This window comes from Lagenorhynchus albirostris, chromosome 4 (assembly GCF_949774975.1).
Source record: "Lagenorhynchus albirostris chromosome 4, mLagAlb1.1, whole genome shotgun sequence".
Lineage (NCBI taxonomy): Eukaryota > Metazoa > Chordata > Mammalia > Artiodactyla > Delphinidae > Lagenorhynchus > Lagenorhynchus albirostris.
Window position 1 is genome coordinate 20,944,945 of NC_083098.1, and position 57,359 is coordinate 21,002,303.

The following is a 57,359-nucleotide window of genomic DNA, read 5'->3' on the forward strand; positions in this document are numbered from 1 at the left end:
TGCTCTGTATATTGAAAAGAAAAAATATTTAAATACAGCGTTAGAGTCAGAGAACATGGGAGGTATATGTGGACTGAAATTTGCTTAAAACTGACATTTTTTTCATGATAGATTCAGATTATGATTTTCTTATGTATTTTGCCCAGAATACCAAGGCAGTGATAATGTTTTGTGTGCTTCAGTCACCTGATAATCGTTTGTCCCATTACACCTGATGTTCACTGGTGCTTTCTGCAAGCTTCCTCCTCTATGAAGTTTATATGTTTTATCTTTAGCAAGGGTTTGGTGTGATTCGCTGAGAAATGTGCATAAACCATCATGGTAAACCTGGAAACTCCCATTTCTGTTTCGTTTTCCTTTGCTTGTAGTTTGGTTTAGAAAGTGAACATTGCCATCTTTGTTTATTAACGATATTGGTTTTTCAAGTGAAGTCTGTAATCAGTCAAGGCTTGTTCTTGTAAGTTTCCATGATATTCCACACTCATGCAACAGACATATGGTTCTTTATCACTTCTTTGCATTTTCCAAAAGGTTTACAAGGACCATATTATTAATGTATGCTCAGTTGTGTTAAATTTCTGAAATATAGCTCACCTCAAATGATAAATATTTTCAAAGACATCAAAGATTCAGAACCAATAGCTCTAACTGCTTTTATATCAGTGTCTCCCCAGTGTATTTATAAAATGCAAATTGTATCATCCACAAATAGATTCATAAGATTTATCCTGTTAAAACTAATTCATATTAATTCTTCCTTAAAAGTTTGGTAGAATTCACCAGTGAAGCCATCAAGTCTTGATATTTTTTGTTGGGAGGTTTTTGAGAACTCCTTAACAGTAGTCAATCTCCTTAACAGTAGTCAATCTCCTTAACAGTAATTTGGTCTGTTGAGATTGTTTTCTTTCTTCATTATTCGGTCTTTTTATTTTGTATTTTAAAATTTTTCCTTGGCTCACTGATTCTTAATGTTGTTTAATTTCCATATATTTGTAATTTTCCAGACTCTGTCCTGTTGTTCATTTCTGGTTTCTCACCCTTGTGGTTGAAAAATACTATGTAAAGTGAAGTAAGTCAGAAAGAGAAAGGCAAATACTATATGATATTACTTCTATGTGGAATTTAAAATATGACACAAATGAACCTACCTATGAAACAGAATCACGGGCATAGAGAACTGAGTGGTGGTTGCCAAGGGGGAGGGGTTTGTGGGACAGATGGAGTGGGAGATAGGATTTAGCAGATGTAAGATTTTATATATAGAATAGATAAACAACAAGGTCCTACTGTATAGCACAGAGAACTATATTCAGTATCGTATGATAAACCATAATGGAAAAGAATATTAAAAAATATAAAAATATTAAAAAAAGAATGTGTATATATATATGTATATATAACTGAATCACTAAAAAAAAATGCTTAGTATGATATCAGTCTTCTTAAATTTGCTAAGACTTGTTTAGTGACCCATCACATGATCTGTCCTAGAGAATGTTCAATGTGCAGTAGAGAAGAACATGTATTCTGCTGCTGTTGGATGGACTGTTCCGTTTTTGTCTGTTAAGTCCATCTGGTCTAATGTATTATTCAAGTTCAATACTTCCGTATTGATTTTCTTTCTGGATGATCTATTCATTGTTGAATGGTGGGTATTAAGGACCCCTACACTATTTTGTATTGTCTAGTTCTCTCTTCAATCTGTTAGTATTTGTTTAATACATTAAGGTCCTCCACTGTTGGGTGCATATTTATTTGAGTGTTGTCTTCTTGATGAATTGACAACATAATCATTATATAATGACCTTAAATTTTTTCTTCTTGCAGCTTTTGCCTTAAAGTCTATTTTGTCTGGTATTTTGTCTGGTGTAACTCTGGCTACCATTGCTTTCTTTTGGTTTCCACTTGTATGGAATATCTTGTTCTAAAGCTTCACTCTGAGCCTAATTTGTGTTTTTTCCACTGAAGTGAATCTCTGATAGGCAGCATATAGTTTGATCTTGTATTTTTTTTTCCTAATTTTTATGGAGTATAGTTGATTTACAATGTTGTGTTAGTTTCAGGTGTACAGCAAAGGGAATCAGTTATTCATATACATATATCCACTTTTTTTAAGATTCTTTTCCCATATAGGCTGATCTTGTATTTTTACCTATCTAGCCGCTCTATGACTTTTGACTAGAGAATTTAATATAGTTATGATTACAGTAATTATTGATAGGTAAGAACTTACCAATGCCATCTTATTGTTCCCTGGATGTTTTGTTGTTTCTTGTTCCTTTTTACCTCTTTTGTTGCCTTTCTTTGTGAATTAGTGATACTCTGCAGTGGTATGTTATGATTTCCTTCTCTTTATATTTTCTGAATCTACTATAGGTTTTTGCTTTGTGGTTCCATGAGGCTCACAGAAAATGTCTTATAGATACAACAGTCTATTTTATGTTGATAACAATTTAACTTCCATCACATCCAAAAATACCTACTCTTTTACTCCCCTCTGTGAATTTTTGTATATGGTATTACAATTTACCTCTTTGAATATTGTTTATACATTAAAATTTTTATACCTGCAGTTATTTTAATAATCTCATCCTTTAACCTTTATACTAAAGTTAACTGGTTAACACACCACCATATCACACTATTAAAGTATTCTTACCTTAAATGTGTACTTACATTTACAACTCTATGGTGTATTTTCATGTTTTCATGGTATTATTTAGTGTTCTTCTATTTTAGCTTGAGGAACTCTTTTAGAATTTCTTCTAAGACAGATCTAGTGATGATGAACTCCCTCAGCTTTTGTTTTTTGAAACGAGTTTTTTATCTCTTCATTTAAGGACAAGTATGGTGGATAGGATATGCTTGGTTGGCAGTTTTTCTTGTCTTTTCTTTTTTATTGAGCAATTTGAATATATCATCCCACTCTCTTCTGGCCTGTGAGGATTCTGCTGCGAAATCAACTTTTAATCTTATGAGGGTTCTCTTGTAAGTTATAAGCTTCTCTCCTCTAGTTGCGTTTAAGATTCCTTGTTTTTGAGAGTTGACAGTTTTACTATAACGTGTTTTGGAGAAGAATTTTTTTTTTGAGTTAAGTTCGTCTGGCGCCCTATGAGCTTCATGAACTTGGATATCCAAATCTCTCCCGAGATTTGGAAATTTCTCAGCCACTATTTATTTAAAAAAGCCTTCCATCTCTATCTTTTCCTTCTAAGACTCCATAATTCACAGAATGTTTCTTTTGTTGGTATCTATAGATCACATAGTCATTCTTCAACTCTTTTTATCTTTGCTCTCCTCTGAGTGTATATTTTCAACTTACTGTCTTCTAACTCACAGAAAATTTCTTCTGATCTGTTTATTTATTTTCAAATTTATCCATTTATCTTTGGCTGCATTGGGTCTTCGCTGTTGCGTGCGGGCTTTTCTCTAGTTGCGGCAAGCAAGTGCTACTCCTCGTTGCGGTGCGTGGGCTTCTCATTGCGGTGGCTTATCTTGTTGCGGAGCACGGGCTCTAGGTGCGTGGGCTTCAGCAGTTGTGGCTCGTGGACTCTAGAGGACAGGCTCAGCAGTTGTGGCACACGGGCTTAGTTGTTCCGCGGCATGTGGGATCGTCCCAGACTAGGGCTCGAACCCGTGTCCCCTGCATTGGCAGGTGGATTCTTAACCACTGCACCACCAGGGAAGCCCTCTTGATCTGTTTAGATATTGATGATGCTTATTGTGTTTCTTTTATTTTTCTTGTAATATACTGAACATATAATATTATTTGAATTTAAGGTGTACAGCATGGTGATTTAATACATTTACATATTATACTATGATTGCCAATGTAGCAGTAGTTATCACAGCTATCATGTCACATAATCATTATTTCTTTACTGTGTTTGGAAAAATTAAGATCTGGTCTATTAGCAAGTTTGATCATAATACGATACCATTGTTTATGTTCACTATACATCAGATCTTTAAGAATTATTTACTATTAGTTAATGTTTGTACCCTTAAACAACATCTCTCCTATTCCCCACACCTCAGGCCCTGGTAACCAACATTCTACTCTTTGTTTTTATGAGTTTGGCTTTTTTTTAAATTTTATTTTACATATAAATGATATCACATAGTGTTTGTCTTTCTCTTTTTGACTTATCTCAGCATAATTTACCCAAGGTACATCAATATAAAAAATGGTCGAATTTCCTTCTTTCTTATGGCTGAATAATATTCATTGTGTGTATGTATATATACGTATAGCTATCACATCTTTCTTATCCATTCATCTGCTGATGGATAAATACCAGAACAGGATAAACACCTGCCCCTAGGTTCTTCAGAACCATTGTTTTTTTTTTATATTCCATATATATGTGTTAGCATATGGTGTTTGTTTTTCTCTTTCTGACTGTAGCTCTATTTACAATAGCCAGGACATGGAAGCAACCTAAGTGTCCATCGACAGATGACTGGATGAAGAAGATGTGGCACATACATACAATGGAATATTACTCAGCCATAAAAAGAAGCGAAATTGAGTTATTTGTAGTGAGGTGGATGGGCCGTTGGATTTTTAAGAGAGATTTCTTTGAATCTACCAATGGCGGGCGTTGAGATAAGTACTTTTTTTTTTTTTTTTTTTTTGCGGTACGCGGGCCTCTCACTGTTGTGGCCTCTCCTGTTGCGGAGCACAGGCTCCGGACGCGCAGGCTCAGCGGCCATGGCTCACAGGCCCAGCCACTCCGCGGCATGTGGGATCTTCCCGGACAAGGGCACGAACCCGTGTCCCCTGCATCGGCAGGCGGACTCTCAACCACTGCACCACCAGGGAAGCCCTAAGTATCTTATTTTTGGTGCTATTGTAAATTAGTTTATTTTTTCAGATGTTTTACTACTTGTGTGTAGAAATACAACTGATGATGTATGTTGATTTTATATACTGTAATTTTACCCACTTTGTTGATTAGTTACAACATTTTGGGATTCCTTGGGATTTCTTACATACAAAATCATACCATCTTCAAATAATGAGAATTTTTGTTCTTCCTTTCTGATTTGGGTGCCTTTCTTTGTCTTTCCTGATTGCCCCAGCTAATACTTCCGGTACTATACTGAATAAGAGTGATTCAGTGGGCATCACTGTCTTGTTCTTGATCTTGGCAGAATAGCTTTTACCTTTTTACCATCGAGTATGATGTTAGCTGTGGGCTTGTTTTGTATGGTCTTAATTACGTGGAGGTGTGTTCCCCCTATACCCAATCTATTCAGAATTTTTCATCATAAAAGAATTGTATTTTGTCCAATGCTTTTTTCGGATCTATTGAAATGATTATGATTTTTATTTTTACTCTATTAATGTGGTGTACCCCACATATTTATTTGTGTATGTTGAACCATTCTTACCTCTCAGTGATAAATCCCACTTGGCCCCAGTGTATAATCCTTTTAATGTATTGTCGATGTCGATTGTCGTAATGTATTGCTAATATTTTGTTCAGAATTTTTGCATCTATATTAATCAGTTTTATTGGCCTCTAGTTTTCTTGTAGACTCATTGTCTGGCTTTGGTGTCATGGAAATGCTGGCCTCATAGAACAAGTTTAAAAGTATTCCTTTCTCTTCAATTTTTTGGAAGAGTTTGAGAATCATTGGCATTAATTCTTCTTAATAGGTTTGATAGAATTCACCAATAAAGTCATCTGGTCCTTGAGTTTTCTGTGTTGGGAATTTTTTGATTGCTGATTCAATCCCTTGTTATTGGTCTGTTCAGATTTTCTATTTCTTCCTGATTCAGTCTTTGTAGGTAGTGAATTTCTAGGAAGTATCAGTTTCTTCCTGAGTATCTAATTTGCTGGCATACAATTGTTCATAATAGTCTCTTGTGATCCTATGTATTTCTGTAGTATCAGTTGTAGTGTCTGCTCTTTCATTTCTAATTTTGTGTCTTCTCTCTATTTTCCTAGTCTAGCTAAAAGTTTGTGAATTTTATATTTTTGAAAATCCAGCTTTTAGTTTGTTGATCATTTCTATTGATTTTCTTGTATATGTTTTATTTATTTCCACTCTAGTCTTTATGATATCCTTCCCTCTGCCAACTTGGGAATAAATTTCTTCTTTTTCTGCTTCCTTGAGGTGTAGAGTGAGATGTTTGAGAGCTTTCTAATTTCTTGTTGTATGCACTCATCACTATAAACTTTCCTCGATGAACTGCTTTTGCAGCATCCAATAGGTTTTGGTATGTTGTTTCCATTTTCGTTGGTTCTGAGATTTTTAAAAAATTTCCTTTGGCTTTCCTTTTTGACCTACTTTATTTTTTGGAAATGTGCTGTTTAGTTTTCACATATTTGTAGATTTTCCAGATGTCGTCTTGTTGATTTCTAGTTTTCTATCACTGTGTTCAGATAGTTGGTATAATTTTGATCTTCTTAAATTTGCTAAGACATGTTTGTGTCCTATCATATGATCTATCCTGGAGTATGTTCCATGTGCACTTGAGCATAAGTTGTTGGATGTAATGTTCTATATATGCCTGTGAAGTCCATTTGGTGTAGTATATAGACCAGTGTTTTCTTGTTGATTTACTATATGCATGATCTATCCATCGCTGAGAGTGGAGTATTGAAGTCCCCTACTATTAATATATTGTCTATTTTTCCCTTCAGATCTGCATTTGCTTAATATATTTAGTTACTCTGATGTTGGCTGTGTATATTTACTTCTTGATTTATTGACCCTTGTATCATTATATAATGACCTTCTTTGTGTCTTGTCGTTGCTTTTGGCTTAAAGTCTGTTCTGTCTGATATGAGTATGGCTACCTCCACATTATTTGGCTTCTACTTGCATGGAATATAATCATCCATCTCTTTAACTTGAGCCTATGTGTGTCTTTAAAGCTGAAATTAATGTCTTATATAAAGAACATAATTGGGTCTTACACATTTTTTTCCAGCCAGCCACTCTATAGCTTTGATTTGTGAATTCAACCATTTACATTTAGAGTGATTTTTGATATGTAAGGACTTATTACTGCCATCTTATTAATTGCTTTCTGATTGTTTTATAACTCCATTGTTTCCTTTTCCCCTCTGTGTCTACGTTTGTAAATTGGTGCTTTACCATGTTGCTGTGTTTCCTTTCTTTTTTATTTTCTTTTTTTTTTTTGCGGTACGCAGGCCTCTCACTGTTGTGGCCTCTCCCGTTGCGGAGCACAGGCTCCAGACGCGCAGGCTCAGCGGCCATGGCTCACGCGCCCAGCCACTCCGCGGCATGTGCGATCTTCCCAGACCGGGGCACGAACCCGTGTCCCCTGCATCGGCAGGCGGACTCTCAACCACTGCACCACCAGGGAAGCCCTCCAATGATTTTTAATAACCAAAATTTGCAAGATAAAGACCATATTCTCCATTATGGTTTTAAGTAGGACTCTCCCTCATAGACAAAACTTCTAGTTTCAGGAAAGCCTCAGCTTCAAAAATGCAGACCTTTTCATCCCTACATAGGTGTCTATTTTATCCGGTTTCCCAAATTCCAGTCACTTGCACACTGAAGACAAATCAATGTTAATTAATAGCTTCCTACTGACATTATAACTTAATATTTTCCAATGTGTTGACTCAGTTTCTTATTAATTTACTAATATTTTCCTTTATTTTTCTTTCAGTTCTACTGAGATATTATTGACATACAGTACTGTAGAAATGGTGGGTGTACAGCATAATGACATATATTGTAAAAGGATTAGTAAACAATTTAAATTTTAAAAAATTTACTAAATACTTCATATGACAGTTTGGTAACCTCCATTTAAAACATAAGTTAGGGCTACCCTGGTGGCGCAGTGGTTGAGAGTCCGCCTGCCGATGCAGGGGACACAGGTTCGTGCCCCGGTCTGGGAAGATCCCACATGCCGCGGAGCGGCTGGGCCCGTGAGCCATGGCCGCTGAGCCTGTGCGTCCGGAGCCTGTGCTCCTCAACGGGAGAGGCCACAGCAGTGAGAGGCCGGCGTAATGCAAAAAAAAAATAAAATAAAATAAGTTAAATTTACACAATTCATAACATTACATGAAATGGGCTGTGCAATTCTCTCTGAAATTTGTACGTAAACCACAGCTGGGGAAGTGCTAATTCATGAGACAAATTCTGCTCCTTTCTTCTTTCTTTTACTCCAGTAGTCGCCTCTGAGCCCTGTTAGCCTGGAGGCTGAATCTTCCGTGCCTTGGGGCAGGGCGGGTCACTCCCTTCAGAGGAGACCAGAAGGTCCTCCTGGAGAATGTGGACTGGGACATGGGTCAGTATCACCCAGGCTCCCCTAAGAGGTGAAACATCTGACTTGTAGGAGAAGGCTTCTTAGGAGGATGAAATGAAAGGTGTTCCGAACCTGGAGCCCTCCCCGCATCCCTTGTCCCATCATGAAGACAATTCTGAGGGCTTGGTCTGGAACATGCGTAGATGGTGGAGGTTGGGGGACAGTGCAGGCCTGGATTGGGCTCAGGTGAGGTGAGTTGGGTAGAGGCTGGGAGTCAATGCTTAGCATTGGGGCAGGTGTCCTTATGGTCATTTGGTGTGCCTGTGTGAATCCAAGTCCAGTTGTACTGGGAAGAGGATAAAGGCTGTGGATAATTCCACAGATCGATAATTCCACAGATCAGGTCTCTGAGTATCCTCAGAGGATAAAAGGGACCTGAGTCTTACATTTTTGTGAGGAGGGGGTAGGTAGGAGGGGAAGATCTAGCAAAATAGGATGGAGACCCAGGCAGATCTCTTGCCTGCTGCCTGAGTTTGGAGTCCTGATGACATTTATGTATGACATTCTCTGGTCTGCACATTGAGTCTACACTTCAGTGCTCTGTGGTTGGTGACATGGTACAGACCAGATGTCTTGGTGGCAAGCTGGGGAACGTCATAGGAGAAGCTCCCAGGCCTGTTGGCAATGATGTACATAAGGACTGACCAATGTGCTTCGCTGTAGGTTGTGAGGTTTAACGATATCCTCATCCTTTAACTGGTCCACAAGTTGAGAGCAAAGAGCTCAGTACAGAGCTCTTGATGTAAGGCTGTGCATGGCAGATGGCCCTCATATCAAGTGTCTTGAGTGATGGATGACCTGTGACAACAAGTTCCTTGACAAATTTTTTTAGTGAATGTGTGCACAGTAATTGGCTTGGAAGGATGTGGGAGAAGACACCACAAATATAAAGTATATTTGAATTGCCTCTCAATCAAGAGAAAAAATAGAAGCAAACAAATAAAAATATTTGGAACCTATGAAATTAAATTTCACAGTAAAAGAAAAATGATCATTTTACACATGAAGAGGCACCCAACCTCAATGATGGTCGGGGGAAATAAATTACAAAGCCAATGTAATCATTTTTCTTCTCTTATATAGAAAACGTAAAGTGCCTTTGTAGCGTCTCTTGTCAACATCAGTGGAAACAAGCCCTTTGATGTACTCTTGCAGGGAGTATACATGACTAATATCCCTTTTGAGGCAGTTTGTCCCCTCGTTTGCTTCTACACGTTCTGGACTTTTGGGGTCCTGTGGTGCTGATGTCTGTGTGATGATCTGGAAATTTGCTATGTCCTTCCACCTCTGGTCAATCTCCTTCAGGCATTGATAACTTGATTTCCTGAAGTAGAAGAAAAAAGGCAAAAAAAATCATATACACATTGAGACAAGACAGTGGAATAGAAGGACGTGGAGTTCAAAAAGAAAAAGAAGGGCTTCCCTGGTGGCGCAGTGGTTGAGAGTCCGCCTGCCGCTGCAGGGGACATGGGTTCGTGCCCCGGTCCGGGAAGATCCCACATGCCGCGGAGCGGCTGGGCCCGTGAGCCATGGCCGCTGAGCCTGCGCGTTCAGAGCCTGTGCTCCACAACGGGAGAGGCCACAACAGTGAGAGGCCCGCGTACCACAAAAAAAAAAAAAAGAAAAAAAAAAAAGAAAAAGAAAACCAAACCACCAAATAGTTCTGTCTCATTACTTCAACCTCACGCTTCGCCCCCAGATAAATCCTAACTCCTGGAAAACCACTCTGCTGAGGGAGCTGTCCTCTGGAGGTGGGGAGACTGTAAGGGAGGAGGCTAGAGGTGGGAAACTCACCAGCAGGAGACCTGGCGACCAGGTAACTTTTCAGAGCTCTTCCAGCCCAGAGAGTCCACCGTCCTTTGGGGGAATGGGGCTTCGTTAGGGGTAGGAGTGCCCACCTGGATCTGGAGACTGTGGTCCCACGCAGATGGGACCAGGACTACAGGTCCGAGGAGGGCTCAGTTGCTGCACCATCCTTCCCAGGTCCCTCTGTCCCAGGTCAGTCCAGCCTTGGGACCCAAGCCGGCTCATATTCTAGGGATGGCACGGCAGCCCGGGTCACTGAGGCCTGAGGGGAACACACGAGGCATTGTTTTAAATTTAATTTTTATTTTATATTGCAGTTTACTTGATTTATCATATTGTGTTGTTTTAGGTGTTCAGCAGGTTGATTCAGTTGCACATAGACATATATATGTTCTTTATTCCTATTCTTCTCAATATAGGTTATTAAAGAGTGTTGGGTAGAGTTCCCTGTGCTAAACAGTAGGTCCTGGTTGATGATCAATTTCATACATATTCCGGCATATATGCTAATCCCACCTTCTCATTTGTCCCTTCCTGCTACCTTTCCCCTTTGGTGAACACATGTTTGTTTTCTAAGTCTATGAGCCGGATATTGTTTTATAAATTGATTCCTTTGTATCAGTGTTTGAATTAGACCTATAAGTGATATCATGTGAGATTTCTCTTTCCTTTCTGACTTACTTCGCTTAGTATGATCACTTCTAAGTCCATCCGGGTTGCTGCAAGTGGCATTATTTCAATTTTTATGGCTGAGCAGTATTCCATTGTCTATATGTACTCCATCTTCTTTGTCCATTCATTGGTCTGTGAACATTTTCTTTGCTTCCAGGTCTTGGCCATTGAACATACGGATGCTATGGCCGTTGGGGTACGCAGGTGTTTTCGAATGCTGATTTTCTCTGGATATCTCCAAAGGAGTGGGACTGCTGGATCGTCTGGTCTCTTTATTATTAATTTTTTAAGGAACCTCCATACTGTTGTTTATCGTGGCAGTTACCAGGTTCCGTTTCCACCAGCAGCGTAGGCACGTTCCCTTTTCTCCACGCTCTCACCGGCTCTTATTGTTTGTAGACATTTTGATGATGGCCATTGTGACTGGTCCGAGGTGATACCTCCTTGTAGTTTTTTTTTTTTGTTTTTTTTGCGGTACGCGGGCCTCTCACTGCTGCGGCCTCTCCCGTTGCCGAGCACAGGCTCCAGACGCGCAGGCTCAGCGGCCATGGCTCACGGGCCCAGCCGCTCCGCGGCATGTGGGATCTTCCCGGACCGGGGCACGAACCCATGTCCCCTGCAGCGGCAGGCGGACTCTCAACCACTGCGCCACCAGGGAAGCCCCCTCCCTTGTAGTTTTGATATCCGTTTCTCTGATAGGTAGGGCTGCTGAGCACCTTGACTTTTTTTTTTTTCTTTTATTCGTGTGTGTAGAAGTTACCTCTTTAAATTGGCTTCTTCACGGTCGTCAGAGTTTTAAATTCTTTTTTCCATTTCCTACCCAAGGACATTTCTTGAGGGCAGGTGTCATTTACAGCCCCCCAGGCTTTGTGAATATGAAGTGCTCATAAGCACTGGTTTTAAAGCTGTCGTTGCGGTATCGGCCACAAGGTGGCAGGATTTCTTCATCCCCAAAGCTGGTTATTCTTGCCACAAGAACCTGAGAGAAAGTTGTATTTCTGGGTGTAAATTCGAGTGGTATGGGGCTGAAAAATCAACCAAGGAGACTTCCCTGGCGGTCCAGTGGTTAACACTCTGATCTTCCAGTCTAGGGGCTCGGGTTCAATTTCTGGTCTGGGAAATTGGATTGCCCATGCCACGTGGCCAAAAAAAAAAAAAAAGAGAGAAAGAAAAACAACCTAAGGGGTTGCGTCTCATTAATTCTTTGCCCTTACACTTCACCCCCGGGCAAATTCCAACCCCTGGGACACCATACTGCAGAGAGAGCTGTTCTCCGGAGGTGGGGAGACTGTAAGGGAGGAGGCTAGAGGCGGGAAACTCACCAGCAGGAGACCTGGAGACCAGCTGACTTTTCAGAGCTCTTCCAGCCCAGAGAGTCCACCGTCCTCTGGGTGCACTGGGCTTGGTTCAGGGGTAGGAGTACCCACCTGGATCTTGAGACTGTGGTCCCATGCAGTCGGGACCAGGCACTACAGGTCCAAGGAGGGCTAATTCGCTGCACCATCCTTCCCAGGTCCCTCTGTCCCAGGTCAGTCCATCCTTGGGACCCATGCCGGAGATGTAACACAAGCACAGGTCACCGAGGGCTGAGAGGGAGGTAGGAGGCATTTCGTTTTTGAATTTGTTTTATTTTATATTGGAGTAGATTGTTTAACAATGTTGTATTGTTTTAGGTATTCAGCAAGTTGATTCAGTTTTACATAGAAATACATCTGGTTTTTTTCTGATTCTTTCCCCATATAGTTTATTAAAGAGTGTTGGGTAGAGTTTCCCAACATACAGTGGCATACAGTAGGTCTTTGTTGATTATCGATTTCACATATATTATGGGGAACATGCTATACCTCATTTGTCCCTTTCCACCACCTTTCCACTTTGGTATCCATACTTTTGTTTTCTAGGTCTGTGAGGCTGTTTATGTTTTGTAAATTGGTTCCTTTGTAGTAATGTCTGGTTTCCACCTTTAAGTCACATCATGTAATATTTCTCTTTCCTTTCTGACTTACTTCACTTAGTGTGATCACCCCTAAGTCCTCCCGTGTTGCTTCAACGGGCATTATTTCATTTTTTTTTAACGGCTGAGTAACATTCCATTGTCCCGCACCTGGGCGTATAAACAGCAAAAACCAGAATTTGAAAAACTTTCACCCCAACATTCACTGTAGCACTATTTACAATAGCCAAGACATGGAATCAACCGAAATGTCCATCAACAGATGAATGGATAGAGAAGAACTGGTACATAAACACAACAGAATATTATTCAGCCATAAAAAGGAAGGAAATCATGCCACCTGCAGCAATACGGAGGGATCTCAGACGATCATACTAAGTGAAGTAAGTCAGACAGAGCAAGACAAATATCATATGATAACCCTTATAGGTGGACTCTAGAAAGTGATACAAGTGAACTAATTTCAAGAGAGAAACAGACTCAAAGTTAGTTATTAGAGACGTGCAAATCAAAACTACAAAGAGGTATCACCTTGCACCAGTTAGAATGGCCATCACCAAAAAGTCTACAAACTGTAAATGCTAGCAAGGGAGTGGAGAAAAGGGAACCCTCCTACACTGTTGGTGAGAATGTAAACACGTCACAGCCACTAGGGAGAACAGTAGGGCGGTTCCTTAACAAGCTAAAAATAGAGCTACCATATGATCCGGCAGTCCCACTCCTGGGCGTGTATCAGGAGAAAACGAGAATTTGAAAAACATGCACCCCAACGTTCACTGCCACACTAGTTACAACAGCCAAGGCATGGAAGCAACCAAAATGTCCATCAACAGATGAATCAATAAAGAAGTGGTACATCGAGACAAATGAATATTATTCGCCATAAAAAAAGACTGAAATAATGCCATTAGCAGCAACGTGGATAGACCTAGAGATGATCACACTAAGTGAAGTAAGTCACATAGAGACAAAAAAATGTCATATGATATCACTTAGTGGTGGAATCAAATAAGTGATACCAAGGAACTAATTTGTAAAAGAGACACAGATTTAGAAAAACAACTTATGGTTACCAAAGGAGAATGTTGGGGGGAAGGGATAAATTAGGAGGTTGAGATGTACGTAAACACACTAATACAAACGAAACAGCTAATCAACAGGGACCAACTGTATAGTTCAGGGAACTCTACTCGACACTCTTTAATAACCTATTGGGAACAGAGTCCGAAAAAGAATAGATAAATGTATATGTATAACTGAATCAACTTGCTGTACACCTACAAATCACAACATTGTAATTAAACTTTACTCCAGAAAAACAACAAAAATTAAATTAAAAAAAAACAAGAAGCGATTATCACAGGCATTTGGGTTTATGTTCTGGTTAATTCCCCTGTAATTTACAACGCACAGAGGAGTGCAACTAAGGCTCTGGTTGCCCCAGTAACCAGTGTTGGGCATGAAGAAATTCTTCCACCACCCTGTGGTCATTTTCTTTAACAGCAAGTTAAAAACCAGGTCATTTGGGCACTTCATATTCACAAGCACTCCTGGGCTATGAATGACACGTACCCTCAAGAAATGTCCTGGGGTAGGTAATTGAAAAAGAAGTCAAAGACGGCAGCCTTTCAAGATGCCAATTTCAATAGGTAAATTTTACTCTCACCATTTAAAAAAAAAAAAAAGCACATGAAAATTTGTTCAACATAGCTAACTATTAGAGACACGCAAATCGAAATCTCAATGAGGTATCACCTCGCGCCAGCCAGAATGGCCATCATCAAAAAGTCTATGAACTGTAAATGCTGGCAAGGGAGTAGAGAAAAGGCAAGCCTCCTACACTGTTGGTGGGACTGTAAACTGGTCACAGCCACTGTGGAGGACAGTATGAATGTTCCTTAACAAGCTAAAAATAGAGCTAGCATATGATCCGGCAGTCCCACTGCTGGGTGTATACCTGGAGAAAACCAGAATTCGAAAAACATGCACCCCAACGTTCACTGCCACACTAGTTACAACAGCCAAGGCATGGAAGCAACCAAAACGTCCATCGACAGATGAATCAATAAAGAAGTGGTACATAGAGACTACTGAATATTACTCAGCCATAAAATAGACTGAAATAATGCCATTTGCAGCAACATAGTATAATCATCCCTAGGTCCATCTGTGTGAAGTAAGTGAGATAGAGAAAGACAAATATCATATGATATCACTTGTAGGTGGAATCTAAAAATTAATACCAATGAGCTGATTTACAAAAGACAGATCACAGACTTTGAAAACATAGTTATGTTTACCAAAGAGGAAAGGTGGGGTAAAGGGATAAATTAGGTGGTTGGGATTAAATATACATACTAAGACATATAAAATAGGTGATCAAAAAGAACTACTGTAGCACAGGGAACTCTGCTCAACATTCTGTAATAATCTATGTGGGATAAGAATTCAAAAATGAATAGACATATGTATATGTAGAACTGAAGAAGTTGATGTTGACCTACAAAGGAACACAACATTGTAAATCAACATTACTCCAACAAAAAATAAAAATTAAATTAAAAAATAAGTAACGAGACGCAAGCTTTTGGGTGTTAGTTCTGGTACTGTTGACTCTAATTTACAGCCCAGGAACGTGAATCCCACTAAAGCTCTGGTTGCCCGAGTAACCAGAGTTGGTCATGAAGAAATGCTGCCGCCTTGTGGCCGTTTTCCATAACAGCAAGTTAAAAACCAGCGCTTCTGGGCATGCGACACTCACAAGTACTGTGGGGCTGTAAATGAACTTGCCCGGAAGAAATGTCTTGGGGTAGGCAATCGAAAGTCAATTCAAAAGAGGACAGACTTTGAAGAAGCCAATTTCAACAGGTAAATATTACTCACACTGTTAAAAAAAAAACACGTGCAAAGACGCTAAACATCACTAATTATGAGAGACATGTAAGTCAAAACTACAAGGAGGTATCACATTGCACCTGTCAGAATAGCCATCATCAAAAAGTTTGCAAACAATAAATGCTAGATAGGGAACCTCCTATGCTGTTGGTGGGAATGTAAAGTGGTCACAGCCACTGTGGAGGTTCCTTACCAAGCTAAAAATTGAGCTACCTATGATCCGGCAGTCCCACTCCTGGGCATATAGCCAGAGAAAACCAGAATTTGAAAAGACACTTGCTCCCCGACTTGCACTGCAACACTATTTACAATAGCCAAGACATGGAAGCAACCAAAATGTTCATCAACAGATGAATGGCTAAAGAAGAAGTGGCGCATGGGCACAATAGAATATTATTCAGCCATAAAAAAATAATGAAATACTGCCATTTGCACCAACACGGGTCAACCTAGAGATGATCATACTAAGTGAAGTAAGTCAGAGAAAGACAAATATCATAGGATATCACTTATAGGTGGAATCTAGTAAGTGATAAAAAATGAACTAATTTGCAAAAGAGAAGCAGACTCAAAGACTTAGAAAACAAACTTACAGTTAACAAAGCTGACTGGTGGGGGGAAGGAATAAATTAGGAGGTTGGGATTAACATATACACACTAATACATATCAAATAGATAATCACCAGGGACTAACTGTATAGATCAGAGAACTCTGCTCAACACTCTGTAATATCCTATATGGGTACACAATCTGAAAAAGAATGGATATATGTATATGTATAACTGAATCAACTTGCTGTACACCTACAAAACACAGCATTGTAAATAAACTTTACTCCAATAAAAAAAAACTATATAAAAAAACCAATAAGTAATGAGACAAGTTTCGGGGTGTTTTTTCTGGCACATTCCACTCTATTTTATAACCCAGGAACTCAAGTTTCACTATGGTTCTTGTGCCCCAGGAACCAGAGTCGGGTATGAAGAAATCCTTCCACCTTGTGGCCATTCACTGTAACAGCAAGTTTAAAACCAGTGCTTTGGGGTCCTGTAATATTCACAAAGACTTCAGGGTTGTAAACGACAGGCGCCCCCAATAAATGTCCTGGGGTAGGTAATGGAAAAACAATTCAAAACAGGGCAGACTTTCAAGAGGCCAATTTCATGAGGTAAATTTTACTCACACTGTTTTTTTTTTTAAAAAAAAAGCACATGAAAAGATGTTCAACATCACTAATTATTAGAGACATGCAAATCAAAACTACGAGTTATCACCTCCCACCAGTCAGAATGGCCATCATCAAAAAGTCTACAAACAATAAATGCTGCAGAGGACCTGGAGAAAAGGGTACCTTCCTATGCTGTTAGTGGAATGTAGCCTGGTAACAGCCACTATCAAGAAGAGTATGGAGGTTCCTTAAAAAACTAAAAATAGAGCTAGTATATGATCTGGCAGTCCCCACTCCTGGGCGTATATTGGGAGAAAACCAGAATTCGAAAAGACACATGGTCCCCAACGTTCACTGCAGCACTATTTACAATAGCCAAGACATGGAATCAACCAAAATGTCCATTGACAGATGAATGGCTAAAGAAGTGGTACATACAGACAGCTGAATATTACTCAGCCATAAAGAAAGAATGAAATAATGCCATTTGCAGTAACATGGATGGAACTAGAGATGATAATACTAAGTAAGCCAGATAGAGAAAGACAAATATCATACAATATCACTTTTATGTGGCATCTAAAAAAATGATAGAAATGAACTAATTTACAAAACAGAAAGAGACTCACAGACTTCAAATATCCTTTAGGGAGAAAATTTTAAAAATCTATTACGGGTCATTAAATGTCAACCTGAAAAAAATAAGCAATAATTAACATTGTAAAGGTATTTATTCTCCTCCAATTAATCTGTACCAGGCATTAGCACACTAAACCTGCAGATCACATCCAGCCCACCATCTTCTTTTGTAAACAAAATTTTATTGAATGGCAAAAAAAGAAACCCACGAGACATCACGTCACACCTGTCAAAATGGCTATCATCCAAAAGTCTACAAATAACAAATGTTATTGAGGATATGGAGAAAAGGGAACCCTAGTACACTGTTGGTAGGATTGTAAATTGGTACACCCACTATGAAAACAATACGGAGGTCCTGAAAAAACTAAGAGTAGAACTATCATATTTGCCAACAATTACACCGCTGGGTATTTGTCCAAAGAAAATGAAAACACCAATTTGACAGGATACATGCACCCCAATGTTCATAGTAGCATTATTTCCAATTGCCACAATATGGAAGCAAACTAAATGTCTATCAACAGATGAATGGGTAAAGAAGATGTAGACACAATAGACTACTACTCAGCCATTAAATAGAATCAAATTCTGCCACTTGCAACAACATGGATGGGCCTAGAATGTATTATATCTAGTGAAATAAGTTAGAGACAAATGCTCTATGTTCTCCCTTGTATGTGGAATCTAAGAAATGCAAGAAAGGAATGTATACAACAAAATAGGAATAGACTCAGAGAATAAATTAGTGGTTACTGGTGGGGAGAGTGAAGGGGGGGAGGGAATGATGGTAGTTTGTTTCTCTTAATCCAATACCCCTATGTAGAAAATAAACAAATTAGGATATATTGTACAACCCAGGGAAACATAGCCATTATTTTGTAATATCTTTAAAGGGAGCATAATCTATAAAAATATTAAGTCAATATGTTGTACCCCTGAGACTAATGTAGTATTGTAAATCAACTATACTTCAATTTAAAAACCATACAGTGGCTGAGTGGATTAAAAAAAGATCAGTTATATACTGGGTACAAGAGATTCGTGTGAACTTTAAGGCCATACGTAGGATAAAACTGAATGACTGGAAAAAAGATATTTCATGCAAATGATAATTACCTGACTAGTCTATTATCAGGCAAAAAAGACTTTAAAGTCAAACCTCTCACAGAAACAAAGGTTATCATATAATGATAAAGTGATTAATTCATCAAGAAATTATGACAATTATAAATATGTATGTATCCAGCATTGGAGCCTCTAAACATATAAAGAAAATATTAACACATATAAAGGGGAAAATGTGCAGAAATGAAATAATGGTAAGAAATGTCAATACCCAACTTTCAACACTATAGATCATCCGGACAGATTATCAATCAGAAACTTGAACACACACTTGATATCAAGTGAGCCTAACAGACATATATAATACATGCCACTCAACAGCAGCAAAATTTCCATTCTTCTTAAGTACACATAGAACATTTCCTAGGATAGATCAAATGTTAAGCCACAAAAGAAGTCTTCAAAAATCCAAGAAGATTGAAATCGTATCAAGTAACTTTTCCAACCACAACGGTATGAAGCTGAAATTCAATATTAAGAAGAATAATTGAAAATTCAAGAACACTTGGAAATTGAACATCAAGCTTCTGAAGAGCCAATGCATACAAGACTAAATGAAAAGGGAAATAAAAGACATAAAGCAAACAAAATTGGAAACAAGAATAAATGAAAAGGGAAATAAAAGACATAAAGCAAACAAAATTGGAAACACAAAGTACATAAACTTATGGAATACAGAAAAAACAATTCCGTTCAAAGAGTTGTATGTACAGTTATAAATGCATATATTTTAAAAAGTTCTTGACAGGGGATCAAGATGATAGAGTAGGAAGATACTGAGCTCCCCTCCTCCCACAGACACACCCGAATTACAACTTACACAGAAATTACCTCTGTAATGACCTGAAGACTAGCAGAGAAAATTTTCCACAACTAAAGATATAAAGAGGGAGAAACCACAAGGCAGGTAGAAGGATTGGCAACACAGTCTAGTTAGAGCCCACACCTGCAGCACAGTGACCCACAGTTGAAGATCTCACAACCGCATAGGTCCTCCACAAGGAGGGCAAGGTCTGAGCCCTCCACTAGGCTGCTCAGCCCAGGGTTCCTGCATTGGGAAGGAAAGAACACAGTGGGTCTGGCTTTGAAAACCTGCAGGGCTTACTTTCAGGAGAGCTGGAGGCGAAAGGAAACCGAGACTTTGCTCTCATAGGGCACACACAAAATCTCACGTGTTCTCAGTCCCTGGGCAGTGCTGGTGGTTTGAAAGACTCCTGGGTCAGACCTACCTGCTCATCTCGGAGAGCTTCTTGGAAAGGCAAGAGGCAGCTGGGACTCTTGCTAGGGACTGAGACATTGGCAGGCAACATTTTAGAGTCTTCCCTCTAACTGATTAGTATCAAAGGCCTGCCCCATCAACCACCATGCCTACAGCACTTCTGCACCACCAGGCCTCACAACCAGACACACCGGGGGCCTACCCTATCTACCTGTGCACCTGGAGCGCCACACAGCCACCCATAATGGAGGTGTGCCTTTCCTACCAGCACCCACGGCAATCACATAATGCTGGGCCTCACGTCAGTTTAGGTCAGTGTCCAACACCGCCTCCCAGCTTGTCCACAGTAGTTGGCTCTGCCAGAAGAGAAAGGTGTATGAAGCCCAGAGAGGGGACACCCCTGGGACATCTGGCTCTGCTGGCCACAGGAGAATGTGCTGCTGGGCCCTATAGGCCATCTCCTGTATAAGGCCACTTCTCCAAGACCAGGAAAGGTAATGAACTGGAGCTAATGACTAGAAATGCACAGAGAATTGGGAAACATAAGGAAAGAGAGGAGTTATGTGACAAATGAAGTAACAAGACACAACATCAGAAAAAGAACTAGATAAAACAGAGATAAGCATTCTACCCCCTCCTCACACACACCAAGAAGAGTGTTCAAGGTAGTGATTCTAAACATGCTCACTCAAGTCAGGAGAAGAATAGATGCACATGGTGAAAACTTCAACAAAGAGTAATAAAATGTCAAAAAAACCCAAACAGCTGAAAAATACAATAACTGAGATTAAAACACACACACACACACACTCACTCTAGAGGGAAGCAACATTATATAATACAGAAGAAAAGATCAGTGATCTGGAAGACAGAGTAGTGAAAATCACCCAAGCTGAGTAACAAGAAGAAAAAAGAATTAAGACAATAGGTAATGGGACCTTTGAGGCAACATTAAGAATGTTAACATGAGCATTATAAGGGTCCCAGAAAGAAAAGAAGAGAGAAAGGGGCAGAGAACTTATTAGAGGATATAATAACTGATAACTTTCCTAACCGGGGGAAGGAAACAGACATCCAGGTCCAGGAAACACAGAGTACCAAACAAGGTGAAGACAAACAGGTCCACATCAAGACACGTTATAGTTAAAGTATTAGAAATTAAAGGTAAAGAGAGATCATAGAAGCAGTGAAATAAAAGCAACTAGTTATGTGCAAGGTATTCCTGTAAGACTAGCTGCTGACTTTTCAGCACACTTTGCAGACCAGGAAGGAATGACAAGATAAATTCAATGGGCTAAAAGGAAAAAAGCCTACAAAAAGAATACTCTACCAGCAAGATTACAATTCAGAATTGAAGGAGAGATCACGAGTTTCCTATACCTGGCACTTCCCTGGTGGCGCAGTGGTTAAGAATCCACCTGCTAATGAAGGGGACACAGGTTTGATCCCTGGTCCTGGAAGATTCCACATGCCACGGAGCAACTAAGCCAGTGCGCCACAACTACTGAGCCTGCGCTCTAGAGCTCACGAGCCACAACTACTGAGGCTGTGCACCACAACCACTGACGCCTGCGTGCCACAACTACTGAAGCCCATGCGCCTAGGACCCGTGCTCCACAACAAAAGAAGCCAGCGCAATGAGAAGCCCGTGCACCGCAACGAAGAGTAACCACACTTGCTGCAACTAGAGAAAGCCGGCGCACAGCAACGAAGAACCAAGGCAGCCATAAATAATTTTTTTTTTTTTTTTTTTTTTGCCGTACGCGGGCCTCCCACTGTTGTGGCCTCTCCCGCTGCGGAGCACAGGCTCCAGACGCACAGGCTCAGCGGCCATGGCTCACGGGCCCAGCCACTCCGCGGCATGTGGGATCCTCCCAGACCGGGGCACGAACCCGTGTCCCCTGCATCGGCAGGCAGACTCTCAACCACTGCGCCACCAGGGAAGCTCAATAAATATTTTTTTAAAAAAAGGTTTCCCAGACTAGCAAAAGCTAAATGAGTTCATCACTAATAAAGCAGCCTTATAAGAAATGTTGAAGGAATTTACTTAAGCTTAAAAGAAGTGTCACTAATTAGTAACAAGAAAACACACAAAAGTAAAAATCTCGCTGAAAAAGTATACATATAGTAAGGGTAGTAGATCAAACACTTATTAAGCTTCTGTAAAGAATTAAAGACAAAAGTAGTATTTTATTTTTAAAGAGAGAGGGTCCAAATAAATCAGCAATGAAAGAGATGAAGTTACAAGAGACACCACAGAAATACAAAGTATCGTGAGATTACTACAAACAATTATACACCAATAAATTGGACAACCTAGAAGAAGTGGATAAATTCCCAGAAACATCAATCTTCCAAGACTGAATCAGGAATAAATAAAAAATCTAAACATAGCAATTACTAGAAATGAAATTGAATCAGTAATCAAAAAACTCCCAATAAACAGAAGTGCAGGACCAGGTGGCTTCACTCATAAATTCTACCAAACATTCAAAGGAAAGTTGACATCTATCCTTCTCAAACTATCCCCCATAATTGAAGAAGTATTGTTTCCAAACTTATTCTGAGGCCAGCATCACCCATGGATGAAAATCAGATAAAGACTCTACCAAAAAAAGTAAATTACAGGTGAAAAGCCCTGACGAACATAGATGCAAAAATCCTCAACAAAATATTAGTAAACTGAATTCAACAATATATTAAAAGAACCATACACCATGATCTAATGGGATTTATCTTGCCAATGCAGGAATGATTCAATATATGCAAATCATTTAAGTGACAGACCAGAGTAGCAGAACAAAGGATAAAATCATATCACCATCTTCATACCTCCAGCAAAAGCAGATGGCAAAATTCAAATTTTGATTTATGATAAAAACTCTCAACAAAGTGGGTATAAAGGCAACATACATTTCTATAATAAAGGGCATGTATGACAAAAACAGAGCTAACATCATACTCAATGGTTAAAAGCTGAGAGAATTTCCTCTAAGAACAGGAGCATGACAAGGATCCCTACTCTCACCACTTTTATTCAACACAGTATTAATAGTCCTAGCCACAGCAAGAAGACAAAAATAAAAATTAAAATTGGGGGTTTCCCTGGTGGCGCAGTGGTTGAGAGTCCGCCTGCCGATGCAGGGGACACGGGGTTCGTGCCCCGGTCTGGGAAGATCCCACATGCCGCGGAGCGGCTAGGCCTGTGAGCCATGGCCGCTAAGCCTGCGAGTCCGGAGCCTGTGCTCCGCAGCGGGAGAGGCCACAACAGTGAGAGGCCCGCGTACCGCAAAAAAAAAAAAAAAAAAAAAAGGGATCTAGTTTGTAAAGGCCATTAAACTGTCACTGTTTGCAGATGACTTGATAATATGTAAAGAAAACCCTAAAGATTTCACCAACAAATTAGGATAAATAAATTCAGTAAATTTGAAGTATATACAATTAATATACAGAAATCCGTTATTTTTCCCTGCACTGATAACAAACTATCAGAGAAATTAAGGCAAAAACATTTATGATTATATTAAAAATAATAAAATGCCTAGGAATAAATTTAACCATGGAGGTGAAAGATTTATATACTGAAAATTATAAGACATTGATGAAGGAAATTGAAGATGACATAAATAAATGAAAAGATAGCCCATGCTCTTGGATTGGAAGAATTAATCTTTTTAAAATAGCCATATTACTCAAAGCAACCTACAGAGTTTAAGCAATCCCTATCAAAATACCCATGACATTTTTCACAGAACTAGAACAGATAAGCCTAAAATAAATATAGAACCACAAAATACCCACATTGTCAAAGCAATCCTGAGAAAAAAGACCAAAGCTGGAGATAGCATGCTCCCTGACTACAAAGCTACAATAACCAGTCTTACAGACAGAGTTAAAAAATTGGTGGTTGCTAGAGGGGAGGTGAGTGGGTGTTGGACAAGACAGGTGAAGGGGCATAAGAAGTACAAAATTCCAGTTATAAAATAAAAATTGACAAGAATTTAATATACAGAATAAAGAATATGGTTCATGATATTGCAATAACTGTGGATGGGGACAGTTGGTTACTAAACTCATCATGGTGATTATTTTGTAATAAACTTAAATGCTGAATCATTATGTTGTACATCCGAAACTAACATACTACTGTATGTCAACTATTCTTCAATTAAAAAAAAAAAAGAAAAGGAATGCATGCCTGACAGCATTTTAACTGAGCCATTTCTTGAGAGTGTGTTTGTAACAAACAGCCTTGAGGAGTGAGGTAATGTGTCTCCCTCAGACAAGCAGTAAGCTTGCTAACCTCTCACTTTAAAAGCAATGGAGTCCTCAAACTCAGTGGAGTTCATCAGTGTAACACAACTGAGTACACATAACACTCAACTGGATCCCTCTGTGTCATCCCTGTTGGAACTGGTGGGGGAGGGAGACCCAATACAATATTATACTCACGCTTGCGGTGCCATAAGTAATAAAATCTTTTGTCTCTGAAAAAAAATCTCAAATAAAGAACCTAACTTTACAACAAAAGGAACTATAAAAAGAACAAACTAAGCCCAATATTGGCAGAATGAAATAAATAAGGATCAGCAGTTATAAAAGTAATAGAAGGACCTACTGCATAGCACAGGGATCTCTACTCATTATTCTGTAATGACCTATATGGGAAAAGAATATTAAAAAGAGTAAAAGAGTAGATATATATATATATATATATATATATGTGTGTGTGTATAACTGATTCACTTTACTGTACACATGAAACTAACACAACATTGTAAATCAACTATACTCCAATAAATTTTTTTAAAAAGTAATAAAGGGCTTCCCTGGTGGCGCAGTGGTTGAGAGTCTGCCTGCTGATGCAGGGGACATGGGTTCGTGCCCCAGTCTGGGAAGATCCCACATGCCGCAGAGCAGCTGGGCCCGTGAGCCATGGCTGCTGAGCCTGCACGTCCGGAGCTTGTGCTCCGCAACGGGAGAGGCCACAACAGTGAGAGGCCCGCGTACAACAAAAAAAAAAAAGAAAAAAAGAAAAAAAAGTAATAAAGACCACATATATAGAAGAAAGATAATAATATTAAGGAGTTTTTTTGGAAAAAGATAAAATTGACAAACTGTTAGAATAACTAAGAAAAAGCGAGTATATATACATACATTTTATATATATATATATGTATATATATAAAGCCATTACACTGATGCCATAGAAATACAAAGGACAATAAGAGACTACTAAGTATTATGCAAACAACTTGAATTACATAGAAAAAAATGGACAAACTCCTAGAAACATACAACCTATCAAGACTAAGTAGTTAAGAAATAGAACATCTGAACAGACCAGTAATGAGTAAAGAGAATGAAACAGTACTGAAAAACCTCTCAGTAAATAAAATCCCAGGACCAGGTGGTTTTACTGGTGAATTATGCCAAATATTTAAAGAGAAATTAAAGCTAAGACTTCTTAAATACTTCCAAAAAGTTAAAGAGAAGGGAACACTTTCAAACCATCTTATGGGGCATTACTCCAATATCAAAACCAGATGAGGGCACTAGGAGAAAAGTACAGATCAATATCCCTGAAAAACATAGATGAAATATACTCAAAACACTGGCAAACTTAAGTTCAACAGCACATTAAAAGGATCATTCACCATGATCAAGTGGGATTTATGCCTGGATGTAGGATGGTTCAATATATGCAAATCAATAAATGTGTCACATCACATTAAGAGAATAAAGGGAAAATATGGTCATATTAATAGATACAGAAAAATTATTTGACAAAATCCAACTTCATTTCATGAAAATTACTGTCAAGAAATTAGTTATAGAAGGAATATACCTCAACACATTAAAAGTCATATGACAAGCCAAAACTAACAGTATATTGAATTATGAATCATGAAAGCATTTCTTCTAAGTTTTGGACCAAGACGTGGTTACCTATTCTTGCCTCTTCTATTCAACATAGTACTGGAATTCCTAACCAGAACAAGTAGGCAAGAAAAGTAAAGAAAGTAAATCCTAATCATAAAATTAAAGCTAAATTTTCTCTGTTTGCAGATGACATGATTTTATATCTATAAAACCCTAAACATGCCACCTCCAAAAAACTGTTCAAACTAATAAATAAATAAAGCTGCAGGATACAAAATCAACATACAAAAATCATTTGTGGCTCTATACACTAACAACAGAAACTATCAGAAAAGGTTAAACAAGTCCCATTTACAGTAGCACCCAAAAGAATAAAATACTTATGAATAAATTTAACCAAGAATGTGAAAGACCCATACACTGAAAACTATAAAATATTGATGAAAGAATTTGAAGACGTAAAAAAATGGAAAGATCACCCATGTTAATGGATTGAATAAATTAATACTGTTAAAATGTCCATACTGTCCAAAGCAATCTACAGAGTTAATGCAATTCATGTCAAAATTCTGAAGACATTTTCCCCAGAAAATAGAAAAAGAAATCTCAAAATTCATATGGAACCTTAAAAGACCCAAAATATCCAAAGCAATCTTGAGCACAAAGAGCAAAGCTGAAGGCATCATGTTTCATAATTTCAAACCATACCTCAAAGCATAGTAATCAAAGCAGTATGGTAGTAGTATAGAAACAGACATATAGAACAACAGAATGAAATACAGACCTCAGAAATAAATCCACATATTTCCAATCCATTGATCTTTGACAAAAGTGCTGGGAATATACAATTAGGAAATGATCCTCTCTTCAGTAATTTAGTGGGAAACTGAATATTCACAAGCATAGGGATGAAATTAGATCCACATCTCACACTATATACAAAAATTAATTCAAAGTGGTTTAGAGAATTAAATATAAGATCTGAAACTGTAAAATTAATAGAGGAAGATATAGGGGGAAAAAAACTTCTTTACAGTGGTATGTATGGGCAATGTATTTTTGGATATGATCCCCAAAACACAGGCAACAAAAACAAAAACAAAAAAAATTGAAAAATAGATTGCTATAAAGGTTTGGACTTCCCTGGTGGCTCAGTGGTTAAGAATCCGCCTGCCACATAGAAGCAACCTAAGTGTCCACCGACAGATGACTGGATGAAGATGTGAACATATATACAATGGAATATTACTCAGCCATAAAAAGAAAGGAAATTGAATTATTTGCAGTGAGGTGGATGGACCTAGAGTCTGTCATACAGAGTGAAGTAAGTCAGAAAGAGAAAAACAAATACCGTATGCTAACATATATATATGGAAACTAAAAAAACAAAAAAAAGGTTCTGAAGAACAATAGGGGCAGGACAGGAGTAAAGATGCAGACGTAGAGAATGGACTTGAGGACATGGGGAGGGGGAAGGGTAAGCTGGGACGAAGTGAGAGAGTGGCATGGACTTATATATACACTACCAAATATAAAATAGATAGCTAGTGGGAAGCAGCTGCATAGCACAGGGAGATCAGCTCGGTGCTTTGTGTCCACCTAGAGGGGTGGGATAGGGAGGGTGGGAGGGAGACACAAGAGGGAGGGGATATGGGGAGATATATATATAGCTGATTCACTTTGTTATAAAGCAGAAACTAACACACCACTGTAAAGCAATTATACTCCAATAAAGATGTTAAAAAAAAATCCGCCTGCCAATGCAGAGGACACAGGTTCGAGCACTGGGCTGGGAAGATCCTACATGCTACAGAGCAACTAAGCCCGTGCGCCACAACTACTGAGCCTGCGCTCTAGAGCCCGCGAGCCACAACTACTGAGCCCACACACCGCAGCTACTGAAGCCCGTGTGCCTGGAGCCGGTGCTCTGCAACAAGAGAAGCCACTGCAGTGAGAAGCCCCTGCTCGCCGCAACTAGAGAAAGCCCATGCCCAGCAACGAAGACCCAATGCAGCCAAAAATAAATAAAATAAAATAAATTAATTTTAAAAAAAAAGATTGCATAATTTCCAGGGAAATTATTTTTAAAAAAACTATAAAGGTTTGAACAGCAAAGGAAACAATTTACAGAGAGAAGAGTGTACCTACAAAATGGGAAGAAACATTTGAAAAACATATCTAATATATAAAATATATAATATGCTCAAACAACTGAGTAGGAAAAAAACAACAAATAACCTGATTTTATTTTCAATGACACTTTGCTTTGCTTTAATATTTGTCTTTTTCTGCCTTTGAAGTGAGCTCTTGATTACAAAATATCAAATGACAGTCAAAAATGCCAGCCACTGGCACAGGATGGAGAAGCCCACAAGTAAGGACATATAGCAGCAGGTGGCAAGAGGTGGGAAGTGATTGAAGCAGTGGTTACAAATGTTCACAAGAAGCTAAAACTATCCAACAGGTTGTGCCCTAATGTTAGTACAGGTTAGACTAGTCACTACCTTGGTGGGTGACCTCAGTATTTTTGGCTTCAGATTGTACATGACAATACAATTTCTTCCAGTTAAGAGTTCTTGGCTTGCACCAATGATGGTAGCTGGAGGGCACCGGACCAGTCTATTAGTTTTTCAAAACGCTGTTGTAGACCTGAAAGATGTACTGGGAGACGTCAGGAGCTCTGCACTTAGTGACAGCATGTAACTGGGGTTTCCTGGCTGGTCTACAGAGCTTGGCCAAAATCCAAATGCCATTAGTGAGCTTCAGGGATCGACACAGAATGTCCTGCTCTTCCACATTCGTCTTGGCAATAGTATCAACATTGTTGTTTTGCAACTTGCTGAAAACAGTGTCAGAATTTAAATGACATCCCTTAATCTGAAACTGAAGTTCATTTTCATTGGGAATATCCTTCCATGTTGCAAGGAAGACCTGGTACTCCATTTTGCTGTCTTCTACAAAAAAGCACGTTGAGTGGGATGAGGCAGCTGAAGTAGAAGACAACAGTGGTGTTTTTCACAGCCACCTGCAGGTTGTTCAGAGGTTCTATCTTCATGAATGGGCCCAAGATGCTGAGAGGCAGGGAGCCATCAACGTTCTGGTTTGGCATCAGTGGTGTAGGAATGGCCAGAGGAGTGCTGGGGATGACACCAAACCTATTATTGTTAAACTGAATTGCAAAGTCTGTCATGTGCTGCAGAACTTTGTTGGTGAAGGTCATTTCCATATAGATGTGCCCTTGGCGGTGAGTAAATATTCCCGAAATCTCCTTTAGCCTTTACTGCAGGCAGCCAGACAGCCTTTGAAGCCAAATATCCACCAGGCACCATGCCTATCCTCATGGAGAGGTCAAATAGGTCATTCAGACCACTGCTGACCACAGCAGGAGTAGGTGAAGGAGCAGAGGTTGCAGGCACTTATGATGGATGAAGGATTGTCCCACCAGACTATCTAGCCCTCCACCCAGGAGATCCATCTTTTCGAATTATAGTTTTCTCCAGATATATGCCCAGGAGAGGGATGGCTGGATCATATGGCAACTATACTTTTAGTTTTTTGAGGAACCTCTATACTGTTTTCCATAGTGGCTGCACCAATTTACATTCCCACCAACTGTAGAAGGGTTCCCTTTTCTCCACACCCTCTCCAGCATTTATTATTTGTAGACTTTTTTAATGATGGCCATTCTGACCAGTTTAAGGTGATACCTCATTGCAGTTTTGATTTGCATTTATCTAATAATTAGTGATGGTGAGCATCTTTCCACTTTGCCTTTTGGCCATCTGTATGTCTTCTTTGGAGAAATGTTTATTTAGGTCTTCTGCCCATTTTTTAAATTATTTTTTTTTGTGTGTGATTGAGTTGTATGAGCTGTTTGTATATTTTGGAAATCAAGCCCTTGTTGGTTGCATCATCAGCAAATAGTTTCTCCCATTCAGTAGGTTGTCTTTTCTTTTTTTTTTACGGTTTCCTTTGCTGTGCAAAAACTTGTAAGTTTGAATAGGCCCCATTTGTTTACTTTTGCTTTTATTTCTATTGCCTTGGGAGACTGACATAAGAAAATGTTGGTACGATTTATGTCAGAGAATGTTTTGCCTATGTTCTCTTCTACAAGTTTTATGGTGTTATGTGTTATATTTAAGTCTTTAAGCCCTTTTGAGTTTATTTTTGTGCATGGTGTGAGGATGTGTTCTAACTTCAATGATTTACATGCAGCTGTTCAACATTCCCAACACCACTTACTGAAGAGACTGTCTTTTCTCCATTGTATATTCTTGCCTCCTTTGTTGAAGATTAATTGACCATTGGTGTGTGGGTTTATTTCTGGGTTCTGTTTCATTGATTCATATGTCTGTTTCTGTGCCAATGCCATGCTGTTTTGATTACTGTAGCTTTTGTAGTATTGTCTGAGGTCTGGAAGGGTTATGCCTCCTGCTTTGTTCTTTTTCCTCAGGATTGCTTTCGCAATTCTGGGTCATTTGTAGTTCCATATAAATTTTAAAATTATTCTAGTTCTGTGGAAAATGTCATGGGTGATTTGATAGGGTTGGCATTAAATCTGTAGATTGCTTTGGGTACTATGGCCATTTTATCAATATTAATAATTCCAGTCCAATGGGATATCTTTCCATTTCTTTGAGTCATCTTCACTTTCCTTTATTAATGTTTTATAGTTCTCAGCATACAAGTCTTTCACTATCTTTGTCAGGTTTATTCCTAAGTATTTTAGTTTTTTGGATGCAATTTTAAAAGGGATTTTTTTTCCATTTCCTTTCTGATATTTCATTTTTAATGTAAACACATGCAACTGATTTCTGTACATTAATCTTGTATCCTGCTACCTTGCTGAATCTGTTTATCAGTTCTAGTAGCTCGTGTGGAGTCTTTTCTATATATAGTATCATGTCATCTGCATATAATGACAATTTTACCTCTTCCCTCCCAATTTGCATACATTTTCTTTCTCTTTCTTATCTGATTGGTATGGATATACTTCCAATATTATGTTGACTTAAAGTGGTGAGAGTGGGCATCCTTGTCTGTGTTCCAGAGGCTAAGTGCTTTTCACCATTATGTATCATATAGGCTGTAGGTTTGTCAGAAACAGCTTTTAGTATGTTGAGATATGTTCCCTCAATAGCCACTTTCGTAAGAGTTGCTTGTGAGTTCCCAGAGCTCATAGAGGTGCACCAAGAAGGAGGCTGCTATGGCAGCTCTGCCCCTCTCTTCACCTGCCCCTCAACAATGGTGCTTTGCTTCTATGGCCGGCCTGTGCTTCTTCTGCATACACCCAGGTTGGGCCGGTACCATGCTCCAGCCCCTTCAGGCTGTCTCCATGCAGCCAACCCCAGTCCTCTCCCCTGGTTTTTCCTCTGAAGCCCCAGTTTTAACACCCAGCCCCACCCCACATACCAGTAGGCACACTTCTTGGGCTGGGGACTGCACAAGGTAGCACAGATCCTCTGTGCAGGTCTCTGTTTTGTCTGCTGCAAACTTGCTGCTGGGCTCTCCTCCAACCCTCTGAAGCTCCTTTTCTGCCCCAGCTGATCTCCTCACTGGTGAAGGGGCTTCCCAGGGTGAGGTAACCTTTCCTCTTTCACAGCTTCCTCCCAAGGGTGCAGGTTTTCTTCTTTCATCCTATCTCATTACATGGAGACCTTTCTTGCACTTCTGCGTGTCTGAGATCTTCTGCTAGCGTTTGGTAGGTACTCTGTGAGGACTGTTCCACATGTAGATTTTTTTCTGACATATTCATGGGAGGAGATGAACACCGTGTCCTTCTATTCCGCCATCTTGATTCAATCTCTATATGATTTTTTTGCCTTTTTTCTTCTACTTCAGGAAATCAAGTGATCAATGCCTGAAGGAGACTACCAGAGGTCCAAGGACACAAGAAATATCAAGGTCATCACACAAACTTCAGCCCCACAGCACCCCTAAAACCAAGAACCTGAGGAAGCAAAAGAGGGGACAAACTGACTTAAAAAGGACATTAGTCATGTATACCACCTGCAAGAGTATATCAAGGGGCTTGTTTCCACTGATGTTGACAAGAGACGTTACAAAGGCACTTTAAGTTTTCAATATAATGGGGAGGAAAAAATTTTTACAACATTGGCATTGTAATGTATTTTTCCCTGACCATCATTGAGGTTGTGTCCTCTTCATATGTAAAATGATCGTTTTTATTTCTTTTACTGTGAAATTTAATTCCATAGGTTCCAAATATTTTTATTTGTTTGCTTCTATTTTTTCTCTTGATTGAGAGGCACTTCAAATATACTTTATAGTTGTGGTGTCTTCTCCCACATCCTTCCAAGCCAATTACTGTGCACACAGTCACTAAAAAATTTGTCAAGGAACTTGTTGTCACAGGTCATCCATCACTCAAGACACTTGATATGAGGGCCATCTGCCATGCACAGCCTTACATCAAGAGCTCTGTACTGAGCTCTTTGCTCTCAACTTGTGGACCAGTTAAAGGACAGGATGAGGATATCGTTAAACCTCACAACCTACAGTGAAGCACATTGGTCAATCCTCAAACGTCATTGCCAAGCTGACAGACAACAGGCCTGGGAGCTTCTCCTATGATGTTCCCCAGCTTGCCACCAAGACATCTGGTCTGGACCATGTCACCAACCACAGAGCACTGAAGTGTAGACTCAATGTGCAGACCAGAGAATGTCAAACATAAATGTCATCAGGACTCCAAACTCAGGCAGCAGGCAAGAGATCTGCCTGGGTCTCCATCCTGTTTTGCTAGATCTTCCCCTCCTACCTACCCCCTCCTCACAAAAATGTAAGACTCAGGTCCCTTTTATCCTCTGAGGATACTGAGATCTGATCTGTGGAATTATCCACAGCCTTTATCCTCTTCCCAGTACAACTGGACTTGGATTCACACAGGCACACCAAATGACCATAAGGACACCTGCCCCAACGCTAAGCATTGACTCCCAGCCTCTACCCAACTCACCTCACCTGAGCCCAATCCAGGCCTGCACTGTCCCCCAACCTCCACCATCTACGCATGTTCCAGACCAACCCCTCAGAATTGTCTTCATGATGGGACAAGGGATGCGGGGAGGGCTCCAGGTTCAGAACACCTTTCATTTCATCCTCCTAAGAAGCCTTCTCCTACAAGTCAGATGTTTCACCTCTTAGGGGAGCCTGGGTGATACTGACCTATGTCCCAGTCCACGTTCTCCAGGAGGACCTTCTGGTCTCCTCTGAAGGGAGTGACCCGCCCTGCCCCAAGGCACGGAAGATTCAGCCTCCAGGCTAACAGGGCTCAGAGGCGACTACTGGAGTAAAAGAAAGAAGAAAGGAGCAGAATTTGTCTCATGAATTAGCACTTCCCCAGCTGTGGTTTACGTACAAATTTCAGAACACCAGATAATATTGAGAAATGCACAGCCCATCTCATGTAATGTTATGAATTGTGTAAATTTAACTTATGTTTTAAATGGAGGCTACCAAACTGTCATATGAAGTTTTTAGTAATTTTTTTAAAATTGTTTGCTGATCCTTTTACAACATATGTCATTATGCTGTACACCCACCATTTCTACAGTACTGTATGTCAATAATATCTCAATAGAACTGAAAGAAAAATAAAGGAAAATATTGGTAAATTAATAAGAAACCGAGTCAACACATAGGAAAATATTAAGTTATAATGTCAGTAGGAAGCTATTAATTAATTAACATTTACTTGTCTTCAGTGTGCAAGTGACTGGAATTTGGGAAACAGGATAAAATAGACACCTATGGGGATGAAAATTTCTGTGTTTTTTAAGCTGAGCCTTTCCTGAACCTAGAATTTTTGTCTCTGAGAGAGAGTTCTACCGAAAACCATAATAGAGGATATTGTCTTCATCTTATAAATTTTGGTTATTAAAATTCACTAGAAATGGTATTTGGTTAGTTTCTTCATGATAATGAGATCCTCTCAATGTTACATATTGTACAGATACTTTCACTTCCAGCCATCTCTTGTATGGTTTTTTGGTTTTGTTTTGTCACCAAGTTTTATTTACTTGAGTGTAAAAGAGGATGTTAGTAGCCTCAGTGTAGTCTATGTCCCTAAATTGTGTCAGATTCAAACTCTTAGGCACAACTCACGTCTCCTGGAACAAAAACTGCATTTTAACAATATTTTCAGGTGACTCACATGCACAATTTTTACTAAGTAGGGAAAGTATACTTATTAGCACTTTGACAGCAAATTTGAATAACATGGTGATCTTTTAAAAATACTGATGCCCAGAAATACTATTTTACTGAATCATTTTCAGTCCTGGGCATGGGAATTTTTTAATGTTTTCCAAGTAATAATGATGTGAGGCAAAGTCTGAGAATTCCTATAGGTGAAGAGCAAGGGAAACAGTTCCCTGACTTGTTCTGGTCTTTATCCAACATGGGAAGAAACTCTGACCTGGGTCAAGAAAGTGTGGGTGGTTTTTTTAGAGAATGGGATTGTATTAGGAAGGGCAAAGAGTCTAATCATTTTTCCATGTGAGAGTCTGTCTCAGGGAAGCTTCTCTCTCTCTCTCTCTCTCTGTAGGATTTCTTCCCTTAGTGAGGAAGACTCCAGACGGCCTCCTGATTGAGGTCTCAAGACCAAAGAAAAGATAAAAGCAAAGTAAAGGAAGCTCAGGTTGAGTTACTCAATTTGACTTGAATATATTTCAGGGAGGAGTTCCATCAGCATTAAGTTTGAAGAACATGTGCTTCATGTCCCCCTTCAACAACAACTTGGCTTCATTCACAGACAAGTGTCTTTGTGGGAGGTGTAGTATACAGCACCATACATCAAGGGGACCAGGAGGAATCTCACCCATCTGTGCACAGGGTAATAGGCATAGAGACCTCAGTCGTAGCTCTGGACTTGGCAGTCATCTGTTAACTGGCTTCTCTTGGATAAAGCCCAGGGGCACCTGGAAAATACTATTTTAATCCATCACTCATGAATAAAAGAGGCTTTGAGGATATCCAGGTTTCTAGTAGAGAAGTGCTAGCACAATGTTGGAGGGGGAAAAAAAAAAAAAAAAAAAAATATATATATATATATATATATATATATATATATGAGTTTGGATACATTGGACAAAGTAAAGGGAATAGTTTCACTTTACCAACATCACACCCCCACCAAGATTGCACAATTTAGGGCCAAGAGAGATCTTCCTGGCCCATGATTTCCCCTGCAGGGGCAAGTGAAAGCATGTGAGTGAGCATGAATCTTCTCCAACTGTGTGGGATGCTGCCAAAAAGGCCTGTTATTTTCTGGCCCCTTCCAGAGTGCTGAATCATGAGCTGCATGACTGGGGATGGGGAAGACGTAGCAGATAGGATTCTGGTAAGGCATTAATGTGCTGCAGAGTCTACTAGCTGTATTACAGACTCCATCAAGAAGCCCATCCATGAGCCAACAGGGAGGCCTCACCCATAGATCCTCCCAAATGGCCAATGGGCACCCTTGGTCCTCTGTAAATTGTACCAACACAAATCCTCACACCGTGGTCAGTTCATCATGTGTGCTCCCAACCAAGCCACTGAGGGAAAGATTTGGCACACAGCTTGAGAACACACACAGGTAGACGGCTCACAACTGCAGGCCAGAGACAGACCATAAATTTCTGCATTAGCACCACCCTTAGGAGAAGAAAAGAGGGGCTGTCAGTACCCAGCCTATTGTGTTGCAAGATCAAAAGACAGCATATAAGCTCAAGAATTCTGCCAAAGATGTGATAGGAACCGTGAAACAGGTTTATCCATAAAGGTCTGAGAAAGCTTCAGAATCTCTAGAGGGCTGACAGAAGGTGTTTCTCTCCTGAAGACAATTAGTAAATGCTGGAGGAGGTGGCTACTACTTCAGAAGTGAAAACAGCAGCAGAAAACCCCAAGAATATTTTTTAAAAATCAAAGTAATCTAATGACATTAAAGGATTGCCTGTCTTTCATTTAACAATCCCAAAGACTTAGAAATCTACAATCTACCTAATAAATAATGAAAAAACACTACTATAAGAAAGCTCAGTGAGCTACAAGGAAAGACAGAAAGACAATTCAATGGAATCAGAAAAAACATGAAGAAAAGAAAAATACAACAGACAAAAATTGTAAAAAAAAAAAAACCAAAAAAAAATCTGGAGCTGAAATGAATGAAATGAAAAAATTAATAGAAAAATTTATAGCTATGATAGTGTTTTAACAAATATGCAGATAAAATGAAGTACCTCATGACATAAAAATATGAAAGGAGAAGAATAAAAGAATGAAACACTTATAGGCATACAAAGATAAGTTGCTATTAGCATAAAATGTACTGTTTTAACTATGAGATGTTTTATGTATGCCTCATGGTAACTACAGAGCAAAGATCTTTAGTAGAATCACAAACATTAAAAAATTAAACACAGCATACTGACACGGTAAACCACCAACTCACAAAAGTAGATAGACACAGAGGGGAAAAAGAAACAATGGAGTTACAAAACAATCAGAAAGTAATTAATAAGATGGCAGTAATAAGTCCTTACATATCAAATATCACTTTAAATGTAAATGGATTGAATTCACAAATCAAAGCCATAGAGTGGCTGGCTGGATAAAAAAATATAAGGCCCAATTATATTTTGCATATAAGACACTCATTTCAACTTTTTTTTAAAAAATTATTTGTTTATTTTTTGGCTGCGTTGGGTCTTCGTTGCTGCGTGGCTTTCTCTAGTTGTGGTGAGTGGGGGCTACTCTTCATTGCAGTGTGCGGGCTTCTCATTGCAGTGGCTTCTCTTGTTGTGGAGCACGGGCTCTAGGGCTTTAATAGTTGTGGCGTATGGGCTTAGTTGCTCTGCGGCATGTGGGATCTTCCTGGACCAGGGCTCAAACCCATGTCCCCTGCATTGGCAGACGGATTCTTAACCACTTCACCGCCAGGGAAATCCCCTCATTTCCAGGGGAAGTCCCCTAAGCTTTAAAGACACACTTAGGGTCAAGGTAAAGAGATGGATGATTATATTCCATGCAAGTGGAAGCCAAATAATGTGGAGGTAGCCATACTTATATCAGACAAAACAGACTTTAAGCCAAAAACCATAATAAGACACAAGGCAGGTCATTATATAATGACACAAGGGTAGATACATCAAGAAGATATAACAATTGTAAATATATACACACCCAACATCAAAGCACCTAAATATATTAAGCAAACACAGATCTGAAGAAAGAAATAGACAATACAGTAATAGTAGGGGACTTCAATACTCCTTTCTCAGCAATGGATAGATCATCCGTAGAGTAAATCAACAAGAAAACACTGGTCTATACCTTACATCAAATGGACTTAACAGGCATATATAGAACATTCTATCCAACAACTTGTTCTCAGGTGCACATGAAACATACTCCAGGAAAGATGATATGATAGGACACAAACATGTCTTAGCAAATTTAAGAAGATCAAAATTATACCAAATATTTGAACACAATTATATAAAACTAGAAATCAACAACAGCATAAATGGAAAATCTAAAAATATGTGGAAACTAAACAGTACACTTCAGTGGGTCAAAAAGGAAAGCCAAAGAGAATTTTTTTTTAAAAAATCTCAAAACCAATGAAAATGGAAACACAACATACCAAAACCTATTGGATGCTGCAAAAGAAGTTCAAAGAGGAAAGTTTATAGTGATGAATGCATACGACAAGAAATTAGAAAGCTCTCAATCTAACTCTACACCTCAAGGAAGTAGAAAAAGAAATTTATTCCAAAGTTGGCAGAGGTTAGGATATCATAAAGACTAGAGTGGAAATAAATAAATAAAACATATACAAGAAAGGATCAATAAACTAAAGGCTGGATTTTCAAAAATATAAAATTTTCAAACTTTTAGCTAGACTAGGAAAATAGAAGACTCAAAATTAGAAATGAGAGAGGAGACATTACAACTCATACTACAGAAATACATAGGATAAGAGACTACTATGAACAATTGTATGCCAACAAATTAGATACTCAGGAAGAAACTGATACTTCCTAGAAACTCACTACCTACAAAGACTGAATCAGGAAGAAATAGAAAATCTGAATAACAATGTAAAGCTATTATACTCCAGTAAAGATGTTAAAAAAAAAAAGAAAATCTAGACAGACCAATGATAAGGGATTGAATCAGTAATCAAAAAAGCTCCCAACACAGAAAACTCAAGGACTAGATGAATTTATTGGTGAATTCTACCAAACCTATGAAGAATTAACACCAGTAATTCTCAAACTCTTCCAAAAAATGAAAGACTAAGGAATACTTCCAAACTTGTTCTATGAGAGGAGGATTTCCGGGACACCAAAGCCAGATAAAGACTCTACAAGAAAAGAAAACTGGAGGCCAATAAAACTGATTAATATAGATGCAAAAATTCTGAACAAAATATGAGCAAATCAAATTCAACAATACCTGAAAGGGATTATCCACTGGGACCAAATGGGATTTATCACTGGGATATAAGAATAGTTCAATGGTACACAAACAAATATGTGGGATACACCATATTAATAGAGTAAAAATAAAAATCACATCATCATTTCAGTAGATGCTGAAAAAGCACTGGACAAAATGCAATTCTTTTATGATTAAAAACTCTGAACAGATTGAGTATAGGGGGAACATACCTCCACATAATTAAGGCCATACATAACAAGCCCACAGCTAACATCATACTTGATGGTAATAAGGTAAAAGCTATTTTGCCAAGAACAAGAACAAGACAGTGATGTCCACTGAATCACTCTTATTCAATATAGTACTGGAAGTATTAGCTGGGGAAATCAGGAAAGACAAAGAAAGGCACCCAAATCAGAAAGGAAGAGAATTCTCATTGAAGATGGTATGATTTTGTATACAAAAAATCCAAAGGAGTCCCAAAATTTTGTAACTAATCAACAAAGTAGGTAAAATTGCAGTATATAAAATCAACATACATCATCAGTTGTATTTCTACACACAAGTAGTAAAACATCTGAAAAAATAAACTATCTAATTTACAATAGCATCAAAAATAATATGATACTTAGGAATAAATTTAGTAAAGTTGGTGAAAAGTCTCTACATTGAACACTACTAACTAATTTTTGACAAGGTAACCAAGAACAACCATGGGGAAATAATAGTGTCTTCCATAGATGGTGTTGGAAAACCTGGATAAATGTAAGCAAAAATAAAATTGGACCCCTATATAAAACAACTCAGAATAATTAACTCAGCATGGATCAAAGACTTGAACCTAAGACTTGATACCATAAAAGTCCTAAAAGAAAATGTAAGAAACTCCTCCACATTGGTTTTGATGATGTGACTTTTTTTTTTTTTTGGATATGACACTAAAAGCACAAACAACAAAAGCAGAAATCAACAACTGAGAATAAATCAAACTTAAAAGCTTCTGTGCAACAAAATAAACAATCAACAAAATGAAAAGTTAACATACCAAATGGGAAAAAATGCAAACTATATATTCAATAAAGGGGCATACAATCAAAGTACATTAAAAAAAAAACCTCATAAAATGCCACAAGATACCAACTAATCCAATGTACAGATGGGTAAAGGAAATGGTTTTTGTTTTTCCAAAAAAGACATACAAATGGCCAATAGACATATGAAAATGTGCTCAACATGAGTAATCATCAGTACAATGCAAATCAAAACCACAATAAGACATTATCTCACACCCGTTAGAATGGCTATCATCAAAAAGACAAGAGATAAGCATTGGTGAGGATGTGGACAAAAGGGAACACGGGAACTGTTAGTGGGGATATAATTTTTGCAGCCACTATGAAAAACAATATGAAGGTTTCTCAGAAAAGTAAAAATAGATCTATTATATGATTCAGCAATTCCAATTTCTGGTATTTATTCAAAGAAAATAAAAGCACTAACTTGAAAAGATATATGCACTCCCATATTTACAGCAACATTACCCACAATAGCCAAGATATGGAATCAACCTAGGTTCTTATCAACAGATGAATGGATAAGAAAGATGTGATATTTATATCTATATATTTATCTACATATACATACACACAATGAATATTATTAAGCCATTAGAAAGAAGAAAATTCTACCTTTTTCTACCATTGATGGCCTTGGGTACATTATGCTGAGATAAATCAAAAAGAGAAAGACAAATACTACCTGATATCACTTATATGTAAAATCCAAAAAAAGAAAAAAGCCAAACTCACAAGAATGTTGGTTATCAGGGGGCTGAGATGTGGGCAATAAGAGAGATGTTTAAGGGTACAAACTTTTAACTAATAGTAAATAATTCCTAAAGATCGATGCAGAGTATAGTGAATATAAACAATGGTATTGTATTATAATCAAACTTACTAATAGACTAGATCTTAATTTTTCCAACCACAATAATGAAACAATGATTAGAAAATTGAAATAGTATCAAGCATCTTTTGTGCCCACAACACTATGAGATTAGAAATCTATTTCAGGAGAAAAAAAAAACTATAATAAACAAAACAGGTGGAGGCTAAACAATATGCTACTAAATAACCAAGAGATCACTGAAGAAATCAAAGAGGAAGTCAGAAAATACCTAGAAACAAATGACAACGAAAACATGATGACCCAAAATCTATGGGATGCAGCAAAAGCAGTTCTAAGAAGGAAGTGTATAGCAATACAATCCTACCTCAAGAAACAAGATAAATCTCAAATAAACAGCCTAACCTTACACCAAAAGCAACTAGAGAAAGAAGAACAAACAAAAACCCAAAGCTAGTAGAAGGAAAGAAATCATAAAAATAAGAGCAGAAATAAATGAAACAGAAACAAAGAAAGCAGTAGCAAAGATCAATGAAACTAAAAGCTGGTTCTTGAGAAGATAAATAAAATTGATAAGCCAGACTCATCAAGAAAAAATGGGAGAGGACTCAAATCAATAAAATTAGAAATGAAAAAGAAGTTACAACTGACACTGCAGAAATACAAAGGATCACAAGAGACTACTATAAGCAACTATATGCCAATAAAACGGACAACCTAGAAGAAATGAACAAATTCTTAGAAAGGTACAACCTTCCAAGACTGAACCAGGAAGAATAGAAAATATGAACAGACCAATCACAAGTAATGAAATTCAAACTGTAATTTAAAATCTTCCAGCAAACAAAAGTCCAGGACCAGATGGCTTCACAGGCAAATTCTATCAAACACTTAGAGGAGAGCTAACACGCATCTTTCTCAAACTCAAACAAAAAATTGCAGAGGGAGGAACACTACCAAGCTCATTCTACTAGGCCACCATCACCCTGATACCAAAACCAGACAAAGATACTACAAAAAAAGAAAATTACAGAGCGATGTCACTGATGAACACAAATGCAAAAATCCTCAACAAAATACTAGCAAACAGAATCCAACAACACATTAAAAGGATCATATACCACAATCAAGTGGTATTTATCCCAGGGATGCAAGGATTCTTCAATATATGCAAATCAATCAATCTATGTGATACACCATATTAACAAACTGAAGAATAAAAACCATATGATCATCTCAATAGATGCAGAAAAAGCTTTTGACAAAATTCAACACCCATTTATGATAAAAACTCTCCAGAAAGTGGGCACAGAGGGAAGCTACCTCAACATAATAAAGGCCATATATGACAAAACCACAGCAAACATCATTCTCAATGGTGAAACACTGAAAGCATTTCCTCTAAGACCAGGAATAAGACAAGGATGTCTACTCTCCGCTATTATTCAACATAGTTTTGGGAGTCCTAGCAATCAGAGAAGAAAAAGAAATAAAAGGAATCCAAATTGGAAAAGAAGAAGTAAAACTGTCACTGTTTGCAGATGACATGATACTATACATAGAAAATCCTAAAGATGCCACCAGAAAACTAGTAGAGCTCATCAATGAATTTGGTAAAGTTGCAGGATACAAAATCAATACAGAGAAATCTCTTGCATTCCTATACACTAACAATGAAAGATCAGAAACAGAAATTAAGGAAACAATCCCGTTTACCATTGCAACAAAAAGAATAAAATACCTAGGAATAAACCTACCTGAGGAGGCAAAAGACCTGTACTAAGAAAACTATAATATACTGATGAAAGAAATCAAAGATGACAAAAATAGATGGAGATATATACAATGTTCTTGGATTGGAAGAATCAATATTGTGAAAATGACTATACCACCCAAAGCAATCTACAGATTCAATGTAATCCTTATCAAATTACCAATGGCATTTTCCACAGAATCAGAACAAAAAATTTTACAATTTGTATGGAAACACAAAAGACCCCAAATAGCCAAAGCAATCTTTTCTTTCAATTAATTAATTTATTTATTTTTGGCTGTGTTGGGTCTTCATTGCTGCGTGTGGGCTTTTTCTAGTTGTGGCAAGCGGGGGCTACTCTTCATTGTGGTGTGCAGGTTTCTCATTGTGGTGGCTTCTCCTGTTGTGGAGCACAGGTTCTATGCACTCAGGCTTCAGTAGTTGCAGCTCAGGGGCTCTAGAGAGCAGGCTCAGTAGTTGTGGCACATGGGCTTAGTTGCTCCTCAGCATGTAGGATCTTCCCAGACCAGGGCTCGAACCCGTATCCCCTGCACTGGCAGGTGGATTCTTTTTTTGTTTTTTGTTTTTTTTGCGGTACGTGGGCCTCTCACTGTTGTGGCCTCTGCTGTTGCGGAGCACAGGCTCCGGACGCGCAGGCTCAGAGGCCATAGCTCACGGGCCTAGCCACTCCATGGCATGTGGGATCTTCCCGGACTGGGGCATGAACCCGTGTCCCCTGCATCGGCAGGTGGACTCTCAACCACTGCGCCACCAGGGAAGCCCTGGCAGGTGGATTCTTAACCACTGTGCCACCAGGGAAGTCCCCATCGAAGCAATCTTGAGAAAGAAAAATGGAGCTGAAGGAATCAGGCTCCCTGACTTCAGATTATACTACAAAGCTACAGTAATCAAGACAGTATGGTACAGGCACAAAAACAGAAATATAGATCAATGGAACAGGATAGAAAGTCCAGAGGTAAACCCACACACCTATGGTCACCTAATCTATGATAAAGCAGGCAAGAGTATACAATGGAGATGATAGTCTCTTCAATAAGGAGTGCTGGGAAGACTGGACAGCTACATGTAAAATAATGAAATTAGAACGCTCCCTAACACCATACACAAAAATAAACTCAAAATGGATTAAAGACCTAAATGTAGGAGACTTCCCTGGTGGTCCACTGGTTAAGACCCTGCATTTCCAATACAGGGGCCCTGGGTTCGATTACTGGTCAAGGAACTAGATCCTGCATGCCGCAACTAAGAGATCAAATGTCTCAATTAAAGATCCCACATGCCTCAATGAAGATCCTTCATGCCGTAATGAAGATCCCACATGCAGCAATTAAGACCCAGTGCAGCCAAATTAAAAAAAAAAAAAAAAGTAAAGACCTAAATGTAAGGTCAGACACTATAAAACTCTCAGAGGAAAACATTGGCAGAACACTCTTTGACATAAATTGCAGCAAGATCTTTTTTGACCCACCTCATAGAGTAATGAAAATAAAAACAAAAATTAAAAAAATGGGACCTAATGAAACTTAAAAGCTTTTGCACAGCAAAGGAAACCATAAACAAGATGAAAAGACAACCCTCAGAATGGGAGAAAATATTTGCAAACGAAGCAACTGACAAGGGATTAATCTCCAAAATATACAAACAGCTCATGAAGCTCAATAGCAAAAAAACTAACAATTCAATTAAAAAATAAAAAATGGACGGAAGACCTAAATAGACATTTCCAAAGAAGACATACAGATGGCCAAGAGGCACATGAAAAGATGCTCAACATCACTAATTATTAGAGAAATGCAAATCGAAACTACAATGAGGTATTACCTCACACTGGTCAGAACGGCCATCATCAAAAAATCTACAAACAGGGACTTCCCTGGTGGTTCGGTGGTTAAGACTCCATGCTCCCAATGCAGGGGGCCGGCTTCAATATCTGGTCGAGGAACTAAGATCCCACATACCACAGCTAAGCCCACACAGCACAACTACTGAGCGCTCGTGCTCTAGAGCAGCAGTCCCCAACCTTTTTGGCACAAGGGAGTGGTTTTGTGGAAGACAATTTTTTTCATTGATGGGGGGAGGGGGGAATGGTTCCGGTGGGAATGCGAGTGATGGGGAACAATGGGGAGTGGCAGATGAAGCTTTGCTTGCTTGCCCACTGCTCACCTCCTGCTGTGCAGCCTGGTTCCTAATAGGCTGCAGATCAGTGCAGCCTGGGGGTTGGGGACCCCTGCTCTAGAGCCCGCATGCTACAACTAGAGCGCCCACTTGCCGCAAAGAAGAGCCCACATGCCGCAAGGAAGACCCAGCACAGCCAAAACAAACAAACAAAATCTACAAACAATAAACGCTGGAGAGGGTGTGGAGAAAAGAGAACCCTCTCACACTGTTGGTGGGAATGTAAATTGATACAGCCACTATGGAGAAGAGTATGGAGGTTCCTTAAAAAACTAAAAATAGAACTACCATATGACATAGTAATCCCACTCCTGGGCATATACCCAGAGAAAACTATAACTAAAAAAGATACATGCACTCCAATGTTCATTGCAGCACTATTTAAAGTAGCCAGGACATGGAAGCAACCTAAATGTCCATCAACAGAGGAATAGATAAAGAAGGCCTGGTACATATATACAATGGAATATTACTCAGCCATAAGACGGAATGAAATTGTGCCATTTGCAGAGACGTGAATGGACCCAGAGACAGTCATACAGAGTGAAGTAAGTCAGAAAGAGAAAAACAAATATGGTATATTAACACATATATGTGGAACCTAGAAAAATGGTACAGATGAGCGAATTTGCAAAGCAGAAATGGAGACACAGACTTGGAAAACAAGTGTATGAACACTATGGGGGAAAAAGCGGGGGTGGGATGAATTGGGAGATTGGGATTGACATATCTACAGTACTATGTATAAAATAGATAACTAATGAGAACCTACTATATAGCACAGGGAACTCTACTCAATGCTCTGTGGTAACCTAAATGGAAAAGAAACCCAAAAAGGAGGGGATATACGTATACGTATAGCTGATTCATTTTGCTGTACAGCAGAAACTAACACAACATTGTAAAGCAACTATACTCCAATAAAAATTTTAAATAAAGAAATAATGATTATGTGACACGATAGAGGTGATAAATATTGCTACAATGGCAATCATAGTATAATATGTAAATGTATCAAATCACCATGCTGTATGCCTTAAATTCAAATAATATTATGTGTTCAATATATTACAAGAAAAAAATGCAATAAGCATCATCAATATCAAAACAGATCAAGCAGAAGAAATTTTCCATGAGTTAGCAGACAGTAAGTTGAAAGTATACACTCAGAGGAGAGCAAAGATAAAGAGTGAAGAATGACTATGTGATCTATAGATACCATCAAAAGAAACATCCTATAAATTATGGAGTCTTAGAAGGAAAAGATATAGACAGAAGGCTTATTTAAATAAATAGTGGCTGAGAACTTTCCACGTCAGGGAATAGATTTGGATATCCAAGTTCATGAAGTTCATAGGGTACCAGACAAACTTAACTCAAAATAAAAAAAATTCTTCTCCAAAACACATTATAGTAAAATTGTCAACTATCAAAAACAAAGAATCTTAAAAGCATCAGGAGGAGAGAGGCTTATAACTTACAAGAGAACGTTCATAAGATTAAAATTTGATTTCTCAGCAGAAACCTCACAGACCAGGAGAGAGTGGGATGATATTTTCAAATTGCTCAATTAAAAAAACAAACAACTAAAAAAACCCTGCCAACCAAGAATATTCTATCCATCATAACTATCCTTTTTAAATGAAGAGATTAAAAACTCTTTTCAAAAAACAAAAGCTGAGGGAGTTCATCATCACTAGATCTGTCTTAGAAGAAATTGTAAGAGTTCCTCAAGCTAAAATAGAAGGACACTAAATAGGACCATGAAAACATAAGAGGATACACAATAGACTTGTAAGTATATAGTTAGGTAAGAATACTTTAATAGCGTGATATGGTGGCGGGTTAAACAGTTAAATTTAGTATATAAAGGTTAAAGAATTAGATTATTAAAAATAACTGCAGCTATAATAATTTTAACGTGTAAACAGTATACAAAGAGGTAAATTGTAACACCATATACAAAAATTCACGGATGGGAGTAAAAGAGTAGATTTTTTGTATCTGATGGAAGTTAAATTGTTATCAACATAAAATAGACTGTTGTATCTACAAGACATTTTCCATGAGCCTCATGGAACCACAAAGCAAAAACCTACAGTAGATTCAGAAAATATAAAGAGAAGGAAATCATCACATACCACTGCAGAGTATCACTAATTCACAAAGAAAGGCAGCAAAAGAGGAAAAAAGGAACAAGAAACAACAAAACATCCATGTTTATAATTACATTATATCTATGTTTATAATTACTATAAACATAGATATATTAAATTCTCTAGTCAAAAGTCATAGAGTGGCTAGATAGTTAAAAATACAAGATCAAACTGTATGCTGCCTACCAGACATTCACTTCAGGGTTAAAAACACAAATTGGCTCAAAGTGAAGTTTAGAAGAAGATATTCCATACATGTGGAAACCAAAAGAAAGCAGTGGTAGCTAGAGTTACACCAGACAAAATACCAGACAAAATAGACTTTAAGGCAAAAGCTGCAAGAAGAAAAAATTTAAGGTCATTATATAATGATTATGTTGTCAATTCATCAAGAAGACAACACTCAAATGAATATGCACCCAACAGTGGAGGACCTTAATGTATTAAACAAATACTAACAGATTGAAGAGAGAACTAGACAATACAAAATAGTGTAGGGGTCCTTAATACCCACCATTCAACAATGAATAGATCATCCAGAAAGAAAATCAATACGGAAGTATTGAACTTGAATAATACATTAGACCAAATGGACTTAACAGACAAAAACAGAACAGTCCATCCAACAGCAGCAGAATACATGTTCTTCTCTACTGCACATTGAACATTCTCTAGGACAGATCATGTGATGGGTAACTAAACAAGTCTTAGCAAATTTAAGAAGACTGATATCATACTAAGCATTTTTTTTTAGTGATTCAGTTATATATACATATATATATATACACATTCTTTTTTAAATATTTTTATATTTTTTAATATTCTTTTCCATTATGGTTTATCATACGATACTGAATATAGTTCTCTGTGCTATACAGTAGGACCTTGTTGTTTATCCATTCTATATATAAAGTCTTACATCTGCTAAATCCAACTCCCACTCCACTGTCCCACAAACCCCTCCCCCTTGGCAACCACCAGTCAGTTCTCTATGCCCGTGCTTCTGTTTCTGTTTCATAGGTAGGTTCATTTGTGTCATATTTTAGATTCCACATAGAAGTAATATCATATAGTATTTGCCTTTCTCTTTCTGACTTACTTCACTTTACATAGTATTTTTCAACCACAAGGGTAAGAAACCAGAAGTGAACAACAGGACAGAGTCTGGAAAAGTACAAATATATGGAAATTAAACAACATTAAGAATCAGTGGGCCAAGGAAAAATTTTTAAATACAAAATAAAAAGACTGAATAATGAAGAAAGAAAACAATCTCAACAGACCAAATTACTGTTAAGGAGATTGACTACTGTTAAGGAGATTGACTACTGTTAAGGAGTTCTCAAAAACCTCCCAACAAAAAATACCAAGACTTGACGGCTTCACTGGTGAATTCTACCAAACTTTTAAGGAAGAATTAATATGAATTACTTTTAACTGGATAAATCTTATGAATCTATTTGTGGATGATACAATTTGCATTTTATAAATACACTAGGGGAGACACTGATATAAAAGCAGTTAGAGCTATTGGTTCTGAATCTTTGATGTCTTTGAAAATATCATTTGAGGTGAGCTATATTTCAGAAATTTAACACAACTGAGCATACATTAATAATATGGTCCTTGTAAACCTTTTGGAAAATGCATAGAAGCGATAAAGAACCATATGTCTGTTGCATGAGTGTGGAGTATCATGGAAACTTACAAGAACAAGCCTTGACTGATTACAGACTTCACTTGAAAAACCAATATCTTTAATAAACAAAGATGGCAATGTTCACTTTCTAAACCAAACTACAAGCAAAGGAAAACTAAACAGAAATGGGAGTTTCCAGGTTTACCATGATGGTTTATGCACATTTCTCAGCGAATCACACCAAACCCTTGCTAAAGATAAAACATATAAACTTCTTAGAGGAGGAAGCTTGCAGAAAGCACCAGTGAACATCAGGTGTAATGGGACAAACGATTATCAGGTGACTGAAGCACACAAAACATTATCACTGCCTTGGTATTCTGGGCAAAATACATAAGAAAATCATAATCTGAATCTATCATGAAAAACATGTCTGTTTTAAGCAAATTTCAGTCCACGTATACCTCCCATGTTCTCTGACTCTAATGCTGTATTTAAATAGTCTTTCTTACCAATACACAGAGCAAATCTCTCCTAATTACTTTTTTTTCCAGAACTTTGAGTTATCTGGACCACTAATGCCATCCCATTTAAAAGTGCATTTTCTTAATCCTGTTGTGATAAGTTGATGTTGCATTCAGATGTACATTAATCATTCCATTTCCCCTTCTTCACTAATACCTCAACACCTGAAAGTATCCCATAGGGTAGTTTGGATACTAATGCCTTCCCGTGTTGATCTTTCACAAAAGGAATAGGAATTTCGATAGTTGAAGGTCATTAATTCATGGTGAGAATTCTCCGTGCTCTATAGGGAGCCTGGATGCAGACAATGGGGAAAAGGCTCTGGAACACAGGGGAGAAATATTCTGAAGAGCTGACTATGACTATCATAAGAAGGAAAAAAACAAGTAGTTGAAAACAACCTTGCTAGGGAGGAATGTCAGAATTAGAAAATGAAAGGTTTGCAGGTTCTCAATCCATGACATTTCAGGAGGAAAAGCAGACACAGCCTCTGACCCAGGACAGGACATTTACCTGAGAAACTGCCATTTCGTCCTCTTCTACCTCCTGCTCTTGATCATTTTCTCATTGATATCATGTTGAGGAATCACATCAGCATCTTGAGAATATGCCTTCAACGGCAACAGCACAGCTCCTTCACCTGTTCCCACCATACCCACAGGCAAAAGGCCTTGAAACGCTGAAATGCCAACCTTCAGAAAAAGAGAGATTCAGGAACAATGAGCTCGTGCGTGGAGACCAAACTGTGAGCTTTTTCTTTCCTGTCTACACGTGCTCTCCCCTCACACAGATGCCCAGAAACTCTGCTACAGCATAGAGCAAGTGGGCTGCACCGCCCTGCCCCTTCCAGTCCTATGTAGAGCAGACACCGATACCTCCCCAGAGGCAAAAGGACCAAAGACTGGAAGCAACTCTCATCAAGGTACCCAAGCAGCCCTCGTACTTAAACCGGGCCTAACCTTAGAATCACCTGGAGTTAAAACAACGCAGATGCTCCCACCCAGATCAACAGACTCTTTGGGGAGGGCACAGGTGATGTTATTGCTAAATACTCATCGTGTAATACTAATGAGAAACTGCATGGGAGCCACGTAGCAAACATTTCTTCCAAAGCTTTAAAGTGCTTACAAATTTGGGGGGAACCCAGGCCCCACTCTTAATTATGATTCTCCTGTGAGGCTCATGAAATGACATCTTTAACAAGCTTTTTGTTGGTGCCGATGTTACTCTGTCAGACCCGTATTCAGTAGCACTGAGCTAGGGCTATATGGCAGAGGGCACCTGACACCACTGAGTAGCGTGAAGGTTTGGGGTAAGAACTTCCAGAAGTGCAGGTTCCCTGGGCCTGATTCATAGGGGCTGAGCTCCTTCCGGAATAGGTATGGCCTTGCTGTTGCCTAGGGGACAGGCTGCTGGGTTGGTGGGAATCACATGGTGGGTTTAGGGTTGTGTGAGGGTGGCCCTTAGAAATCTACCCAAAGATACCCTTAGTCCTCAGGTCCTTCAGCCCCCTCTCCTCTCAGGGCCCACTTGACCAGCAGGAGTACTCGGGAGGGGGGCATGACCACCTGTCCTCGGGGAGCTGAGACCCCATACCCCAAAAGATTCAGAGCACGGACTTGTTTGCATCACAGATTTGTCTGAAAATAAATCAAGGGCCGCAGTGGAGGGTGGATTAACACTTGTGCTGGGAATGGACAGAAGCCTTTGAAAAGGATGCCATGAATGCATATTTGATGATTCACAAAGGAAGTCATGATCTATGTTAATAAAGCACATTATAACTGAATCAACAGATCAGAATTTTTTGTTGATTGCATGTGTGTCTATGTGAGTGTGTTATAAATTGTGGTGCCACAGTTTGTTCTCCCCCCACCGCCATGTATTTATACTTTCTCACATCTTTAAAGTGCATTCAGTAAGGTAAAAATTAGAGAAATGCATATCCACTTTTCGAATATTCTTTGAGAATACTGAATCTTTTGAAAATTTTATTTTAAAAATTTTTTTCAATTTTTAAGATAATTTTTAAAGGTTAGTTTCCATTTACATTCATTATAAAATACTGGCTATTTCCCCCATGCTGTACAATATATCCTTGAGCCTGTCCTACACCCAAGAGTTTCTACCTCCCTCTCCCCAACCTCTACAGTGCCCCTCCCACCTCCCCACTGGTCAGTTTGTTCTCTGTATCTGTGAGCTTACTTCTTTTTTGTTATATTCACTAGTTTGTTGTATTTTTTATTGTATTTGTTGTATTTGTTATATTTGTATATATATTTGTATTTGTTGTTATTTGTTATATTCACTAGTTTGTTGTATTCCACATATAAATGATATCATACAGTATTTTCCTTTCTCTGACTTATTTCACTTAGCATAATGTCCTCCAAGTCCATCCATGTTGCTGCAAATGGCAAAATTTTATTTTTTCATAGCTGAGTAGCATGGTGTTGTATATATAGTAAGCCCCTACATACAAACAAATTCTGTTCCGAGAGCACGTTCGTAAGTCCCATTTGTAGGTCCAGCAAAGTTAGCCTAGGTACACAACTAACACAATAGCTATATAGTACTGTACTGTAATAGGTTTATAATACTTTTCACACAAACACATAAAAAACAAACACAAAAAATAAAACATTTTTAATCTTACAGTACTGTATCTTGGAAAGTACAGCAGTACAGTAAAACAGCTGGCATACAGGGGTTGGCATCGAGTGAACAGGCAAGAAGAGTTACTGACTGGAGGAGGGAGAGGAGGTGGGAGATGGTAGAGCTGAAGGATCGTCAGCAATAGGAGATGGAGGGCAAGTTGCAATTTCACTCGCTCCTGACGTTGATGGCACAGGTTCTGGTTCCTTTCTGAAACCAGATGCACGTTCGCATCTTTGAAACTTGATGGTTTGTATGTAGGGGACTTACTGTGTGTATGTATGTGTGTGTGTATATATATATATATATATATATATATATATATATACACACATGTATATATACACATACATACATACACACACATCTTCTTTATCCATTCATCTGTTCATGGACACTGAGGTTACTCTTATATCATGGCAATTGTAAATAGTGCTGCTATGAACATTGGGGTACATCTTTTTGAAACAGTGTTTTGTGGGTATTTTTGGATATACACCCAGGAGTGGAATCAGTGGGTAATATGGTAGTTCCATTTTTTGTTTTTCAAATCTTTTAGTATACCCCAAGTGTTTCAGGCTCCACATACCAATGTTTTCAAGATTTTAGTGGTTTTTAAAAGAGCCTTTTTTTTTTTTTTTTTTTTTTTTTGGCTGCAAAGCTTCTGGGATCTTAGTTCCCCGACCAGGGATTGAACCCAGGCTTCGGCAGTGAAAGCCAAGTCCTAACCACTGGGCCACTAGGGAACTCCCAGACAAATTAGATTTAAAATAAGGACTGTTACAAGAGATAAAGAAGGACACTACATAATGATCAAGTGATCAATCCAAGAAGAAGATATAAAAACTAAGTATTTATGCACCCAATATAGGAGCACATGAACACATAAAGCAAATATTAACTGACATAGAGAAATTGACAGTAACAAAATAAAAATAGGGAACTTTAAAACCCCACTTATAACAATGAACAGGTCATCCAGACAGAAAATCAATAAGGAAACTCTGGCCTTAAATGACACATTAGACCAGATGGATGGATATATACATATATGGCACATTTCCTCCAAAAGCAGCAGAATACAGTTCCTTTTCAAGTGTACATGGAACTTTGTCCAGGATAGATCACACGCTAGTCCTCAAAACAACCCTCAGTAAATTTAAGAAAATTGAAATCATATCAAGTGTATTTTCCAAACACAGTGCTATGAAACTACAAACTGACTATAAGAAAATAACTGAAAAAAAACCCAAAACACATGGAAGCTAAACAATATGCTACTAAACAACCAATGGATCACTGAAGAAATCAAAGAGGAAAAAAAAAATACCTAGAGACAAATGAAAGTGAAAACACAACAGTCCAAATCTACAGGATGCAAAAAAAGCAGTTCTAAAGGAGAAGTTTACAGTGATACAAACTTATCATAGGAAACAAGAAAAATCTGAACTGTACAACTTAACCTTCCACCCGGAGGAGCTAGAAAAAGAAGAACAAAGCTCAGTTAGTAAAAATTCTTTTAAAAATCATAAAGATTAGAACAGAAATAAGTAAAATAGAGAGTAAAAATCAATAGAGGGCTTCCCTGGTGGTGCAGTGGTTAAAAATCCGCCTGCCAGTGCAGGAGACACAGATTCGAGCCCTGGTCTGGGAAGATCCCACATGCCACAGAGCAACTAAGCCCGTGCACCACAACTACCGAGCCTGCGCTCTAGAGCCCATGAGCCACAACTACTGAAGCCCGCGCACTCTAGGACCCGCGTGCCACAACTACTGAGCCTACACACCTAGAGCCCATACTATGCAACAAGAGAAGCCACTGCAATGAGAAGCCCATGCACTGCAACGAAGAGTAGCCCCTGCTCGCCGCAACTAGAGAAAGCCCACACGCAGCAACAAAGACCCACGGCAGCCAAAAAAAAAAAAAAATAAGAAAAAAGGACAATAGATTTGAAAGATCCTCTTTCACAAAAGAGGGTATCAAAATGGTCAATAAGTGTATAATATGCTTATTTAAGAGTCATAAGATGTTATTACTCATGAAGGGAATTTAAATTTAAAAAAAAGAATTGAGGATTCTAATTTAAACACGTAATTAAAGCTAATAGGAATAAAAGAGAAACATTTCAGTACACAGTAGGAAAGCAGGATGTGTGTTTTTAGTTATAAGGAATGAATTACATTTTATTGAGGAAAAAAAATTCTGTGCATGGTCAGGATTAACTAAATTTAGATTGGAGTTAATTAAGTAAATGGATTTGTACTAGTAAGCTAGTACAAGACTGGAAGCTGAACAAAGTTTCTTACAGTTTTCCTTTTTGATAACAGATTGCGTGAGGTTCTGTGGCCTTAAGTGATCTGTATTTTTTTTTTAATCTTTTTGTGACTTCGGTTAAATAAGTATTGTTTCATAGAGACCTATGATCCTGTTGTGTTTTAAAACCTTTTTGATATTTTTAACAAACTTCCCAAATATCAAAATCTAACTAAGTCTCTTTTAGCTTCCAACTGACTCTGGGCTGCTTTAAGGAGCATCCTGAGACAGCTCAGAGATGAATGTTACACTAAGTTTATTTGGTATGTTAACTTACTTCAAAACATTGTCAGGTGATGGGAGATGAACCTTAGGTTATAGTGTATGGATAGATGTTATTAATATAGCTATTCCAAAATTTATATGAAATTCCTAACATCTAATATAATGTTATCAGCCAAATCCTAGTTATTCTAAAATGTTATATGTCACAGAAATATCCAGTTTCCTGATAATTGCACTGTACTCAAATCTTTAACCATGCTCTTTTAAGTTTTGTCCTTTATAGACAATCATTATTTTACACTGATGCTTTTACAAAATGAAGATTGTCAAGAAGACTCATAAAAAGAACTTTTAAACAAATGTAAGTTTCTGATAGCCTTTAGATAATACCACTGAACTGGGTAACAAATGACAAAACTCTAATGGAAAACCTGATTACTTCATCCAGATCAACAGGAATTAATTACATGGGACTGAACGAACTTTTGTTTTCCAGAAAAACCTTTTCTCTTATGCTATGACCTACAACAAGCTGATAAAGCATACCTTTGTAAACAAAGATGAAACATTTATCTTTTTCTCTCTACTTGATCCTTCCAGAATTTGGCTTCTCCAGCTGGCTCTCCTGTGGACTTGATGGTTTATTATTGGGTTGGCCAAAAAGTTCATTCGGCTAGTGAATACATCGTTCAGTAAAGTTCTTTGTGAAAATGAAAAACGTGTCTTGGGACTTCCCTGGTTGTCCAGTGGGTAAGACTCCGAGCTCCCAAAGCAGGGGGCCCGGGGTTTGATCCCTGGTCGGGGAACTAGATCTTGCATGCATGCCGCAACTAAGAAGTCCACATGCTGCAACTAAAAGATCCACATGCTGCAACTAAAGATCCCACATGCCTCAACGAAGATCCCGTGTGCCGCAACTAAGACATGGTGCAGCCAAAATAAATAAATTAATTAATAAATTTAAAAAAAAAGAGCCTGGCACAAAGTAAGTGCTCAATGTTTAAAAAAGAAAAAAGTCTTTTAACTTAAAACCGAACGAACTTTTTGGCCAGCCCAATACAACTGGATTACAACTAGTTATACTAATCATTGTTTTAATTTGTTCTTTGTTTCCAAATTGTGATTTGTCTCCCTGCTGCACTATGACCTGTCAGTGTTACTACCTACATTACTTATACCCTGCCTATTTTGCTGTCTCTTACAGTACTCAACATGTAACCAGGCCTCCAACAAAATTGATGGCTAAACATCTTGAGGAAATAAATAACATTTGTAACTCTACATAGAATAATTGTAATAGTGTGATCCGAGGTATGGGAACAAGCAACAAGGGAAAATATCTCCTGGATCATAATAGACTAGTAAGACAGAGGATCCAGAGAATCTTTATCAACAGGGCCTAACCCAGAAATTAGCACCTGGAGTGGCGTATCAAAACGAATTTTCGCCTGATCTGGGATGAGCCTCCTAGCGCCATGGGACAAAAATTGGTCATGAAATGTCTTCCAAATATTGGTCGAATTTCAGACCAAGAGGAGGACCTGATAAATGGAATATTGCCTGCCATATCAATAAACAAAAGATGTCACAGTCATCAGCCACCTCATGGTGAGCTGGTGAACCCTGAGGGAACTCAGGAAGGAAAAGAATACCTGACATCTAGCAGCCATCAGACTGCAGCCACTCACAAAGGTGAGCCCTGAGGAATCTCAGGATGTGAAAACACAGGATACTGGCCCAGATAGCTGAGGTGCACATCAAAGGAATGATTTCAGTGAGCCGCCCAGACTCTTGCACCTTCCCATACATACAAAAGCGCTAAATTCCTTAACTTGACATATCTGTCTTTCTTTAACTAACAACAATCTTTTGACACTCAGACTACCTGCCCTTTGTCGCAAAACTCCTGTATATGCTGGCTCACGGAGCAGTTCTCTCAGGGTTACTTGACGTGCTGCCTCCCAGCTTGAAGTCCTAAAAATTCCTGCCAAATAAAACTTTCAACTTTGAGGCTGTAAAAATATTTTTGAGTCGACAGGTGTGACTTCCAGGGCAGAGATGCTCTCCTAACCCCGCTGTCTGTAGTGACCGGCAGCCGAGGGGACCAAAAGGACCACAGGGTGTGAGGCGGCCCTGGCGCCCCCAGCCCTGCTCCACCCTGGAGCCCAGCAGCCCCGCAGCGCCGCTCCTCCACCCAGCCCCACCAGCCGGCCGCCACAGCCGTGCTCCAACTCCACGTCACTGCCCAAGGCCAGCTTGGCGGAGGCGGCAGCCAAGGCCCCAAACGCACCGGCGCCGGCGCACGGGCAGCTGAACATGCCCCAGAAGCGGCGCCGCATCGCGCCGGCCTGCAGGCGCAGGGGGAATCGGGGGGAGGCGTCGGGGAGGGCAGCGCACACATACAGCCGCCAGCAGCCTGCGACCTCGCCGCCACGGTGCGCTCCGCCACACCTCCGTGGGTCGCCTTTGCCAGCCACCCGCCCGGCGGAGTGCGCTCCGCCATTGGACGGCGGCCTCACGTGACGCGAGGCTTACGTCAGCGGGTTGGCCAATGGAGGCTCCGCGAGGGCCTCGAGGGGCGGGGCCGCCGGCTGCGGTCCTGTTGCCCTTGTCCCCAAGGTGAGCCGCCGCCGGGTTAGGTTTAGGCTTTCCGGGGAGCTCTCCCGGACCGTTGTCCGAGGCTGACAGTGGTACTGTGCTAGCTGTTGTAGAATAACTCTTCGTGGTCTAGCAGTTTCAGTCCTTGCCACTGGGGGAGGTCAAGCATCAACTCCCCCAGGGATTTCTTAAAACGCCGAATCCCGGTCCTGCCCCACACCCATTGAATCAGAATCTGCCTTTTAACAAGACTCCCAGGAGACTGACCTACACCTTCTCGTTCCGGAAAGGACAAAACGTAGAGATGCTTCGGCAGAGGGCGCTAGAGACCTGCAGACTCAGCAAGAAAGCGGGTTGGGGGGGTGGGGCGGGGGGTGGAGGTTAGGGCGTCTCACAAATCAAATGGCCCAGATGGATACAAGTTCATTGTAGGAAATTTAGAAAGCATAATTAGGAGGAAATGTCATCCGTAATCACGCCACTCAGATGATCAGGATTAACATTACTTCCAATTTCCAATGCACTTAAATACTTTTAAAATGTTTTCGTTTAAGAAGTAGTACATTTCTTTGAAAATAAACTGCTTTTGAGGTGTATAAAGGCCTACTTCCGCCCTCCAGGAAAGTCATTGTTATTACAGAACTTTTTCTCTATGTATAGCTTTATATATAGCACACGTTAAAAAATAGTATATGTGTGGGACTTTTTTTCTAAACATGATTTCACAGTGTGCATACTGTCCAGCAGCATTCTTTTTTTCCATTCAGTAAATTTTCATGTTAGTCCTTACTTGCCCTTCTCTCTCACAAGGTGGCTTTGTGGCTCTAATAAAAGCCAGGAAGGTTAGGGACCTCCCTGGCCAGTCCAGTGGTTAAGACTCCATGCTTCCAGTACAGGGGGCACTGGTTCAATCCCTAGTTGGGGAACTAAGATCGCACATGCCTGCAGTGCAGTGTGGCCAAAAAAAAAAAAAAAAAAAGTTACAAATTGTCTCATTTTGCAGCTGAGAAAATGGAGGCTCAGAGAGGCTCGGTGCCACTGAACAAAGAGCTGTGTGAGATGATCCCCTTGGAAAGCTCTTATGTTACTTGGAACCTACAGGAAATTGAGTGGTGTTGCACTAGATAAACTCTTCATGCTTTATAAGGAGTTTTCTTAAATGATGCCTCCACCTAGCACGAGAGCATCTCAGAGCTACCTCCTCTGTAGGACGAGGTTGTGTGGTTATGTGTCTGTTTCCCTGTTAGCCTGCAAGCTCCTTGAGGGCAAGGACACA

General features: G+C 39.0%; 1 long non-coding RNA gene and 1 pseudogene across 4 annotated transcripts; both read right to left on the reverse strand.

The window, feature by feature from the left end:
* Window positions 1-8,088: 8,088 nt before the first annotated feature.
* On the reverse strand, window positions 8,089-55,963 carry LOC132519681 (uncharacterized). 4 transcript variants are annotated; one of them, XR_009540241.1, is made up of 4 exons: window positions 55,889-55,963; window positions 48,805-48,983; window positions 10,201-10,370; window positions 8,089-9,626 (listed from the first exon to the last, which is right to left on the reverse strand). It is a non-coding gene; the product is annotated as an uncharacterized LOC132519681 (long non-coding RNA). The 4 variants fall into 4 exon arrangements; XR_009540244.1 differs by having other exon boundaries at window positions 10,097-10,370; XR_009540243.1 differs by having other exon boundaries at window positions 55,776-55,908.
* Window positions 28,290-29,142, reverse strand: LOC132519196 (AP-2 complex subunit beta-like; annotated as a pseudogene).
* Window positions 55,964-57,359: the final 1,396 nt, after the last annotated feature.